Raw genomic sequence first — 72,089 nt, 5'->3', positions numbered from 1 at the left:
GGAGTCTTTTTACTCTTAACACTGACGTAGGCAAAACCTCTATCAGGTACTCAAACTAGTGAAACAATTATGCCAAGGAAACACTCAGGTACTCAAAAGGAAAGAATTATGCCAAGGATTCTATTACACTTTCATAAGGTCAGAATCGTCCTACCTTACAAAATATAAGAGGTGCTAGAAAACACTCACAAAAGCAAGACATGAAAGAAAACAGGTAAAGAAAAACTAAATCACCTTATTTGTTACTAAACAAAAATAGAAAAAAAGAAGGGAAAATCATTGATGTTTGGGGAAATTCCCAAAATACCCCTCTAATTCGAAAATCACAAAAATACCCCTGTACTTTCTTTACCTAAATTGCTTCCATTTTCACGTAATTGATTCTTGGGGAAATTACCAAAATACCCCTCAAATTTATGGAAATTCCCAAAATACCCTTGTAACTTTCAAAATTCCCTAAATACCCCTAAAATTTGGACAAATCATTCCAATATATATGCCCTTGATTTTTATGAAAATTCCCAAAAACCCCTCAAAAGTTTTGAAACACATCTCTCAATACATAACATTTTAGAACTTTCGATAAAAACAATTGTGCTCAAGTGATTTGACATATTAGAATCAGGATTTTGAAAGGTCTTTTGGACACAAGATGAATTAACTCATGACTTTCACATCCAAATGCCATATTTTTTGGTCCAACAATTATGTTTTTTTTTTTTTTTCAACGCACCAGAGGGCACACAGGGGGAGGTGCTCAGCCATGAAAAATTGCCTAATGGGCTACAAACTACCCCTGTGAGAGAGGGCTACATCAACATGTGGGAAGACTCTCCCAATGAAAAGACAAGATATGTACAATAAAAGCTAAATCAAGAAATGGGGGGAGGAAATAACCACATTGGTGGACGGTACTGTCATCTAGGCGCACCATGAACCCTGGTGACGAATGGCCGAGGACCCCAAGTCAAATCAATCACATAAAAATTCATTCTCAATCTCAAACCATGAGTGCCACAACGTATTTAGTAATCGCATCTAGATCCACCCCGGACCTCATTGATGTCGGATTAACTAATCCTTATTGCGATCATGTCTATAGAGATCGTCAAGACCGAAATGCTGCAGTCATTTCGTCTTTCAGTCCTGCACTCAAACACAGTCACATGTTAAGAGTGTTCATTAATCAAAATCAGAATCAGTTCCATGTCGAAGTACTTCTTTCATAAAGTCATCCAGCAGAATACTGTCAGCACATCAGTATCCCTGAAATCCAAAGGACAATCAGTGACTTTATTCTTTCTAGGTAATCTGTGACAAAGGAGCGGAGTAACTCCCCTCTTGTGCAATCCCGCCTGCACCAGAAACCCGCTGATCTTCGAGAACTCTTGGAATAGCCACGCATTCAATGCCGGATGGTTCTTAACTAAGAACCACCATTCACTTTACCTTTCTCTTTTCTTTTCTAGTAAGCCAGTATCTGTTCCAAAACAAGAATCTCCTCGCTGTCTTCCAATTCAGGTTGCACCTCAGGCTCCCTGTTGACTAGCACCTCACCCTTGAAATTTTTCAAGAGACTCACATGAAAAACAATGTGAATGTTCCAAGTCTCTGGCAACTTCAGTCTTAAGGATACATCATTTATCTTCTCTTTAATCTGGAAAGGGCCATAGTAACGCATACTTGGCTTTGGAAAAAAAAGTTGCTCCTTTCCATTTCGTTTCGTTAGGCGTGCCTTCTCAACCGTAGCACCCCATCATTTTCCTTCAGCTGCAAGTCGCATCAATTCTTGTCGACTGCCTTCTTTGCCGTGCTTGAGACCTCTCAAGAGCCTCGTGCATCTTGGCAAGAGCAGTATCCAGATCTAGATCATAGTGATCTCCTTCACAAATCTTATCCTGGGTCTAGGGAAGTCTATGATGTATCAATCGATTCTCTTTTCGTTTCTTTCCTCGTGCCCTGAGACCTATGGGCAGCTTTGCGAGCTTCCCCCGTGCATTGGCACATCAGTCTCAATCATCCGAATTCTGAGACTCACTATCATCTGATCCCGTTGCTTCTCACGAATCCTCTGATGAACTTACATATGGTTCCCTTAGTTCGTCGAAACCCTCGAATATGCCACCATCCGATTCTCCAGAATCATGTGATGAGCTTTCATCTGGTGCCCCTGATTCATTTTGATCACTCTGGCGGACTCTTGCCCTGTTAAGGTGGATACTATCCTGCCCGTAAGATAAGTCAATGAGCCGGCATGCATTCCAAATCGTTCCTTAGCATGTTGCAAGAGTCTCTGAATAGAGTTAAACTTCTGGTTTAGCAAACCACAGCAAAACCTGATGGCTTGACGGCTTGAAAACATCTCAAATCTGACGGCTTAACTATTTTCCTTGAATTCCTTGTTTTTCTTGTTGATCTGGTCACTGTCAAAAGAGGACGCCTTTGAATGGCTAGATGGCCTTCCACGCCTTCTAAACTTTTTTTCAAAAATCCACTTTAGAAAAATCTTGTCTTAGGTGCTTAGAAATTGAGGAGCCTTCTTAGCATCCTCGAATACTTCAAATGGTGCCTTCCCCGTGTGTTGTTGTAGGTAAACTTGTCACCAGGAGGTGTATTTTTCCTGTTGCCTACTGTAAATAAGTACTAGATATTTTTATTTATTTTTATTTTTACTTGTTTTTACCTCGGAACCCTTGAAAAGGTGCAAGTGGACATTGCATGGCCAGTGTGAAACGGTTGCAGCCAAATGGGTTTCTCACATCGGGGATCTAGGTCGGTCAGACAGGGACTGCCCGGGCCAGTTAGCACTGAATTCTGATGAGTATGGAAGCTCATGTGCGCCAAACTGGAATTTGGGCCACTCGTCAAGTCACTGCAACTTTATAAGTTGAAAGGGGCCAGTAAATTAACCCACATTGTAGATGGTGGTCAAATGGTAGTCTTCAATGATGGTCCCGATAGGGACGCCATGGAAGCATCTCCTAAAATTTAGGGAATTGCTATTTTTGACCGGAAAATGTGTTCGCGTCATTAGCTCTGGAATGACAAGGGGAACATTCTATTGCTCTGCTTCCAAGTCAACTGACGCACCAGTTGAGATATTTTTAGCAGGGAAAGCCCAAACTCGGAAACTGGGCGACGTGTCAGCCTGTGAGCGATTCTGCCACTCTGGGAGGCAAAAACGAGCTGCATATCAACAAAGGGGGCGCCATTTTCAGCCTGAGGTGGATTGTAGCAAGTACAGAAGCTATGGAATGCTTACCTTGCCCTCTATGCACAGTATGGTAATGGGAGTGATGCCCCGCACGCTACATACTGCTCTCTTTCTCCCCTACGTACAGCATGTTATGCTCCACTAGTGGGCTTCTCATTTGACCTATGTACAGTTCTGGGGGTTTATGCGCGTTTGCCAAGGCAAGAGCCTTCTGAACAGGAACCGGATTAGCTAATTGCTAATCCCCCACGGGTACGCACAGTTCCATCACGAAAGATTGCGAGTTTGGAGAGTTTTCTCGTGTGAAAACTCGTCCAATTCACAGGGGAACTGTCCCATTGCGTGCGGGAGCCCTTGGGACACGCGTAGGCGTGTTCGCTCTGCTAAAAACGATCCGAAACAGGGAATTACAGCCTGCTGTGTTTTTCTGCAGGTTTAGGGTTTCGCACCTAAACTGCAAGGGAACATCGGGGAAGCCTCGTGAGAGCCTTGGGATGCGTGTACAGGCTTTTGGGCTCCCGGCAGTGAAAAACAGAGAATTACAGCCCGCTGAATTTCTGTGACAGCTCACCAGAAAGCTTCCAGATATCGAGGGAATCCGTCCTAGACAGGTGTTTTTGACCTACAGGGGTTTTTGCGCCGTTATGCTATCGAAATCCGGTCGAAAACCTGCGTTTTCAGCCCTCGCCAGGTTTGGACAGCTTTGTGAAAGCTTGTGCTAAGTGGTCGGATCGTCTACCTTAATTTGAATAAAGAGATACCGAAAGGGGCGCCAGTCTTTGGGGCCTACAGGGTGTCGGTCTCGTGTGCGCAGTGACATTCTAGTCGCTGGACGCAACTGTGTTCTCTTCCCTTCTCAGTGCTCTGTGTAAAGTTAACAGGTAATTGAAATAGTACCGCCCTCTACGTTGTACGGGCCGGTTATATGGTTCCATCGACGGGATAGTCACTTTTTCTTCAAAAAGTGCAGCGTGGATTGTTGTGGGTGAAAGCAACACAGAGCTTGTCGATATGGCAGAGAAGAGAGACCAAGTACCTGAAGAGGGATCTTCCTCACATGGCACAGAGAAAATTCCTTCAACTCTTCAAGAAGAGGACAGGTTGTTTAGAACTCAACTGCGTTGTTGCATGGACATGTTTCAGCAGTTGGCTAACAACCCAAGGATGCAGGAATTCTTACAGGCTCCGACACAGGGTTTTAAGCCTCCTACACAGGGAATGATTGAGCCGTTGCAGGAAAAGGAGATTTCCAATGCACAGAGGACTCATGATGCTCGAGGGAAAGCCCATGTGGTTGAGCAACTAGCGGTGTCCAATGATCCAAAGCAACTTGCTTTAGCTGGACAGGAACCGTTTGTGAATGGTCAAGGGAGCAATGAACAGGCTATGCGTCAGACCCTTCCATTACCTAATACTTATCCTGGTTATGTTGGAGGTGGTTCAGTGTTTCAAGCTATGGCTGGACCTTCCACAGGTTATATGCTAGGGAATGTGTTCGGGACAATGCAAACAGGCATGGGTAACCCTATGTACGCGAACATGGGTGTCCAACCAGGTTTTCAGGGTGCCTATGGCCAGTTTCGAGTGCCTGGAACACAATTTGGTATGGCTGGTTTTTCACAGCCATACGTACAAAATGCAGATATGACAGGGAAAACAGTTGATGCGAGTGCTGGAATGAACACTCATAAAGCACCACTGTTACAGGCACCTGTTTATGATAATGTGGCTCCTTTGAGTCAGCTTAAGGATTACAAGGAAGGTGGGCAGGGAGTGAAGTTTGAAACTTTCAGAGGAACTGAGGACCAATTGAAGGCTTTGACCTTCATACAGCAGTTCAATGCAGCTTATGCTGTTCAATGCAGCTTATGCTGGAGAAAACTTCACGGAATCTTCAAAGATACGCAAGGCTGCCACTTTCTTGAAAGGGAATGCGCTCCAATGGTGGACCGCATTGTTGAACCAGGGTCAAGCCCCAACAACGTGGGTCCAATTCAAACAGCTTTTTGCGCCTACATGGTTGACAAACACTTTTGAAGTGGATGTGATGACAGAATGGCACGAGTTGAATGCTAAACAGTATGCGAATTTGGAAGAGTACAATAAACAGTTTTGGGCCGCACTGTTGCTAGTCACCTCTTACAGGTTTGTGCCTTTGTCAGAACAAATTGAGAAGTACTGTTGCGGATTGCCCAAGAAAATCAACGACTACTGCACAAAGACTACTGTCATGAATATGTTTCAATTGATAGAGAATGTAAGAGTGGCCAACAATCTGTCGAAGGGAGATTCCGATGGATTTAATAGCCACAAGAAAGGGTCCCAGGGCAAACAGTTTTCAGCCAAGGGCAATGTTGCAACAAAGCCTTTTGAGCCTCCCACAAAGAAGCCCTCCACTCAAGAAGCTGATACGTCCAAGAAGCACTCTAAATCTTCTTCGGAACGAGGACAAGGACAAAAAAGGCATTTTTCTGGCAAAACTTTTCAAGAAAGGAAAGCTCTTAGGGAGGCCAAGAAATGCTACATTTGTGAACAGGAAGAACACTTTGCAAATGAGTGCCCACAGAAGAAGTCACAGGATAAGGATGACAAGTAAGACCATAAAGGGAAGAAGCCAAAGCCGAGTGCAGGACTTGTTCCAGATTTGGTTGGAGATCAGCCAAACACAGATGCCACGGAGCTGTGCAGAGCTTGGGGCAAAGTTAGAGACCAAACAGTGCTGGTTTTCTTTGATCCAGGAGCCCGTGCAAATTTCATATCACCAGAATTGGCATCAAAGTTGGGCATTCGTGCAGAGGAGATGGGTATGACAGGCGAAGCAGGTTTGGCATGCCCAGGACATTCAAAGCCTGTTACTCCCATTCTGGGAAAGCTTCGTCTGCACATTCAGAGCTATGTGGATGCGGAAGAATTTCATATTATGCCGCTTGAGGGCTGTGATGTGTTATTGGGTATCCCATGGTGTTACAGGTTGCATGCTATGGTGGATACTTACAACAAAAAGATTACCCTTGTACATAGAGGAAAGACTCATGTCCTTGATGTAAAGCTTAAAGGCGAGTCTGTTCCAGTTGTTTCTGCTTCTGCTATTTCATCTGTAATAAAGAATCATCTTTCTGCGTCCTTGATCTTTGCAAAAGAAGTACCTCAAGTTGTATCTAATTTGTCTACCTTAGATAAAGACAAGTCAACTTTTTTGAGTGGTTTCAGTGATTGTTTTTCGGACTCTTTGCCAGGGGAGTTACCTCCTGAGAGACCTGAGGATCATATCCATCTATTTTGTGACACAGCAACTTCTCAAAAACGTAGCAAGTGCAAAAAACGCAAGCTGTCCTAAAAACGCAGATCTAGTGTAAAAAACACTAGGCAAATCTGATGCGTTTTTGGTGCGATTTGTTGCGACGAGGGGGGGCTATGGTAGGAGATGCAGACCAAGGGGTACAGAGCAAAAATGCTAGCAAGATGCAAAAACGCTAGATCTTCAAAAACGCTAAGCAGTTGCCAACTTTTTCCGCGATGAAAAGTAGCAGAAACGCTAGCGCTAGGCCCCAACAGTGAGATCGATGATGATGCTCCCAAGTAATGGTGACTGATACCATGTGAGAGTGAGCAGCGGAGAGGGTGAGAGACCACGTGTCACGTGACACATCCAACCCTGTGTCCATGGACAAGCTACAGCATGACGAGGGTTCAGTCAGTCCAGTCAGTCTAGATTAGAAGTGATCTGGCACTTTTTGTGAGTCTATTCGTAGACCGTGCATGCCCAGTCACTTAGTGTAGATGCATATCCTCTGGTTGCACACAGCATGATCATAAGCATTCCCATCAGAATCCTTCAGGGGAATTTCATTTAGCCTATTTTAATGTATAAACAATGAATTACTCAGTACGTTTGTAAGTACAAATTTTGATGTGCTCAATGGGCATTTTCACTTATTATTTTTAAGTGACTTTTGTTGGAAAATAGGTAGGGCAAATTGAGTAAGTTTGTATATAAGCAAACCTAGACTAGCACTAAATGGCAGAAGAGGCAATAGGGGCCAAGCTCAGCAGGCAACTTCTCAACAAGACCCCTTGGCGATTTCCCCCTCCAAGCAAGAACTTCATCCCCTAGCGTTTTCTTCAACAGCCTAAGCCTAGAGTTTTTGAAGGAGCATCAGCTTGGCGTTTTGCATCAGCAACATCGCCACAATACCCCCTTGCCCTAGCGTTTTGCATCAGCATCATCGCCACACATACCATCAGCCAGCGTTTTTGAAAAGCTACATCAACCTAGCGTTTTTGACAGTTTTCAGCCACAGCAATGCAGCGTTTTTCAGCCGTGAAGAACTTGCAAAAGTCAGCCCTAAAGAGTAGCAGATTCAACCCGGCAAGACCATCAGTTTTCAGCCTAAAGAAACCTAAGTTTTCAGCCCTAAACCTGCAGAATTTCAGCGACAAAGATCCACAGAAACAACCCCCAAAATCAGCGTTTTTGGACTAGCAGCAGATTTCAGCCCATAGCGTTTTTGGACAGCAGATAAAGGGTTGCAGATTTCAGCCCTAGTGTCGGCCTCGTCATCGCCGACATAGCCTAGACTTGCATCAGTTTCATGTATACAGTTTGTACCATTTTGTGCTATCATAAGTAAACCACTCTCGCCGACAAGAGTGGGGCCTTCGGAGGAGGGTTTTACAACGTCTCTGGTGTCGTATCTCTCTTCTCTCTCTATCTCTCAGTCTCATACACTTGCACGCACAGTGTCCATTCACTTTGTTTGTGATCATAGCATTCTCTCATTAAGAACGGAAGGCTCTCCCTTCCATAAGAACAAAAGGAACCTTGAGACAGTTCGGAGCACTCATCTTCAGCAAAGCGCAAACATTCATTCCGCTGCACCTAACACAACATGTGCCGAAAACGCTGGAGAGCGAGAGAAATGAAATGAAATGAAATGTTATATTAACGTCTTCAAAAGGCCAAAATGACCTATGAGACCAGGAAGTTACAATGCAATGTATCTGATATCAAGTCAGATTAACAAAATAAATTAAAATTAAACTAGACTACGGATAACAAGATATAAATACTGCGGAATCCTAAACCAAGCGGATAGGTGTGAAAGGCGAGAGGCGTGAAACGCTACAAGCAAGCTCTCAATACACGATGAATAAATACAAAACTTCAAGCACTCCTTTTATAGGATGTTGGGTTGAAGTAGGGCAAAAATGTGTAATTGGGTAAAAAAATATAAAAACCCACAAAAATGGCTAAAATATGTGAACACCCAATGGGTGGCCAACCCGGGACAATCACTAGCCGTACAAAATGGCGAAGCAATGGTGGTGTAACTCTAACAGGATCTGCGAGGCTAAAGGCTGAAAACTGAAAACACTAGCGATGTTGAATGAGATTGCGACAAGGCTATGGGCTAATCTACTGTCGTCAATGTTGGGGATAGGCTGAAAACTGAAAACCACATGCTGATCTGAGGGCTGAATCTGAAAGCACTGGCTGATGTCCTGTCTTGGGCTGAAAACTAAAAACACTAGTACTAACGTTGAGGCTGGATCTACGAGGTTATGGCTGAAAACTGACAACGCTGGTGCTCATGGCCTGATTTGGTGTAAAAATGCCAGAGATGCTGAGGTATCGCGGGTACTAAGAATACTAGGAATTAAAGCTGGGTCGGCAAATGCCAATAAAAACCACAATTTCTTAAAATGTCACTTATTAATGACTTAATAAACTAAGTCATAAGAGGTGCTCAACATGCAGATAAATACCTATCAAGAAAGGACAAGAAAAAAAAGTGTGCAAATGCAAGAAAGCTTTAATTCGGTTCGAGTAGTCTCCCAGTGCTTGGTATGAGAAAGATAACACTCATTTGGTTAAAGAAGGCTTTTATAGCAGTCCAACTAAGAGCACTTTGTATGTCGAACGTGAGGGTGATGTATATCTCATCATCGTTTTGTATGTAAATAATTTGTTGATTATTGATCTGAATGAGACACACATTGTTGAATCAAGGCTGAACTGAATGCTACTTTCAAGATGAAAGACTTTGAGCTTTTGCATCATTACTTAAACATACAGGGCTGAATTGAATGCTACTTTCAAGACGAAAGACTTTGAGCTTTTGCATCATTACTTAAACATACAGGGCTGAATTGAATGCTACTTTCAAGACGAAAGACTTTGAGCTTTTGCATCATTACTTAAACATACAGGGCTGAATTGAATGCTACTTTCAAGATGAAAGACTTTGAGCTTTTGCATCATTACTTAGACATGCAATTTTAAGCAGTGTGATGAGGCATTGCTTTGTGTCAAGCAAAATACATAGACATTATTATGGAAGTTTGGACTTGAGGATTGCCAACCTATTGCTAATCCAATGGAAACAAGTTTGAAATTTAGTCTTCATGATGTTGGAGATCTTACAAATGTCACTCTTTATTACATTTTTGTTGCATGCCTTATTCAAGTATGCGATATTAGGCTGGATATACAATTTATAGTCGCACAGGACAGCAGATTTATGCATAGCCCAAGGTCTAAGCATTGGCAGACTGTTAAAAGGATCTTTGCTAATTGAGTGGCACTTCACATTTTGGGTTGTTTTATCCCAAGGGGAATCGTTGCCACCAAACTTACATGCTTTTTTGGACTCAGATCGGGCTGGTTGTTATGACACATAGTGTGGTTTTTGTTTCATGCTCGGCAGTTCATATATATCGTGGTTGAGCAAGAAGCAACTTGCTATGGCCACTTCTGGTTGTGAGACCGAGTATAAGGCAGTCTTCACAATTGATAATGCACCTCAATGTGCTTTATGTGAGCAAGACTGTCAGTGTAGATGATGTTGGCAGTGTCCTATCCAACACCCAAATCATCCATAAGGCATATGAGCCATACACACTCAACGGTGGAGACTCTTAGCAGGAGAGATCAGCTTGACTTACGTGCCAACATGTTATGTCCCGCTCACAAGAGAGGGGATCTAGCCCAGATGCCGTCGGGATGGGCGTCCAGTGTCCGGGCGGACGTAGGGTGAACCCGGCCAGTGTGGCCGGACATTATCATAAAAGGGAGGCCAAAGCCTCATTTACAGTTATCGACCCCACAGGCAGAGTGCCAGTGGTTAGCCCGCGAGGCTAGGAGTGCGCGAGGTCACCTCGAGGAGGTGAGGCCGGGTAGTATGGGACGCCCGGTCTTACAGGTGCACGCCTACGTCCTCGGACGCTGGCCCAGCACGGGGGAGCTGCCGAATGGTGGCTATGGTGGGGTGGTTCGTCCGACGCGTATCTGTAGGCACTCCGTGTGGCCGGGAGATCCTATCTCCTCGTACGTTTCATGGTATCAGAGCCGGCTTGGCTGCACGAGGGACCGTGTGCACACCTACATAACGGTTTGGGTCAGAAAACCTCGTGTTTGCATAATTTTTAGTGATTAAATTGCTGAAATTGCTTACTTTTCTTCTCGGAAGCATGTTTGCAGGTAAATAATACAGTTCGACAGCTGATTTTTGATAAAAATAAGCAAATTGACAGATGGGAGTGCTGGAAATTGAAAGATTTCCAATAAATTTACTGGTTTTTCGATGAAAATCAGCATCTTACTCATCAATTTGCTGTTCTTGATTAAATTTCAGCATATGGTGTATTTTTGCATCTCTCTGCCAATTCCTCTCTCTGTAACTCACTGTGCAAAGCAGAGAGTGAGAGAGAGAGAGAGAGAGAGAGAGAGAGAGAGAGAGAGAGAGAGGTACCTCTCTGTGTTGCTTTTCTTCAGTAGGGAATTTGCGCAAAGAGAGAGTGAGAGCCAGCGTGGCCTCTCTCGCGTAGATTGCAAGGGTGGGCACACTCCGTTCGTGTAGTCACAAGCACCCACAGGCCTTAGCAATTCCTCCTCCCTCCACGCGTCTGCAGCAGCTCTTCCCAGCGTTGATTTTTTTTAACGCTGTCTCTCTCTCCATGCGATGGTTTTTTTTTTTAATGGGCCTTTTATTTTAAAAAGGGCCAGACACTTTGATTTTCTTTTCAAGTTAAGGTCTGAAACCTAAGTTATTAAAAGAACTCACTTACAAAAACTTTAAAGTTTGCAGAGAAATGAGTTTTTAGCCTCTGCTTCTCTCCCAAGCCTGCTCTCTCTCACCCGCTTGCGCTCTCGCGCTCCCACCATCACCTGCTCACCTTCAGGCGCTCACGCCGACGCGTGGAGCTCTTGTAACAGACTTGGACACTCCAAGTCAAGAATCAATCGCGACAGCACCAAATAACCACTTCAAAACAATTCACAGATCACAATAGATTTGCACTGGCCCGACGGAGTTCCGTGCCTAGAGATATTGGCCCCAAAGACTGGCGCCCCTTTCGGTATTTCTTTTTGTATTAATCAATCATCAAAGTACAAGAGAGCGGTTAGGGTTTCACTCTCAGACTCTGCGTCCAGATGCTCTCAGAAGTGAGGCCCTCACCGCTAATTTAAAGGTTACAAGGGATGCCCAAAAGCAGAGCCCCAAAAGCTTCAAATCAAAAGCAATTGCTCTCTCTCTCTCACAGAGAGTCAAAACTTGAAAGCAAAAGCATTCTCTCTCTTTCTCATTAGGTAGAGAAAAAGCTAAATTTGCGTCGCTCATCTTTCTTTTTTTCTTTTTTTCTTTTTTTCTTTTTTTTTTAAAATTTTAATAAGCCTCCGCGATTTTCGGAAATTAGGGTTTCTAGCAGAAATTAGGGTTTGCAGGAATTTTAGGGTTTCTGCTGTCCCCCACGTCATCACTTTGTGACATACCCCCCTCTTGAAAGCATTGTAATCGACCGCGATTACGTCTACAAAACCGACAAAAGCCATAAACCGTCTTAGCAGACACTAACTGTAAGTACCTACGTACTAGGAACACACATCTAGCACATGTACAAAATCGACAGTCACATCACACGACATCACAGGACATCACATGACATTCAACATTCATTCGGATCTTAGACCATGGTTTATCGGCAATGTAGCTAGCAATCACATCTAGGTCCAATCGGGACCTCATCGATGTCCGATTGACTAACCCCTATTGCAACCATGTCTATTCGAGATCAATCAGACCAAAATGCTGCAGTCATTTCGGCTATCAGTTCCTGCACTCAAAAGAAGTCAAGAACAAATCAGTATCATTATCAGGAATTTCATTTCATAAAGTCATCCAGCAGAATACTGTCAGCTCTCAGTATCCCTGAAGCTCAAAGAGACATCAATGACTTTAGTATCAAAATCGAGAGCGAAGTAACTCCCCTCTTGTGCATCCCATTGCACCAGATCTTCGGCCAAGCTGAGTTTCTGGGTTCCGTTTGGAGTAGACTATGCTAAACCAAAACATCGAGGTAAAGTTTCACAATCCGAGGAGTATCTGCTAGGTCCTCCTCCTCCATCCACTTCGCATCAAATGCAGGAAAGTTTTTGAACTAAACCAAGAACCGCCTTCGGACTTTACCTTTCTTCGTATCGTTATGTGCCAAAATCTGTTCAAGAACAAGGATCTCCTTGTTTTCTTCCACTTCGGGTTGCTCATCAGGCTCCCCATCATCAGGCACATCACCCTTAACAGGTTTCAAGAGACTCACATGCAATGCATTGTGAATCCTCCAAGTATCTGGCAGTTTCAATCGGAAGGAGATATCATTTATCTTGTCAGTGATCTGGAAAGGTCCGTAGTATCGCATACTAAGCTTTGGAAAAAGCCTCTCCTTTCCCTTTTTCTTTCGTAGGCGTGCCTTCTCAAAACGTAAGAGCACCCAATCATCCTCCTTCAATTTCATGTCGCGACGATGGCGATCCGCTGCCTTTTTCTGTCGTTCTTGAGACTCCTACAAAGTCTCGCAAACCTTGGCAAAAGCCGTATCCAAATCTCGCGAATATTCATCCGCTTCAAATATCTAATCTTTCGTGCTCAGGAAGGATGGAACCTTCGCAGCACTTTCAACAATCTCTCATGGCGTCTTCCCCGTCGAAGAGTGTATCGTGTTATTGTAGGCAAATTCCACCAAAGGTAAGTTCCTTTTCCATTGAGTCTTCTGATCCAAGATACAAGACTTCAATAAATCTAAAATCACTGAATTGGCAATCTCAAATTGCCCGTCAGTCTGCAAGTGGAACAATGACAAGAACTGCAACTGCGTGCAAATGTTCTCCCAAATTGCCTTCCAAAACAAACTCATAAATCTGGGGTCTCTGTCAGAGACAATCGTCTCAGACGTGCCATGTAATCGGAAAATCATCGTGATCATTCTGTGTTCTTGGGAGATCAAAATGAAATCCATTGCAATACTTTCCCAGGGGTGGGTGGGTAAGGGTAAAGGCTGTAACAATCCCTGTGCCTTATGCCTGTCAAACTTGACCTTCTGGCATACCAAGCAACTGCGCACAAACTCTTCCACATCCTTTTTGAGTCTCGGCCCAAAGAAGTATCTCTCTACCCCCTTCATGGTGGTAGCAATGCCGCGGTGACCCGTAAAAGGTGGACAGTGGCATTCAGTCATAACCTTTTCCCTCAACGGCTGTGTAACGCACAACATAGTCTTTTTCATCAAGTAGCCTTCCCGAAGGGAATATCCCGCTATTGTCTCCCCATCCCGTATCCGTGTGAGAATATCTGCAAAATCTGTATCTGTGGCATACTGATCGACCATATCCTCGAAGCTCCTATGATGTATCGCGGAAACAGCCAGAACCAACGGTTTCCGAGACAAAGCATCTGCCACCACATTCTTCTGTCCCTGCACATGGACAATCTGGAAGTGGAACTGTGACAACATGTTCGTCCACCGCATCTGCTTTTCCGAAAGCTACTTCTGTGACAAGAAGTAGCGCAAACTCTGATGGTCTGTAAAGACAGTAAAATCCGCTCCGAGTAGGTAATGCCGCCACTGAGTAAGAGCATGGATAACCCCAAAAGCTCTTTCTCATAGATCTGTGCTGTCATCTCCGGCCTAGAGAACAAACGGCTCTCGTAAGCTATGACATGGCCTTCTTGCATCAAGACCGCACCCAGACTACGACCACAAGCATCACAATATACTTCAAATGACTTCTGCAAGTCCGGCAAAGTCAAAATAGGTCCCGTAGTCAATTTCTCTTTCAATGTCCAAAAGGCAGTCACCTCTGTGTGTCCCCACGGAAAAGGTACTCCTTTCTGTGTCAAGGTATGCAAAGGGGAAGCAACCTCTGCAAACTTTCGTATGAACCGCCTGTAGTACGAACACAGTCCCAAGAAGCTTCAACTTCATGGACATTCCTCAAATCAGGCCAATCACGGATAGTCTCTATCTTGGCCGGGTCCATTTGCACTCCTACTGCTGCTGACACAATGTGTCCCAAAAAGTGTATCTCTGGTAGGAAAAATTCACTTTTCTTTGCATTAATCACTAACGTGTGATCTCGTAATGCCTGAAAGACTTGAAGCAGATGATCTCTGTGTTCTGCCTCATTCTTGGAGAAAACAATGATGTCGTCAAAGAAAGTGCCAACAAACAGCATGTACTCTCGAAAAATCCTATCCATCATCCGGTTAAATGTCGCAGGAGCATTGGTTAAGCCAAAAGGCATCACCAAAAACTCAAATAACCCAAAAGCAGTCCGAAAAGCTGTCTTGTAGACATCTCCTAGCGCTATCCTGATCTGATGATATCCACTCTTCAAGTCAATCCTGCTAAAGCACGAGGATCCCTGTAACCTGTCGAGTATATCATCGATCCTAGGAATCGGAAATCTATTCTTGATGGTGATTTGTTGAGAGCTCTATAATCAATGCACATTCTCCAAGATCCGTCTTTCTTCAAAACCAACAACAGTGGAGAGCAATACGGTGAAGTACTAGGCTGGACAAGACCCTTTTCCAAGAGGTCTTTCACTTGGTTCATAATCTCTTCATTCTGTACTCGGCTCACACAGTAAGGTGGCTAATTCGGTGGCGTGCTTCCAGGTATCAGATCAATGGTTTGATCTTCAGGCCCTCTGAAAAGCAATCGGCATGAGTGTGGAGAAAAATCTTGGTGTTCTTTTGATCAGGTCAAAACATATTCAACCTTTATCCAGCGTTCAGTTCTCTCCCAAAAGAATGAGTAAGAAACTGAAGTTCATCAAGTACAATCTCTAAGCCCTTCATTTATCAAAGTCGCTTTCTCGGCCCGGTAGTCAACCACGGCGTAGTTCTTGTGGTACCAAGGGATCCTGAGTAGAACATCACTCGCGTGCCCTGAACACCCCTGTCATTGCAAACGAAGTTTGCCAATGCTCAGTGTAATGGCAACATCCCATCCGGGTGCCAGTCGAACTACCTCTGCCTGTGGCGTCAGTCTGTCGAGCGTAATTCCAAATCGAGCCGCCAATTCCAAGTGAAAAGAAGTTGGCCTTGGCTCCTTCAAAAGAGCTTCCTGATCCTTCACTTTGCCCCAAAAGCGGAAAAGTTTGTACTTTCATTCATTAGATTCAGTGCAGGTCCCACGCCATGTGGTACCAGTTCTGCTTTTCTATCTGCCACATTCCTCAGCTGCTCTCAAACTCTCAGACCAGTCGTCGTCTTTATCATTTTGTTCTTTATGTGCCTTATTAGGGCACTTCGCGGAGATATGTCCCTGTTCCCCACATCCAAAGCACTTCCCCTCTCTGATGAAGCGAGCTCTCTCCTCAGGAGTAAGCTTGGGTCGTGCATCATTTTTCTCTGGGTTGCTCTTTTTCTTTCTACTTTCATTCCCAGAAGTCTGTTCGGCTCGTTGTGTCATGGCCTCATCTGTGGGGTAGGTCAGACTGCCAGAGTGAATGGCAAAGCTTCGCTTCGCATGACTCGTCAACTCCTGACTAGAAGCTGACTTCTGTTCCAAGCAGTGACCTCGGATCTCTGTAGGTAGACCCAAGGAAAACCGCTCAATCTGTTCTCTGAACGAGATCTTCTTGAATGAAGAGGCGGGTAGAAAAGAGCTCCAGAATCTTTCACAATAAGCATTTATTGTATCTTTCTTGGTCATCCGTAGATGGTTCCAAGCAGCTCGTATATCTCGTTCATATTCTTGCGTCAACCAAGAAGAAATAAAAAGCTTTTTAAATTTCAGCCATTTAACTGGCGCAATCTTGTTTAAAAGAAGCGTGGACCACCAAGTACGAGCATTCCTCTTAAAGTAAGAGGCAGCTCTCCGAGTCTTGGAGTGCTCTGAATAACGTCCTCCCGCGAAAGCGATGTCAAACTGCTGTATAAAAGACAAAGCCTTCGAAGCATCTAAGTATCCTGAAAAAGTATCAAACTTGATCGAGTGGCCACCTTCCTTAAACTCTCAGACTTTCTTGCTTTTATCTTCGAGAAAGTCATACTGGTTAGCTTTGTAAAAATTCTTCTTGTTCGCATAAAAGTTTCCGTTGTCAGCATTTGAACTGTCCGTAGACGAGTCCTCTGTAGAAGTGTCACTCACTGGGCGAGACTTAGACTTCCTTGCCTTTTTCTTGCCCTTTCCGAAGCGTTGTTTCTTGCTTCGCTTTTTGCTTTTCTTGTCTTCTTCGCTCGAGTCTGAAGAGCTAGAAGAACTGTTAGAAGAAGAAGAAGAAGAACTAGGTAGGTCTTCAAACTTGACGCGCTTCTTCAATTTCTTTGCCTTGTCAAATGTCGATCGATGACCCAAATATCCCAGGAAGTCAGTGCCTTTCTTCTGCTTTTTGCCGTGCTTTTTGTCTTTCTTTTGCACGTCGAAAAGCTGAGCAATCCGTGCATCAACCACGTTCTCCAATTCCTTCTCCGTATATTTCTTAGAGGCAGAAAGTTTCTTGAGAGCAGGTTTCGGGAGTGGTGTTGTGGTTCTTTGCCACTCCATCTGTACCTCTTCCAAAGAGGTCTGGTTCATATATTTTGCCATCTTCGGGTCCTTGGCAAAATTGAGCATCATCTTTGTTGCATCGCCGATCAACTGGCGACACTCCATCTCTCGCCGCTCCGCCTAAGTAGGCCAAGGCGGGCCATACTCTCTGCCAGAATCTTTGTTGTGATCCCTGCCCGCATCTCCAAATGCAGAGGGAGTTGACTGATCATTGCCTAAAGCCATAGGTGCCGCGGAAAAAAAAATCGGGGATCGGATTTCCCGTAGAAGAGAAATCGGCCGTGCTCTGATACCACTGTAACAGACTTGGACACTCCAAGTCAAGAATCAACCGCGACAGCACCAAATAACCACTTCAAAACAATTCACAGTCACAATAGATTTGCACTGGCCCGGCGGAGTTCCATGCCTAGAGATATTGGCCCCAAAGACTGGCGCCCCTTTCGGTATTTCTTTTTGTATTAATCAATCATCAAAGTACAAGAGAGCGGTTAGGGTTTCACTCTCAAACTCTGCGTCCAGATGCTCTGAGAAGTGAGGCCCTCACCACTAATTTAAAGGTTACAAGGGATGCCCAAAAGCAGAGCCCCAAAAGCTTCAAATCAAAAGCAATTGCTCTCTCTCTCTCTCTCTCTCTCTCTCTCACAGAGAGTCAAAACTTGAAAGCAAAAGCATTCTCTCTCTCTTTCTCATTAGGTAGAGAAAAAGCGAAATCTGCGTCGCTCATCTTTCTTTTTTTCTTTTTTTCTTTTTTTTAAAAAATTTTAATAAGCCTCCACGATTTCCGAAAATTAGGGTTTCTAGCAAAATTAGGGTTTGCAAGAATTTTAGGGTTTCTGGCAGAAATTAGGGTTTCTGTTGTCCGCCACGTCATCACTTTGTGACAGCTCTTCGCAACCTCAACTTTTCGCGACCGAAAAGTGCAAAAAAGGCTCAGTTTCACGTGAATTTTCCAATCCTTTCACGCACTTCGTCATGGATTCCTCCGGCTCGGATGCGCAGCGTGACGACGCGCCAGGTAACATTCAAATTCCATTCACACATGCTCTCTACACATGGATTACGAGCACTTTCCAGAGCTTCGACCAGTGTATTACCGCTCTGGAAAACGCGAATGTTCAGACGAACCTTCGCTTGGCCTCTCTCGAAGGGGTCGTACAGAGGCTCAGTTCCCACCTTTCTACTCTCGAAAATATGGCTCAGTCGACGACTGCGTATTTCCGAGGGCGAAACCCATCTCCAGCATTTGCGGACGCAGATTGCTGCTTTTGGGCGTTCGCAGGGTGGTCCGACTGCCACAATTCCGTATAAGACTACAAATTTCTCAGGTGAAGAGAAGGAGTGTACGGAATTGGCTGTAAATAACTGGCTGCACCAGTGGACCACATACTTTGATCTCCATGGGGAGCATGATGAACGGATGATTCAGACGATTCCTCTTTATCTGCACAGTAAGGCGCTTATCTGGTGGCGTGACATGACAGAAAAGCCTACGACGTGGGCTGATTTTTGCGTGAAATTCAAGAAGGATTTCGCAAAAATGGACCCTTTGAAAGCGTATGCCAAACTGCAGAGTCTTTCGATGAAAACTCTGTCTTTTGATAAGTATACGACAGCTTTCAAAGAGGCGCTCACCTTCTGCAAGGTGGATTTCACACACGCCGTGCATATGTACTTGCTGGGGTTACATGACGATTACCGTTGGGCCTTGATTAGGATAAAGCCCCGACTGATGTCGCAGTGGCAAAGGCCAAGACGTTCCATTTGATAAATGGAGCGAATTATGAGAAGAAAAGAACTGCAGACCACCAATCTGGTGAGGGTGCAGGTGCTTCAAGGAAGCGACCCCGATTCCAGCATAAGTCCAAATCACCGCCGAGATCTTCTCAGGAAAAGAAGAAAGCCAGAAATGCTTCAGTTGCTCATGCAATGAAGAAGGGGGCTTGCTTCGGATGTGGCCAGACGGGTCACCAAATCAAGGATTGCCCTAAGAAGAAGAAGACGCAGAAACCACAAGGCCGTCCTTCGGTTCAGATTCACGAAATCTCAAGTAACTCTGATGTTGTCCAAATTGAAATCCATCATTTAGCGCACAGTTCATGCACTATGTACTTTTAGCACCAAAGTGTTTGGTAAGCACGATCTTCTCCGTTTCCCCGGGAAGATCAATGGTCACGACGTGACTGTACTCCTTGATAATGGAAGCTCACACAATTTTGTGGATGCAAAATTGGTGCAGAAACTAAACCTGCGGATGCAGGACAGTGACCATGAGTATCGTGTGAAGATGGCTCGTGGCGTGGATACGGATGTATGGAATCGGATGGTTCCAGACTTGTCGCTCGAGCTGGCTGATTACAAAGAGAACCTAGATTTCCACATCATGCGCCTGGACAGGGCAGATGTTATTTTAGGAATTCCATGGTTTTATGATAAACAAGACTCATTGTATATAGACTATGTACATCACTCTCTTGTTTTTGTTAAGCAGAACATGCCTCATGTATCTGTGTCGCTTTGTAATCAGAAGTCTGTAAATAATGGTTTTGCAATACCAGTTGTTACTGCTTTGGAAATGTATAAAGAAATAAAGTCTCCTGATGTTGACTTTTATCAATGTGTACCATCTGCTTCGTTTGATTCATTAGTGCTTGGTACTTCTGTCACTGAATTTCGTAAAAATGTTTCATGTTCTTCTGTTGAACTTGGGGATTCCGACGAATCCAACCTTATCCGAGAAATCGGGACTGATTTCAAGGATGTTTTTCCTGATGATCTACCTCCTGGCTTGCCGCCTTTGAGAGGAGTAGATCATGGCATTGAGTTGGTGACTGGTAGTCAGCCCTTCTCAAAGCAACCCTATCGGTTTAGTAAAACCGAGGAGGACGAGATTCAGCGACAGCTAAAGGATTATCTTGACAGGGGTTTTGTTCGGCCTAGCAAATCCCCGTGGGGAGCGCCAGTGCTACTTTCTCGAAAGAAGAATCACACTATGCGCTTCTGCGCGGATTACAAGGGGTTGAATAAACTCACTGTCAAGAACAAGTATCCGCTCTCGCACATGGACGATCTGATAGATCGGCTCCATGGAGCATTGTATTTTACGAAGATAGACCTGCGATCAGGCTATCATCAAATACGGATCAAACTGGAAGACGGGCTTCCGTACACGTTATGGTCACTATGAGTTTTTGGTCTTGCCTTTTGGTTTGACCAATGCTCCAGCTACGTTCCAGCACATGATGAATGATCTGCTGAGACCATTTTTGGGCAACTTCGTTGTTGTATTTCTCAATGATATCTTGCGAAGTTTGTCTGAGCACCTAGTGCATATACGCACTGTTCTCAAAGTACTGCGAACTGAGAAGCTTTACGCTAAGGCTTCGAAGTATGAATTCTTTAAGAAAGAGCTTCTGTACTTGGGTCACATCATTACTCGCAATGGAATTCGCGTCGACCCTGAAAAGTTAGATAAAGTGCGAAATTGGCCCATTCTGAAGAATGTACGCCAAGTCCTTTTTAGGCTTTACTGGATTCTTTCGCAAGTTTATCAAGGATTACTCTAAAGTTGCTGCTCCGCTTACGCAACTTTTAAAAGGAGGGGTGAAAGGGCCGAAGACTTCGGGCCCTCGTCGTAAAGGTAATCCCCCGGTTGTCTGGAATGAGCGTCTCGACGAGAGCTTTCGAACACTAAAGCACTTGGTGACTACTGCGCCAATATTACACATTGTGGATCCTAGCAAACCGTTTGTGGTTGAAACGGATGCTAGTGATTATGCTATTGGTGCGGCGTTATACCAGGATGGACGTCCTGTTGCGTTTGAAAGTAAGAAGCTTTCTGACGCTGAGATGCGTTATCCAACGTACAAGAAGGAGCTTTACTCCGTAGTCCACGCCCTGAGGAAATGGCGGCACTACTTGTATGGCTCTACGTTTGTTGCATGGACAGATCATCACTCCTTGCGCTACATCTGTGATCAGGGTGATCTATCATCTCAGAGGCCGGAAGGCCAGATGGGTTGAGCTTATGCAAGAGTTTGACTTTGAGATCAGTTATAGGAAAGGATCCAGCAATCGAGTTGCCGATGCGCTCAGCAGGATTCCTGAGGTCAATGCCTTGTCTATGGCTGAAATCTCGATGGATTTCTATCTCTCTCTCCGAGGGCTATGTCGTTCCGATGGCCATTTTGGCAAGATATGGAACGAGGTCGAAGTGGGGCATGACTCGCATACAGGCTTGGGTGGTCCGGAGACCCAAGTGAGTCGTGCTGGAGAGACGAGACAGCGACAATAGTCCATTAGAGGTGGACTATTGTTTAGAAATGGTAAAGTCTGCGTGCCGGAAATCGATGAGATTCGACAAAGGATTTTGTGCGAACGCCACGATGTTCCTAGCGCTGGGCACCTAGGCATCCAAAGAACTTTGGCTTTGGTAAAGCGATATTTCTATTGGCCAAGAATGCGCTCTTACATAGAGAGCTATGTGAAGAGATGCGCTCAGTGTCAGGTCAATAAGGCAGAGCGCCTTAAGAAAGCTGGCTTGCTACACCCATTGGAAATCCCAGATGCCAAGTGGTAGAGTATTTCCATGGATTTCATCGTTGGTTTGCCAAATACTAGTCGAGGCAATGACGCTATTTGGGTTGTGGTCGATAGACTCACAAAAATGGCGAAGTTTATACCAACGAAGTCGACAGTAAAAAGCCATGAGTTGGCGGTTTTATTTGTCGATCAGCTTTATAAGCTGTATGGTCTCCCAGAAGATATCGTCAGTGATCGAGATACTAAGTTCACTGGCCGATTTTGGCGAGATGTTTTTGCTCACCTTCAGACGAAGTTGAGTATGTCGTCTTCTGACCATCCTGAGTCCGACGGACAAACTGAGAGGATGAATCAGACATTAGAGGACATGTTGAGAGCCTATGTCTCTCATAGGCAATCTGACTGGATTTAGTATTCTGCTACTGGATTTAGCCCATTCATGCTGATGTATGGATTTGAGCCTAAATCCCCGATTGCTATTGGCTTAGAGAAAGTCAAGGACCGCCAAGCTCGTGATTTCCTGTGTATGACATGCACAAGATGCTCGAATTGGCTAAGGATAGTATAAGAACGGCTCGTGATCGAGTCACTACTTATGCTAATCAAAAGAGATCTCCAAGGACTATAGATGTGGGACAATGGGTCTATCTGAAGATACCCAAGGATTCCAAGACTATGCGAACAGGAAAGCATTATAAGCTTTCAGCTAGATATTGTGGTCCGTTCTTGATCACAAAGAAAATTGGCCAAGTTGCCTACAAACTGGCCCTTCCTTCGGATGTTACTGTACATCCAGTGTTTCATGCCAGCCGCCTTAAAGAGAAATTGGGCGAAGCCGACGTTGTGGTGCCTATCGAGGAAAATGTATGGCAAGATATGCAAACTGAGTATATTCCTCGAGAACAAGAAGCAGTTTTAGATCATCGTACCCGTCATTCGCGCCAAAAGGCTTATGACGAGTACTTAATTAAATGGAAGGGCCAATCTGAAAGGTTTGCTACTTGGGAACCTGTTAGAGCTTTGAAGGCTCAGTATCCCCACTTCATTGATGAGGACATCAATGGTTCTTAAGGGGGGAAGTATGTTATGTCCCGGTCACAGGAGAGGGGATCTAGCCCAGATGCCGTCGGGATGGGCGTCCAGTGTCCGGGCGGACGTAGTGTGAACCCGGCCAGTGTGGCCGGCCATTATCATAAAAGGGAGGCCAAGGCCTCATTTACAGTTATCGACCCCACAGGCAGAGTGCCAGTGGTTAGCCCACGAGGCTAGGAGTGCACGAGGTCACCTCGAGGAGGTGAGGCCGGGTGGTATGGGACGCCCGGTCTTACAGGTGCACGCCTACGTCCTCGGACGCTGGCCCGAGCACGGGGGAGTTGCCGGATAGTGGCTATGGTCAGGTGGTTCGTCCGACGCGTATCTGTAGGCGGTACGTGTGGCCGGGAGATCCTATCTCCTCATACGTTTCACAACACAAGACAACCTTGCAGATCCATTCACAAAGGCATTGCCTCATGAGAAATTCGCGGCTTTTCACAAAGCTTTGGGCTTGCTTCCCTTTGTGGATTAATCATGTCCTTAGGGGATGGCACTCCCCTATACAGTATGTGCCAGCTTTCATCACCGCATCACTCTGAGGGAGGATTTGTTACCATGTGTGTGAGAGTGTGAACACACTTAGGTCTTCCAGGGCAATTTTCCCTTACTCGGAGGTTTTTCCACGTGTATTGAATACACACCCATCACTCCAGGACTAACTTATCTTTCATTTTGTGCACTAAGGGATACACTCTATGTTGTGTGCTTTGAGCTTCTTCATCTTCTCCAAGCTATGTGAGCATCCCTGCAATCCTAACTCTTAACAAAATCCATGTTCATGTCCACTATCATTTTTGTATTAACTCTTGGAACCACCTTCCATGTTTTCTCTACTCTTATAGTCAATCTCTATTTGCCTTACCATCCCATATAGGAGCGTAAATATATTGAGACAAAGTAGGCCCATCAAGAGTGGATTGAAGCCATTAAGCAAGTTTCTATGAACTAAAAACCTACAAATGCCTTGGGCCAACTTCGGGAAATGTTTATCATAGAACTAATCAAGTATAATGCCTGACTAAGTGGCCTCCTACATCATAGAGGACTAAGTGAAGCCGTTAGGTCCTTCAAATTGAACACTAGAAGTGCTTACCATCCCTTTGGGCCACCTTCAGGCAACAATTGCCAGGGCATTCATTCGGTAACACCCGTAAGTAAATTATTACATGCTGTCACAAAGAGCACTTGAAGGGCTAAGCATAATGCTACTCGTACATAAGCTTCAATTTCAATGACAACTCAAATTGAGGATATAGGATAATTAGAAGGTTGGATATTCTCTATACAGTCACCAAAAACAATGGTTTGCAAACTAGGAAAGCGGCAAGCGATACTAGAACAATTCAATCAGCCTGAATATGCATTCAACTGATGCAAAAACCAAAACTGACCGTTTTCCATTACACAACCTAGTGTACACTTGACACTATGAGTCTTGTCTCAAATAATCAACCCACATTACAATAGATAATGCAAAATAGCAATCCAGTGAAAAGGGCCTGAAATGGCCAACACCCAAAAATGAGGGAAACAAAGAACATAGCAATGAAAATTCTATATGCAAACAATTGAAACATTGAGAAAGAAACCATGCTTATATGTTGCAAGTACTTGAAAATTCAAAAGTGCAGTCCTTTTCCAAATTCACCTTAAAAGCATCCACTTTGCCTTTTGTAGCTTGATTTCGTTGTATGCAGTTATTGAGAAGCTCTTTTGTGAACTCATCAGGATTCTTTCCTTCATCAACAAGACTGCATTTCAAACAGTGCATTCACATTTCAAACTGACTTGGTGTGCCCACTTTGTACTCATAACTAAAATTTAGTAAACAATGTATGACCTTATGCAAACCTAGTCCTCAAAGTGACCGCTTTCTGGCCTAAAGTAATTCATTAACAATGCTTACACCTCTCCCTTGAGATCGATGAGATACTAGATTCGAGCATTCACAAACAGATAATTATGCACTTAGTTATACATGCTGGAAGAATCAGAGAAGAATCTGATTCACTATCAGGAGTCGAGGCGTTTACCGAATGACATCAATAGGTATTTGAAAATGGCAGTCTTCTGCAGCCGAGTGCACGATGGAAAGCTCCTTCATGACGCCATTTCTGCAGAGCGGCCAGTGATCCACAAATAGATGAGACCTTACACTAATTGAAGCATCGCATGCATGGGATGCAGAAAATGTTAAAACTACACATGTGCGCGTGCTTGTACATGTGTGTGTGGTGTGTGTGTATGGGGTGTGTGTGTGTGTGTGTGTGTGTGTGTGTGTGTGTGTGTGAGAGAGAGAGAGAGAGAGAGAGAGAAAGAGTAGTAGTAGTTTGTGGCGGATTGCGGTGGTCGTGTCAATGTTTTGCTAGTAACACGTGGGCATGTTAGGAAGAAATCTTAATTCGTCAGGGCAGAGAGCATACAAGCGATCTAGGAGGGTGAGCTGCGAAGGGAGGGTAAAAGAGGAGATGGAACAGTGAAGCTGGTGAAGGAGGGCAAGGGAACTCTGGATGGACGCAGAGATATCATCCAGAGCCTGGTGTTGCTGCGAGGCCGCTGTGTCATGGGCGGCGGGGGGAGAAGGAGGAGCGGCAGGAGGACCAGTAGTAGATGCAGGCGGAAGAGGAGGAGCGCCTGCCAACGAGGATGCGTTCGCTGGCGTCCGCGGTCTACCCTCCATTTGGAGGCGCGTTTGGGAGGAAGGCGAGAGAGAGGGAGGGGGTGGGGAGTAACGCTGGTGAATTCAGAATCCAGGAACGAGTTTTGAACTCGTAAACCCGTGTCCCAGACGATATGGAAGAAGAAGTATGCAATGTTTGTTGGCACTGTTGGAGGCAATTTGCTATTGCAACGTTTCGATTATACTACAAAAAGTGTGGCCTCCATTTTCACTTGCTTGCACGGTACTACTTTTTTGAGAAAGAGGGAAAATGATAGGGGGGACGGTGAGAGAGAGAGAGAGAGAGAGAGAGAGAGATTCTTCTCATGCGTGCGCACAGTAGCAACCAAATTGCCAGGTTTCATCAACTGAGCAAGTAGTAGGGGGTACCCAATGATGAAAAATCGAAAAAAGGGATCATTAAGTTTATAAGAGGGAAAGGCCACATGCAGGCCACGTCTCTCTCTCTCTCTCTCTCTCTCTCTCTCTCTCTCTCTCTCTCTCTCTCTCTCTCTGAGGTCGGCGTCTGCAAGGGTTCTTCTCTCTCTCTTCCCCCTCTACAAGTCTGTCTCCGATGACACCTCTTGGGAGCAATCCGCAAGAGCGAGGGCAGGCCTTCTTCCCGGGACATCTCACAACTCTCTCTCCCTCTCCCTCTCCCTTTGTCGCGCAGTGCACCTAGTATGTCTAGTATGTCTAGCCGTTTTTGTTGCACAGCCATAAGCTAGCTCAGGCAGAGGCGAGAAGGGGTATGTCTGCAGAGCCATAAGTTAGCTCGAGCAGAGACGAGAAGGCTTCTCTTGTGGCGCAGGCGCAGAGGCCACGAGGCAACGCGAGGAGAGGGCGGCAAGGGGCAGTCTCGCAGAGAATAGAGGGGGAAATCTTAAAAGAAATAGAATTTCTTTTAAGTCCTCCAAGTAGTATACGTTGGTCACTTTCTAACTTTAATATGTGCGGTCTTTTTGAGATTACTTCTTGATTATATTACTGTATAAATGTCCAAACTATGTAGCGAAAGCCTGTTCTATAAACGAGTTGTCTATGTTATGATTGGAGTGCAAATGACTTGAATACCATACTACCCCACCCTTGTCTAGAGAGTACTTCCTGTGTAGTAGGCACTCCATTGCTTGCTCAAGACCACACAACTGACTTGTTGTTGTATGTTGGGCCACGTCAAATCCATTGGCTCGACATCCAACATCACATTTTTGAGACTGTTATTCTGATTTTTTGACTGGCAATATGGTTGCTTATAGTGGACACCCTTTTCAATGCACGCTCTCTCATAATTAGCGAGGCAGAAAACATTTGGCATAACTGCTTTGAGGAAGGGGCACAATTGGTCATAGGAGTTTCTATTTAGCCCTTCCAAGAACAGTGTTAGCATCTTCTGCAATAGAATGCTAGGCAAAGTGGGAGGAGTACTATAATATGAGAGAGCACGAGCTACGACTATGAGAGGAACCATCTTATCTTCGAGTCTAAAATTGCGGCGGCGCAGTAGGGCAACAAATAAGAATAGATCGCAACAAAACAAAAATGGGTCATCCTAAGCTTGTGACCTTTGTCGTTGCCTTGATCATGAGCAAGGCTCTTCTATCATCAAATAGGACCAAACCCCGCTGGCATTACCATGATGAGGTAGGACCTAGGCAGGAACCTTCATTTTACACGTAGAGGAGGACAAGCTTTGTCATTTAACGAGTTAATAGGGCAGCAGGCCCTGGTCTGTGTAAGGGTTAGGCTCCTTGGGCCACACACTATAAGAGGAGTTGTCTATAACCGCTACAAAGGAAAAAGGAGAGAGAAAATTTTGTGGGGGCGGCTATGAACGTGGTAGTGGTTTCTCAGCCATAAGCACGGTAATACCCGCTGCTATTATCGCAACCTTTGCCGCTGTTATTACCGTGCTTATTACCGCTACACGCCAATTCAAAAATAAAGGTGCTCATTTGGGCCACCCAAATTTGGGTGGCCCAAATGAGCACCTTTATCTTTTACCGGCATAAAACAATAAAACATCAATTGTTTTTTGGAAGAGTATAAAAAATACCAAAGAACTGAAATTGTATTTACTTTACCTTGACAATTAAAAATGTAGAAGATCAAAAGTAAATAGTTGTATATACATTGTGCCACATTGGGACTTTACGAAAGTTTTGACAAAACATTTTTTTATCTAATCCTCGTTGTCGTCCAGAGGCACGTATGTTGGATCACTTTGACTCTACATAAACCCAAACCAAATTAAACAATTTCCACATCTCAAAACAATTGATACAAAATTACTTGTTTAAACTTACCACTTGTAGTGGTCTAACCGCCGCGTCGAATTGCTCGCAAGAGATGTGGTTTTTTTCGAACAACCATCGCCAAGTATCAAATTATGTATGTTGCTCTTGATACTTGACCATCTCTCTGGTTGGTCAAGAGAGAGTGACATTTTCCTAAGTCAACAATAACAATACCAAATCATCAACTACAATCTTTATAATCACCGATAGACGTTATAATTCAAATAATCTTACATATTTATCCTTCCAAGCTCCCTTGCCTCCCGAGCGTGGGAGTTTGTCTTGCGCGGGCCTCGCGTTGTTGTCTACATGATGAGCCCATTGTCGCAGCTTGATCGCTCTTCTCTTGAATTTCCCCCTCCCACTCCGCGTTTGCCATGTTGCCACCGCGGTAACTCCTGTCTGGATCTCTGACCTGGTTGGCTGATGCGTGCCGCACACTGAAATGTCTTTATGTAGCCCTCCAACCATTGTTGTGAAAAACGTTGATCGGGGCGTTTGGAAATTTAGCTAGCAGAGCGTCCTCAATGTACCGTGCATGATCGAGCAATTGGTCTCTAAACTTTATAAAACAATTCTTATACGTTGAATATATAAGAATTTGTAGATGGCGTCGAAATTCCCTGCCCTGTGCTGTGCCGAAATCCACCTCCCCGTCATATTTAACCCTATAATAGCGCCCATGTGTGTCTAGCACGGGTGCGTCAATATCCTCGTCCTATGCGTCAAGGGCGGCACGCTCTGAAAGTGGGGACTCCATTCCCCCGCCACTACCAAAACATGCCAAACCACAAGATCCGTCGCCGCTTCGTCTCTCACGGCGTTCGCTGCCCTGAGACGAGCGTCAACGCGCATTGCCAGAGGAAGTCCATTGATGATGTTCTGGCGAAGCCGAAGTGGAATGGATGGCGTAGGACCCTGTGATGCCATGGGAGTAGGACCCTGCGATGCAAGGGGAGAAGGACCGTGCGATAGAATAGGAGTAGGACGATAGAAAGGGAGAGTAGAGGGAGGTGCCGTCAGTGCGAGGCTCTGTAGATAGGAGTCCCTCCCTGACTCCCCCATGGTGTAGTCTGCGGAGAAATGCCGTAGGTCACAAGTTGTTTTTGTGGAGTGTAGCGGCCAAACAAATCCTTCGTCGAACGAAGGTATTGCTCTCGTAAAGAGATAGCCCGCTGTAAGTCATGATCTACGACCGGTGGAGGAATCTGAGAAGGGTAGGTGTAGGATGGCCATGCCTGCAAATAACAAAAAAAAAACTATGACACTCATGGTTTATGGTTAACTACGTAGAAACATTATTTATTTCTTTGCTTGTTCTCACCGACTCAAGACTCAGGTCCACTGGAGGCGATGTCCACCCCGGGTGGAAGCCCACCTGAGATGTGAACCAACCAAAAGAAGAGCCAGCTCACTACTCCTCACCAGTTGGTATGTCGTCTGACATCTACATTACAAAGAGCAATATAAGATTAAGCTTTCTACCCTACTCACTCGTCTATAAATACATACACAAGTATATTAGCACATAAACACGTAGATACATATACATACTAGTAGACCTAAGTAGAGGCTAGTAGTGCCAAAGGTCAATTGCACCTCTTTAGATATCATCGCAGTCTCAACCGTGGTAAAATCAAAGGTACGTTGCGGTAATCCATGTATGAGTGGATCAATGACTGCAACGCCATGATTAAAAAAGGACTATACCCAAGAGGAAGCGTCTAACCTTCGGATGTTGCGCTCCCGTACTTAGTGCCTACATACATGCATAAACAGATATATATGTACACACATATATATGTTAAGGTTGTAAATGTAGCCATCGTTTTGTGTTGACTGCACCTAAATTCAACATCTAAGTGATCAATTCATCGTAACATTACAATTCTAATGTAATGCAATAAGTAATTCTATTTCTCTCATTGAGTCTCTCTCTCTCTCTCTCTCTCTCTCTCTCTCTCTCTCTCTCTCTCTCTATCTATCTATCTATCTATCCCTCTCGATCTCCCCTTCTTGGTCGTGCAGTTGAACTACGAAGCGGAAGCTCCATCCCAAAGTCATGTCTGTGCCTCCATGTAAAGCAAGCACTCTCAGAGATGAGAAGCCAAACATGGACGACATCTTCTGCAGAGGCATGGAGGCCTCGGCTAAGGTCATGGTGGCTTTGGACTTGGGCACCACTTTTTTGGGCTTCGCGTATGTCCACAAGAGAGACCCCAGGGACATCCACCATGTCCTAGATTGGCCTCACAAACTGAGGCAGCCACTTCATCCCGTTATTGCAAAACATAGATCAACATGTTTTACAAGTGGAACCCCTTGTCTTCTACCTACACCCTACAAGCTTGGGGATGGGCTTCCCTTCGCTCAACAAAGCGTTCTCGCCTTGAAGGTAATCTTGGTGTTGGTTGCTCAGGTATCCCTTTGGAGCCCAATTTTCATCTCCTTAACTTCTTTCTCTCTCTATCTATCTCTTTCCTTATCTCTCTCTTTCTCTCCCTCCCTCTCTATCTACTCTATCTCTTTTCCTATCTTTCTCTCACTCTATCTCTTTCTATCTATTTCTCTCTCTCTATCTCTATCTCTCCCTCTCTCTCTCTCTCTCTCTCTCTCTCTCTCTCTCCCTTTCCCTTTCTCTCCCTCTTTCCCTCTTTCTTTCTCCCTCTCTCTATTCCTCTCTTTCTCTCCCTCTCTATCTACTCTCTCTCTTTCTATCTATTTTCTCTCTCTATCTATCTCTTTCTCTCCCTCTATCTCTCTCTCTATCTCTCTCTCTTTCTATCTATTTCTCTCCCTCTATCCCTATCCCTATCTCTCTCCCTCTTTCCCTATTTCTATTTCCCTCTATCTCTCTCTTTCTCTCCCTCTTTCCTTCTCTCTCTCCCTGTTTCCCTTCTCTCTCTCCCTCTCTCTCTCTCTCTCACACACACACACACATTAATTCTCTCTCTCTATTTATCTACCTCTATCCCTCTTTCTCTCACACTCTCTTTATCTATTTCTCTCCCTCTCTCACTCTCTTTATCTATTTCTCTTTCTCTATCTAACAATTCTCTCCCTCTCTTTAAATCTCTCTCTCTCTCTCTCTCTCTCTCTCTCTCTCTCTCTCTCTCTCTCTATTTCTATCTAACACTATCCAAACAATCATTTCCAAAACGTGCGTAACAAATCAATCATTTCCAAACGTGCGTAGCAAAGCAACCATTTTCAAACGTGCTTAGCAAAGCAACCATTTCAAACAAGCCATGCGAAACAACCATTTCCTAATGAACGAAGTATGTTATGGAGTCTCTATTTTTTATTATTTATGTGTGTGTGTGTGTGTAGTAGTAGTAGTAGTAGAAAACAAAAGGGGAAGAGGGAGGATGTGCTTTTGTGTTTACCTCTTCTTTGTAGCGCGGTTGAGCTTCCAAAGAAGATGGTGGAATACCCCCTTGCCGAAACTTGGACGAAACCCTTTTCGAGCTTGGAGAAGGAGAGGGGGGGGAGGCTTGTTGAAGGAGAGAGAGGGTAGGGAGATGGGGGGTGGGAGCTTGGGAGCAATGGTGACGGAGAGTAAGAACGTAGGGTATGCTGCAAAAACGCGGCATACTCTGCCTTCTTTCCTTTTTAGGCGCCAGTTATTATCGTGCCTATTACCGCCTATATTGCCGCGACCAGTCATTTCATACGGATACATGCGAATCCGAGGTTGCGGGGGAGGGGGGGGGGGGTACAAACCACCCACTCTACCCTTAGCTATACATTATTTCATTTTTTAGCCTTTTGAGTTTTTTTATGAAGATTTTTAATTTTTTATGGATGCTTTATTTTGTAGTACTTTTAAATGTTTATTAATTGAATTTTTAAAAATATCTTTTAGTCAAAAAGTAATTTTAACACTCATTGTCATTTATTCCCTTTGACTTTAACTATACATAATTTTTCTAATGGAATTAAGTGTTTTTCTAATTATTTATTTTTTAGGACACATGACTAAATAAACAACCTTTCGCGTGTGCAGGACATCAACTGGGATGATCGTGGTCCTCCTGGAGGTCCAGAGCAAGATCGTTGGCTCAAGGAAAAATTACCTTGTCCTTGCATCAAGTGCAAAAGGGCAATTCCTCGCTTGAGGTGCATTGCTTTGGAACACGTGAAGAACGAAGGGCTTTGGCATCCTCGGAAAAGCGCTTGGAGAGATGATAGCGCGACTCACCCGTCGCTTGAGGAAGTGTCCCATTGGACTGTGTTCGGTGGTGGTGCACCGGCGCGCAAAGCCGAACAATAGAGGCAAGAGCGACTGGGCGATTTGGGTGCACCACATGGTGATCCTCCCGTTGGCTCTACGTCGACAGCTCTTATGGCATCTTCTTCGCACTTTAAGGTAGAGGATGAATACATGTTCGACATGTATGATGAGTTACTAGCTCATGAGCGCGACGTGTGTGAAGAGGATTGTGAACCCTGCACTAAACGGGCTACCGAAATGGAGGATAGATTGATGACGAGTGTCCGAACACCTCTTTACGATGGTGCACGATACTCGGTGCTCTGAGCATCATTGGAAGTACTCAACTTGCAAGCAAAATTCGGTTGGAGTAATGCAAGTGTCAATGCACTACTTCTGTAAGTATGGAATGTGGCTTTTATATACTCTCTCCCTCTCTCTTTATGGTGCCGTCTTCTAGGAATTATACTAATACGCATGTTTGTTGTAGTTTGATGGGCAAAATGTTGCCAGAAGATCACCACATGCTTCCAAATTGTCGACGAGCTAGATCGTATGTCACATGCACTTAGAATGGAGTATGAGCGCATCAATGATTGCACCAATCTGGATGTCCATGCGTGCATCAATGATTGCATGTCCATACCGCAATGAGCATGCACATGCTACCTCATGTCTCGTGTGCGGGGAGGCATGATACAAAACAGGTGTGAGCGGGACACACCTACCCCGCAAGATATTAAGACATTTTTCATTAATTACTCGCATCCAACACATGTTTAAAAGCAGGTCTATCGTGGAGCTTCTCGCGTGGCACGCAAACCATTGCTCAAATGATGGAATGATGCATGTCCCTGCCGATTCACCTGCATGGAGGCACATCAAAACTCAATGGCCAGAGTTTGGGTTGGAACCTCGACACTTGAGGCTTGGGTTAGCAAGTGGTGGTGTCAACCCCTTTGGCACTAAGTCTACTTCATGGAGCACTTGGCTTGTGGTGATCGTCAACTACAATATTCCACCATGGGAGACAACCAAGAAGGGCAATATACTTCTTTCCTTGCTTGTGCCAGGGAAGTACAAAGTGTCAAATATTGACATTTACCTCGAGCCCCTCATCGAGGAGTTGGAGGAGTTATGGAGAGGCATTCCTATTGTCGATGTCTCACTTGCAAAGGGGGGGAGAGAGGCTCAAGTGAGGGGAATCCTTATGTGGAATATGCACGACTATCCTGGGCTTGGAGAGATTCTAGTAACCCCCTGTCCCCTATCTCTCTTTCCCTCATTCCCTCTCTCCCTTTCGCTCACTTTAGTTCACTCATCTCTCTAACCATATGATATATATGTAGGGTTGTCCACATTGGGGCACAATGCATGTCCTACTTGCGGGCCATCGTTGGTGACGGAGAGGCCATATTCCTTGCGCAAGGTAATCTATCCAAACAACCATCGTTTCTTACCCCAAGGGTATAACAAGCACAAGGCTCCAACAAATGGGAAGGCTCCTCTAAAGCTCACCATGGCAGATTGGGCAACCATTTGGGAGGAACACCACAACAACAATCCGGCTCTGTGTCCTCCACCAAAAGGTATGTCAAGGTATTCCATATTTTTAAGGCTTCCATATTGGAAGGACTTAAAAATAGAACACCTCTTGGATCCCATGCACATATTCAAGAACGTAGCCCAAACACTATGGGACCACATTATTGGCAAGAAGGACTCTTTGGGTGCGAGGGAGGATTTGAGGCTTTTAAAACATCTCCCCGCCTTTGCCACTCCACGACGTGCCCCAAATGGAAAGATTGTGCTTCCTAAAGCACCATGGATGCTAGCAAAAGAAGAATTAGACAAGGTGAAGGGTACCATCGCCTCTATTTGCACACCAACAGGATACATGAGGTCGCTAAAGGGAGCTTTCACAAAAGAGAAGAAGGGTGGAAGCGTTCAATTGTATGGGTTGAAGTCCCACGATTGGCACAAGATGCTTCAGGTAATCTTCATACTCCCTATTCTATCTATAGTTTGTGTGTATGACTATCACTCACTTTCCCTTTCCCTGATTTACATTGTAGTTCATTCTGCCGGTGAGTATGTGTATATGTCGGGACAAGAAAGTCAGGGACGCTATTTTCAAATTAGGAGAGCTAGTAAGGTCACCACAAGACTCCACTCAACTACACCTTTTTTATGTACACAATAATTTCAACTAGCACTTAGTGTATCCTTGTGTGTTTTCTTGCAAATTTGTGAGCTCTAAGGAAATCGAAATAGATGCTATCCCTACTGCTCAAACACTTGCAACAGAAACTGTGTGTGCCATTGAAGATGCATTTCCTCAATCGGTCCTTCTTAGTCAAATTCACCTCTTGGTTCACGTGGTGGAGGAGTTAGCTATATGTGGAGTAGTGCATGCACGATGGATGTTCTTCTTAGAGAGGTTTTTAAAGACTCAAAGATTTTGTGCGGCTACGGTCTCAACCAGAGGTATGTATGGCCGAAGGGTGGATTGTTCAAGAGGCATATGTTTACATATCATAGTATTTGGCACAAGTTGATCCTTCAATGCCTCGCATGTGGTCAGACGAGGTGTAAGACAGGGGTGACTAGATCCTGAGAGTCCACCACCCAACCACCCTTTATATAGGCAAGCCCTTGGCCCTTTGCCCTAGGACTCCCCGTTCCACACCGCTTAGCCCGGCCCTACTTTGTTTAGTCCGGCCTTGCCGGTGTCCTGACATTACTCCCCCCTTAAGAAGAGTTTTTGTCCTCGAAAACAAAAGTGTAAAACTTCTTCTTAAGAACACTAATGTTTTCCCAAGTGGCACCTTCTTCAGGTCGGTCTTTCCACTTGATTAAGGCTTGTTGACGTACATGATGACGTGTACACAACTCATGATAATCAAGAACATGTTCAGGTTCATGCGATAAGGTAGGAGGTTCAATGTAATCAACCAAAACTTGTTGGTCAATGACATTGTCGTCCCCATGTAACCGCTTATGTAGACGGCTTACATGAAACACCGGATGAATGCAAGAATGTGAAGGTAGTAATAGTTTGTAGGTACGATCACCTACTCGCTTGAGTATTTTGAAAGGCCCACAATATCGAGGAGATAATTTAGGCGTCGGTCCAGTTTTCAGACTTTCTGAATGTTCTGGCACAAGTAAAAATACTTCCTCCCCTTCTTAGAATGTAACTTGCTGACGTTTCTCATTAGCGTATTTCTTATACCGATCCTGTGCTTGCAGGACATTCTGACGAGAAAGTTTCAACATATCCATGTGGTCTTGGAGAAAATCCTTAACCTGTTGGAGTTTTTCGGTTGCCAACCCCACCGTAACTGGTGACCTAGGTTAAAACCGGTACATGAGCATGAAAGGACTAAAACCTGTTGTGACATGCTTAGCACTGTTGTAGGCAAACTCGAGAATAGGTAAGTATTCTTCCCAGTCTGAGTGTTTTTTGCTAACGTATGCTCTTAGCATATTCTCTAGCACCTGGTTAACCCGTTCCGTTTGACCATCCGTTTCTGGATGATCAGTTGTATTGAGGTTGAGTTGTGTACCCAATCGTTTAAATACAACTCTCCAAAAGTGGCTGTTAAACTTGGGATCACGGTCACTAACAATGTTACTTGGCAACCCATACAATTTGTATAGATTGTCCACAAATAACTTGGCTAGTTCTGGCGTCTTAACCATTGATTTGGTCGGAATAAACTTACATAGTTTAGTCAACTTGTCTACGACCACCCATATTAAGTCATGACCTCGTATAGTGGTTGGTAAACCTACAATAAAATCCATAGAGATACTTTCCCATTTTCCATTGGGAATCTCCAAAGGATGTAAGAGTCCTCCTACTTTCAAGCGCTCTGCCTTGTGGCCTTGCAGATATCCATGCATACGTACTAACTTATGTGGTCCAAAGGTTGGTTGCCACATGGAAGCTTTGAGATAGCATTCATGCACCACCTCAGTGTGTGTTACTTCCACTGTAGAGAATCTTGAGGAAGACTCAAGAGGCAGTAGTTGCACAGTGTGTAGTGCTTTCTCCTTCCCCTGAGCAACAGATTTCCCCTTGGGACAATCCTTTTTGCCATGACCTCTTCCTAAACATTGAAAACATAACTTTTCTTTCTTGGCTTTATCAAAATCCTCAGGAGAGAGAGGACCCCTGGACCCCTTGGGTTTTTTAGATGCATCTGAATTAGCAATTAGAAACTTTATTTTATTGTATCCATACTGAGTGCGTGTATTACCATGTATGCTAGCAGGCACGTGACTATTATGTGTTTTCTTCTCATCAGGATCATCATGAATATATGCTTTCGCTATGGCCTCCTCAAGTGTCTTAGGGTCTTGAGTCTTGACATACTTCTTAAGCTCGGGTGTCAGACCTCGTATGAACCCTCGTACTTGTTGAAAGGTATCCAAGCCTTCCAGCTTGAGGATAACATCCCGATAGTGAGAGATATATTCCAGGAGTGATGGGTATTGGCGCATGGAACATGTGTCCCAAGCCGTCCAATTCCGATAGGCCTCGTTTGTAGGCAAAAATTCCTTTCTAAACATGGCTTCAAAAGCTGCCCAACTCTGTGGTATGATGTTCTTCTTCTTGAGAGACATCCACCATTTGTAGGCCTTGCCTTCTAGAGTTAAGCTCGTTTGTAGAGCTGTGACTGCATCCGAAGTACGCCGTAAGGCATGAATTCCATCCCACTTGCTGAGAAAGATATTCACTGCATCCTTATTGCGGTCTCGGTCTTCTCCCTTAAAGACTGGTGGTTTAAAGTTCTTTAACAAGTCATCCACCTCTTTGGCAGTGAGAGTATGCAATGTATCAGTAGTTGGGCCTTGCCCTTGTGTGTCAATGTGCTCATGCATGTGGGTGTCAGCAGGACTCTTACATGCATTAATTGAATTACTAATGTGGATAGTTTGGTAAAATTTTCATTTAAAGCTTTAAAATTTTTATCCATGACTATCATGCGTGTCTGAAGTGCACAAAATTCTTGAATATCGAGCAATTCATAAGTATCTTCTCCTGCCATAGCGTCGCGGGTACTCTCCTTGAGAGGATCCGACCGTGGGCCTTCATTGGTAGGATCAGGAGTACTTTGCTCAAAATCGAATGTATCCATGGCTACACAGTGCGGTGAAAGAAGTACTCAGAAAAAATACCTGATATTGAGAGCACTCTCAACGTCTAGTAGCCATGCTAACTCCGTCAAAATCGAGAGTAGTCCGCCGTATATGGAACTCCACAAGCTCTTGATAGTTGAATCAATTAGGCTTGAAGATGCCGACAAAAGCTTGTACTGCTTGAGACGTCATTGTTCGCTTTGAAACATCGTAGACGACTTAATCTTCCCGAAGGAAGAAGGTGCAATAGATACTTGTTCGAAAATTTCAACTCCGTCGAAATTTAACCGCGACCAATTTCTACAATTTTTGAACTTCTGACAATGCCAAAGAAGTGACGGCTTACCGAAGAACTTCGTGGCCCCTTGCCGACAATCGGTCTCAAATCCCGTGTATGGGGTGTGTGCCCGGGTGGGCATGCACCCTTGCTTGATTTTTTTTGAGGAAATTGCCCAAGGCCAAAGGCCTTAGGGCGCTTTAAGTGTGAAAATAAATCTCTGCCATCGACTATGGCGACCACACAGTGTCGTGAGAGCGAGGGAGAGAGAGAGATGGTCGTGCGTTGCTTGTCGGGTGTCACTTACAGTGACAAAATCTCCTCCCCGTCGCAGTGCGAGTCTGCCAAGCTAGGCCACACACCATATGGTGGAGGTCGAGAGTCTCTCCCTCCCCGGCCAAGCGGCTCTGCACACGTTGTGGGGTTTTGGCTTCCCCCTTAGCAGGCGGCTCTTCACGCCCTCAAGGAGATGAACATGCAAAAAGCCCCTCAGTGGCTCCATGCCCTCTTGCCCAAAATAGACCATGCTCTGATACCAATGTAAGACGGGGGTGACTAGAGCCTGAGAGTCCACCACCCAACCACCCTTTATATAGGCAATCCTCTGGCCCTTTGCCCTAGTTGGACTCCCGTTCCACACCGCCTAGCCCGGCCCTGCCTTGTCTAGTCCGGCCTTGCCGGTGTCCTGACACAAGGAAGATGCAAGGATGCCTTCACACTTGACAAGTGGAAAGGGGAAACTACTTAACATGGATATGAATCTATCCCGAGTGGTCGATAACTTTTGCATTCTCAATGCAAAGATTATGACCAAGTGGGTGGACTTATGGAGAGTTGCAAAGGCCAAGGCATTTGCAAAAGAGGGAAGCATGGAAACAAGCACATGGAGGAAGGAGGGCACCCCCAGTGCCTAGACACCTTGCATGTTTCCTAGATCTCATTAGTGCAGAGTGGATTCATGAGAGAATGACCGAGGCAAAAGCGCGTGGAGAAGACATCACTAACAAAGAATGGGAGTATGCACGAGGCTGCGTACCAAAGGTAGAGTACTCATATACCTAAACCATATCGTCTTGCTATTTCTTGAAATTATCTTTAATATGTATTTGATAAATTAATATATTTTTCTATTTTGTAGTGCCTTTACTTTAACTCTATGTGGTCAAGTCATCACTTTCGTACGCGCCACATTGACGAGCGTAGAACCACCATGGATTGTGCCATCATAGGCAACTTTGACACTGATGGTGATGAAGCCAAGTACTGTGGAACTATTGAAATGATACTAAAAGTTAATTTTAGAACCTTTCATAGCTTCATCTTTGAGTGCAAGTGGTTTGCAAATGTGTCTAGATGACATGAGAATGGCCTCTACATGGTGGACTCTAGTGTGCATCACACAGGGAGGTATGCCAATCTAGTTTTACCGTGCAATTGTGAGCAGGTGAGTGACATGTACCTTTTTTGTTCTTATTTACTTGTAGCGTTAATTATACCAATGTTAGTCACTTTGAGCTTCTATTTTATAGGTCATCTATATCCCAGCAGTCCACCAACCAAAACTTTGGTTCGTAATCCCCGTAACACCTCGTGGGAGAACCATTTTTTCCACTAATGAAGTGGAGACTATCTTGACCCTCTTCCACCTCAGACTTTGGATGAGGTGGAAACAGAGGAGAGGGAGGTCGATGAATCGAGTCCAGCTGGCAGCAAGTCTTAGTGAGGATGATTGTCATGATGATGAAGATGATGAGATGGAGGATGACAAACGCGAAGATGATGAAGCTGGCAATGCATCCACAAACGACAATTCCGTTTCTCTCTATATTGATTTAGGAGCCATGGGCTTAGAATTGGATGATGCTTCATATAGAGATCTTTTGTAAGATGATTCATAAACATTTGAAGTTATGAAGTTTTTTGGTCGTGTAATCCATTCACCTCTCTCCCCCCCTCTTCCTCTCTTTAGATTTGAGAATATGCTCAATTATGTTAATCAATTGACAATGATTATTTTAGTTGTAACCAAGTGTAATCTTATATCCCCCGCCTCCTTCTCCCCCCCTCTTTCTCTTTCTCTCTCTCTCTCTCTCTTTCTTTCTCTTCTTTTTTATATTTGAAAATTATATACAATATTCTTTAATTTTTATTGAGAGGAGGGAAACACCAAAATTTGGAGGGGGGGGGGGGAGGTTAAGCCAGAATTTGAAAGTTTAGGCGCTAAATTTGGGCAGCGAATATAACGACGGGAATGAGCATGGTAATAACAATGGTATATAACAGCGGATAAAGTCGCGGTAATACTTTAAACACAAAAAAAAACCCCGCCCTCCTCTCTCTTGTTTCTCTCATTGAATTTACACCCTCTCTCTACAAAACGCGAGAAAACAGCGCGGTAAACACTTGGAGATTTTCATAGTGACACTGCATGGCTTTGAGCTGCTGAGAGTGCTTCTTGGACTTCACTAGAGAGAGGAGGTGCTCAACTTGTGGCAAGCAGACATGGTACGAGGTGGAGCTCTTGCAATCAACTGTGGGCAGCGGTGGAGGAGTGAGCAGGCATTAACGATGTTGGGTGGGTAGCTGCACTGCAGAGCTGCTTGGAGACGAAGGTGGTGACTTTCCAAGAGATTGCCTCGATGCTGCAGTTTGGAACTTTATTCATCCGTAGAAAGCTGCGTTCGGTGGACTGAGTATCTACCCATCATAACCTTTTTTATTGCATTTTGACGAAGAGAAGATGTCTTCTCTATTAAGGCTTCCAAGGGAGGGATTCTCTGCATGAGTTTTTGAGGAGAAGTCTCCCTCTCTTTCTTCTGAAGTTCATCAAAGAGCATGAGTCATCGTCTTTCTCGTGGTTGCTACTGCTCCTCAAGATTCTACAAGGTTGGTGTTGTAAGCAGGCTTGCATTGTTTTTCATTTGCAAGGGTTGCATGAGGAAGTTGTCGGTTGTCTCATCAATGCAAAGTGAAGCATTCTCTCATGTTGCAATCATGTACAATTGCAACCGGGATTCGCATCTGAGCTTTGTAATGCATTTGTCACCTCTTTACATGTCCACCAAGCGAAGGACATGCCGGAGAATCCCTCTCTTTAGATGCATTGTTTTTTAATTACAAGATTTTTTGAATGAGAAGAGTGAGAAAGCTCTGGGCTGTTTTGGTCTCACGCAAAGGTTATTTTCTTGGGCTAGTGTCGTTGAATGCAAGGAGAGCTTTTTCTCCATATGCAATCACTTATGCCTGCATCTGGTGTTGCGGTTGTAGAATATGTAAGGGAAGGGTGATGATGTTGTGGGTTGTTTCCATCAAATGTAGAGTAATGGATTCTCTCAAATTTCAATCATGTGTGGTTGCATCTAGGCAACACAGGCAAGAAGCTGCAGGCTACTTGCGGTTTTGCATTTGTAGAAACAACATAAGGCTTCTCAAGACGGGCTTCTAAAGAGTATTTCTCAAATTCATTCTAGATCCTAATGACCAATGTCAACAAGACTTTTGAACTCTGTCTCTAACTGCACATACTGGTTTGTAGCCACGATTGATGTGCACATAGAAAACAAAACTCTGTCTCTAATTGCAAAGTACTGGCTTGTGACCACGATCGATGTGCACATAGAAAACAAAGGCTTCAGGCACTGCCCTCCGCAATGCCATGCCACTCCGGATATAGTTGTGCAAGACCTCTTAACAATGGTCTCAAACACCTTCGAACCTTAAATGCATCTCTAAAGGATGTAGCCGTCATTACGGTTTCTCTTGCTACCCTTGAGGCTCTTGTACCCATCGAGGTCGGACAAGCCGATAAATCTCAAGTAGAAAGTGTTTCATTCTTGTTGGGGGGGCAATAAAGAAAGCTGCCTATGTCTCCCAGTCTCCCAAGTATGTTTCTTGTGCCATCTCTTCAAGCTTGAAAGTTGAGCATTCTAGTCGCAAGAATCGAATATGGCTTTGCATATATAAGGACCTTCTATTCCGTTTTTTGTATGACGGTAAACTTTGAGAATACTTGTGTAGAGGACTTGCACTGTTCGAGAACATTGACCATTTTAGCCAAAACTGGCCACAATTTTATCGGGTTGTTTTGTGTGCCCGTGCCAATGCACTAGCCAATCCATCGTCCTCTTTGCAAAGCTTGATGACTGGTTTGAGCCTGCCTTTTTGTAGAGGATTAGCATACGATTGTCATTCTTGTGACCCAACTGGATGCTCTCTTCTGTTGTCAGGCAAGGTTCCCAACAAGACAAAGCTTCGTCACCCTTAGATATAGCTCTCCTGATTCCTTTTACTTCAATTCTGGCTCTGTTTCCTTGCTTGATGACCAGGTTGAGACAATGGTACATCATGAGCTTGATAAATATTTTTTGAAGGATGGGAAGAGCACCATGAGAACAAAATTACTCCAAAGCACATAAAGCTAAAACGCCAATAATTATTTAAGAAATAATAGGTATTTGGATACTCACTTTTGTATATAGAACGTCCATATAGCAGGTACGAGAATCATCAAGGTGGCATGTCACTTTATAGTCGTTGATTTTGCAAAATGAGAGTGTGCTACTTGCTCCTTGATAAGTGCACTCTGAGATTCGATATTTAGCTAGAGAACTGCAATTTTAATTGGTCATCCAATATCGAAGTGGTTGTGTTGAAAGCCCAATTCTATTCATCTTTGAGTTTTCTAAAGGTGTAGCAAGCTAGGGTTTTACAAATTCCTCTAGGCTTTCGAGTGTCCGTCTCAGTTTCATTGGTAGGCTTTGTAAGTACATGAGCATCACTAAGTATTTGTTTCTTTGCAGGAATTTTGGTTAGCTAAGGAATCATATAGAAAGTAGTACAACATCATGATTTGACCAATAGATTGGAATATTGTTTACAACAATGTTGACTATGGATTCATTGGTCCAAATGTGATCAAGTAAAGTTTTATTTGTTGTTGTGAAAGGTGTGTTTGCGATGTGTAGACTATGCTTTTCCATCATTTGTTTGTAAGTATAGTTGCGGTCGAGATCGTGTGAGCATGTCGATGTTAAAGTCACGAATAATAACAAGCATGTTTTGAATATTTTGCATCTCTATAACTTTTTTTGGGCCATCTAAGAATGGTTGAATATTGTCACTTGTTGGAAATTGAAAAATGCAATCAACTGTAGAGGCTTAGAGTTGTCGATGTACCATATAAATTCAATCATATTATAGTATATTATGCATGATTTTTTGATGAGGTAACATTCAGTAAAGAGTCATATAGAATGGTTGTGTTATGCTTGCTCTATGTTGAGATTGCTTTAAATCGTTTTCCATAAGCCAGCTTCAAGACCTTTGGTTTTGTGGATCACACAATTTATCAGAGTTGTAGTATCTAGCAAGTTATTCTGCAATAGCTTTTGAGAGAACTGTTTTACCTATTCCAGCTCCTCCAGTTATGAAAGTAAGAGCTGCATCGGTGGCTCATACTGTATTTTGCACATCCACACATGGCATTCCAAAAAATGGCAACATTTGGTTCAACCGTCTCGACTATCACCCAGATCAGCCCAAGCATTGTGGCAATCATCATCGTCCTCACAATTATTTTCTTCTTGCCAACTTTCCTCAATTTTCTCTTTCGGTGGCTCCCACATAACCCCTCCCTCATTTGATGCACTCTACTGGCATGCCCTATTGGTGGTGTTGGGGCTAACAACAGGATAATTGCTTCTCAGTTGAGCACTACGGGTGAGGTGGAACATCAACAATTAGTGGTAGGCACAATGGTGCCCACACAATCAACCCGCTCTACGGGACTCAGGTCTTCTAGTAGGCACAACCCACTAGGTCCTCTCACCATCATTGCCGGTAGCACCAGCTGTCCCCAAATAGATCAAGTCCAATGTCCTGAGCCATTTTCAAACCCCTGTGAGAACAACAATCCCATGTTGAATCCTGCAGAATCAAGTGTTTCTTGTGACTCTACCTCTAAAGCAAGGTAAATGAGTCGCTTTGCTAGATTGGCAAGCTTTGAGCATGTTGAAAAAACACGAAATTTTGTTGAATCAAGTAAACTTGATGTATGCCCAGAAGCAGAGAATCGCACGTCCCATGCAACCAAGATGCCCTCCAATGAGACAACAACCCCTATGCTACTTAACGTTGTTGGGAAACAAGCAAACGGAAACACCTCTATAGCGATGTCACCCAAGAGCGTTGAAAGAGAACTACAAGAAACCAAAAGCTTTGAAAAATCCCTTTGAAACATCGCAAGTCCAACAAGAGTAGTCGCCTTGGGAATTTACTGGTCGTCGCCCACCCAAGAGACTATGTCACATAGGAGCAAAACCCTGTCAAAGCATGGATTTACATCACACGCCGACCAATGCATATGAAGACAAGAGCCTCTCCTTTCACAATTGAACACCACAAAACCCACAGCTTCAACATCAATTCCACAATTTCTAGATACATGCCCTCCCAATCTGCCTGCACACAATTTGCCACTAGGCTGCCATAGCCATAACCCTGCAGAGAACTAGTCGTAACTTGAAGAGCACAACTCCAATTGGGGCACTTTAAATCTTGAGAAAAATCTTGAAAAATGACTGCCGAGAAAGATGAAGATGACCAAATTTGAATCTACACGCTGCTACATGCAAAATTGATGCGAACAGGGAGCTGTCCCAACACGACTACACGTAGAGTAGGCAAGGCGGGGGCAAAAACTGCAACAGAAACCATCAAGGAGGCACAACGAGCTCAAACCATCAATTTTCTAGAGTTTGGTTGAAATTTTTTAAGTTTTTACATGAGTTTAATTTATATACAAGTCTCACTTCAAAAAACTCACTCACGGGCGCTTACAGTAGCCCAACAGTTGTCACTAGACTAGCGACTTGTAGTGCATGTACATGTGCTTGCTAAAGCAAGCTAAAAACCCCACAAAAAGAAAGTCCACACACACTTTTGACATCGGGCGTCATGTCCGTATGTACAAATATTTACCAAAAAAATGGGGTGTCAGAAATGCGTCCAACATAGTTTGCCAACCCCCTAGTCTGCTAGAGCATTAATGCTCAGTAGTAGCATAAGCATTTTGTCCACCAGGATCAAAGGGCCATACAACATAAGAACAAAATGCATGAAGAAACACCAGCCATATCAATTCTATCACTCCCAATATCAAAGCATAAACCATATGTAGAATCCAAATCCTCGTTAAGCATAAAGTACTCTCAAAAGATACCACATAGTGACACCCTTTCATTACTATAGGTGCAAGGAATCCTTTAACATTTCATCCAAAATGTGTTCAACCTTTAACTCAACCATTTTCATATCCTCTTGCATATTCATCTCATTATCCCTACATTTAACTAAGCATCCATCCACCAATTCAACCACACCATCCTTGATAGGTAAGCCACCCTTCATACATAACTTAGGCTTCTTAATAAGAGGATTAAGAAAGGTAGCATCAACCGTATTCACATGAGGTATAAAAAGAGCATCTCCATAATTTTTCACATCCTCTAATCTCTCAATATTCTCTTCATCATCAGTTAAGGCACGGCTATCCACATCATCATACAAATCATCAAGTTTCTCATTGATAGGCTCTTCATCAACAACACAAGTAGTATACCTAATTTCTTCATCACCCTTTTGCATACAATCACCAAAATCATATACTCGAGAGCCCTCATCATACACATCACCCTCTTTGTCATTTTTATCTTCCTTGACCTTCATCATGTGATCCTCGACTACCTCATCTACAAGAGAAGAACTCACAACAATAGCATTCGTATCAGAAGCATACTCATCCTCATTGTAACATATATGAGAAGCATTAGCCATGTGACTTGGATATTCAAAATGATTATCTCCTTGCATTTGAGACTCGTTCATGAACATGGTAGCCTTCTTGCCTACATCCACCTACTAGCATCATCATCTTTGACATGAAGGTTTACATCAAATCACTTAAACAACAAAGATGGCATACATTGAGCATTCTTCTTGATCTCATTATGCATATGATATTCTTCTTTCACATGCTCAAGAGAATGAGAAACATGGAAGTCTTCATTGCATACATTGTCCATATTTATGTCTAAAACATAAGATACATTTGGCTTCACATCTTCTTGCAATCCAAGCTGCCTCACTCTCTCTAGCTTCCATTCCTTATGCTTTGCAACCTTTACTGCATCATCAAATGTAAGTGGCCTTTTAAGCTCAACCTTTAACTTCAAATCAACCCTCAAACTTTGCATAAACATACACTTTTTAAGCATAAGAGGAGGAGCATCACTTCCCAAAGAAACACACCATCTTCTCCACAAACCATTAAACTCCTTGACAAAGGCATCTACACTTTGACCATCACATTGCACAAGTCCTTCAATGGAGTGCCATACATCCATTGGGTCCTCTACCTTCTTGAACTTCTCAAGAAAAGACTTCTTTAATGCATAATAAGTCATCATCAATGGAGGTTGAGATGATTTCAACCAAAACACATACATATCCTTGCATCCTCTTTCAAGAAAAAGAACAAAATCTTGAGCATAATCATTGGATCTTCCTTATTTGCCATCAAACAAGAAAACTCCATCTTTTCAATGAATGCATCAGCACGTAGAGAAGGCAAGGCGATGGCAAAAAACTGCAACAGAAACCATCAAAGAGGCACAACGAGCTCAAACCAGCAATTTTTTGGAGTTTGGTTGAACTTTTTTAAGTTTTTACATGAGTTTAAGTTGTATACAAGTCTCACTTCAAAAAACTCACTCACGGGCACTTACAGTAGCCCAACAGCTGTCACTAGACTAGCGACTTGTAGTGCATGTACATGTGCTTGCTCTAAAAACCCCACAAAAAGAAATCCCACACACACTTTTGACATTGAGCGTCATGTCTGTATGTACAAATTTACAAAAAAAACGAGGTGTCAGAAATGCGTCCAACAACGTGATATTTGGCAGCAGTTTCATTGTTGCAATTTCAGACTCGGGGCACCTTAGCTACACCTCATTCAAGAACAACACATATGCACAATCAGGGAGGTAAAACAACTAATTAGACAGAGCTTCCGCTTATGGGAGTGGGCACCACATCACAATTTGTTTGGGAAAATGCCGGCTTGTCAATGAGCAAGGCAACCGCACTTGGAAATTATCAAGAGCAAAAGGGGGTGCATCAAGAAGATCCTACTCCAAGGGATCTTATGAGTATGTTATTGACAATTGCTTAAATTTGGAGGTTCTAACACCACCAAAATAACATCCATTGATCTCAAGATCCAGGCTCTACAACCCACTAAGTTTGAGCCATTGAGTCTCTAGCTCTTTGACATCGATGAGTGAGTTGAATAGATTATCGCAAGACTATGCATACTATTGTATGGAGTGGTACACGCTCTCCATCACCATCTCCATAAGAGATTCTCTCTTGTTCATAGGAAGAAGAAGAAGAACACACACTCTCTCTACTTGCTTACTATACTCTCTTCTCTTTTTACGATGTACGCGCTCTCCATTAATTTTGTGGCAAAAACCTCTCTGTGAATCTTATCACTGCTCTCTTGTGGCAAACATTGGTAATCGTTTTGCAAATGGTAAGAAGCTCTAAAATCCATAGCCATTTTTCTTTCTCTCTCTCTACTTTATTTTTGAGAAACTACGCTCTCGATGCATTAATAAAAGAATGGGCTCTACGAGGGCCTCTCTATTTGGCAGTTTAAGGGAGTCAAGCCTCTAGTTGGTTGTGCATCCTAATGAACTGTTCAAAGTTCCTCCACATATATTTTTGCAAGGTTCAGAATCGATGTGGCAACTTGACGAGCTACCCTATTTTTTGAGCCAACTCAATTTGAGGTAGATTAAGTTTTGTGATTTCTTTGGTCTTTTATGTCAAACATGTAGGTTTATTCTATCAAACGAGATCTCTGACTTGAGTTCTTGTCAATTGACCTCTACAAGATGTTTCAAATTATTCTTATAAGAATGGCAATATTCTTCCTTGGGTTTACTTTTTTAAATAATGAAAAGGAAAAGTTTTCTTACCTTCCTTATCTGATACTCTTGTAGAAAACTTCCACACCACCATTATATTGCACGACTCTTCTTAATTTTACCGTGATTTTCTTATTGTGGCTTATTGATGGTGGGAGAAATAAGTACGCACCTATCCAACCGTCAAAAATAGTGATTGAAACCGTCAAAAATAGTGATTGAAATCATCCTTCTTAAACAAACATCAAGTTCTTTCAAGAGCTTCATTCTCCGTTCTAGTTTTGAAGATGATTGCTATCGCGGACAGGAGTGACACAAGAAAAGCACTATGATGTCATTGATCAAGATGGTCTATGATTCCTGTCCATGAGCTCACAACCCTTTCTCTTTTTAAATGCAGCTCATAGACAAGCCTTTTGAAATATTTCCTTCACGATCAATAAAGCACATTATGTACATCATACATGCAAAGCCAACAAGCGTTTTGTTGGAAGGTGTAGAAACATAGCATCAACTTGCTCTTGGAATGCCACACAAGGGCATTTTCACTTTCAATGTAATTATTTTACCTCTGCATGCTAATAAAAAGCAACTTGTTTTATTGCTACTTTGTGGAGCTTTCCATGACAATACTCCTCTTAACTTTTATCGAACTTTGCTTTTTGGTTTCTCATTGATGTAGATGGCCAACTAGCTATCCGATTCAATCTAAGTGGCAAAGAAAAGTTGTTGGCAAGCAAAATTATTAAATTGCTACAAAAGTGTGTGACGCCTATTTGGGAGGCGAAACTCGAGTCAAAATCCTAGAGACGGCCTAAGCACAAACAATTTTGTAACCTGCAAACCAAGAGTGCTTGCCGCACTTTAATATCCCAAGCTGATTGGTTTTTTCCCCAAATAGACAATGGGGCTTGCAATCGCCAAAAGCAAGATAAGCGACAACAACAAAAAATATCTAAAATCCACAGTGGCCATTATCGATGAAAGTGTTCTTATGGAAAGTGTTGTGGAGGACTCTATCAACACGCATGAATGTTTTGGCCAGAGATATTGGCTCAAATAGGTACTCATGATGCAAACAAGCAAGTGAGGGTATCTCTCACTTGTCCAAAGAATGCCCAACAATTGGTGGCCCTGCACAAAAGCGATGCAAATGGGTTCAAAGAACATGGGGAATAGGGTTCCACAACAAAGATTTGTTTTTTCAATAGATGGTGATGAAAAACACAAACGTTGTTAATTTGTATGCAAATTACCACGTTTTGTTAATGTCAGTATTATGTGCAAGAAGCTAGGAACTATTGGGTGTTAAAAATGACCTATCAGCAGCTAGCTTTACAGAGATTACTCAAGAAATTAGGGAAAAGATTCTTGCCCTTGCAAGAAGAAGGGTCTTGGAAGACAATTGGAATCTTGCCACTTCCTCCACCACAAGGAGTAAGTAATTACGGATGTTGGCTAGTTTGGGACTGGCCCATTATAATATTTAAAGTAATTAAGATCACCTCAAGCCTTGCTATGAGCTTGAGACTTCTTTGTATAGCTCTTAATAAAGAGACACCTCAAGCCTCGATATGAGCACAAGGCTACTTTGTATAGCTCTTGAGGCTACTTTGTATAGATGTTGGCTAGTTTTAAACTGGCCCTTTATAATATTTGGAGTGATCCCGCAAAAAGACACCTCAAGTGTCGGTATCTCTATCTCTCTCTCTCTCTCTCTCTCTCTCTCTCTCTCTCTCTCTCTCTCTCTCTCTCTCTCTCTCTCTCTCTCTCTCTCTCTCTCTCTCTCAAAATACATCCTAATTAGTTACTCAAGTTTTTTATATATCTTAGTTTCCAAGCCAGTTTTCTTAGCGAACACATGCTCTCTCTCTCTCTCTCTCTCTCTCTCTCTCTCTCTCTCTCTCTCTCTCTCTCTCTCTCTCCCAAAATGTTAAGTTCCAAGCGTTCAATTTTCATTTTTATAAATAACTATATTTTAAGTGGTGTCTAGAGTGTAAGTTTCAATTATGGTCAATAAGGACTATGTCATCACCATTTCTTTAGTTTCTTTGCTCGTGGACTTTGAAATTCTTCTTAGAAGACCATTACTTCCAGTTTTAAGCTGATAGTTTGAGTAAATAGACCATGTTTGTATGAGTGTATGCTTGGCCCAGTAAGTTTGATTATCCCTTCCCCTCTCCACATATAAAAAATGACATGATACTATGTGTGCATATATGCACAATTAATTTGCGCATCTGAAATTTGTCTTATAGAGCCATTGCCATGTGCCAAGGAGGGCCAAATTTCAAGAGATTTTTAGGCTCTTTATACATTGATCTTGAATATTCTTCTAGAACATCTAGACAAAGGAAAAAGAGCATCAAGAAGGGCTATCAAAACAAGGTAGAATCAAAGGGGACACAACTCCTAGACAAGGTTGGCTAGGCATGTTGTTCAGTGACTCCGAAAGATGGGATAAGAGGCCTACAAGAGGAGGTAGTTTGGTGGAGAAAAGTCCCTTGCCTTCTCAATGGTATTAGAGCAAGCATGATCCTTGGACACAAACAATCATTGCTTTTGTTTCCCATGGAAAGCGTGAAGGGACACTCACACACAAGCAAGGTAGGAAGGTCGGGCACACAAAAATGAGTGTGCAGATTTTTGGAGGTCAATAAAGGAATATACCAATCTTGAGAGTCATTATAGCAAATAAACCTAGTACTCCTTGGAGAACATTTCTCACTTGAGGATTCTTTAGTTTACAGTGCATGGATGCATTACCGTAGACATATAGTTTTTGGTACTACCAGAGACATTGCTATTGTAACAATTCAACTTTTTCTTACAAAAAAAGTGGTTGTATGTATGTATGACTGCCTGCAACACTTGTTCAAAGAAAGACCAGACAACTCTAAGCCTTTGCCAACATTGATGCATATATTCAGCTAGCAGTGCCAGTCGTCCTATAGATGCCTTGTTAGATAAATAGTTATGTTGTGCTTTCGAAAGTAGCAAAATTCTACATACATAGAGCACTACAAAACAAAATAAATTTTGAATATCTTTCAAGTAGGTGCTACAATAATTTTTAATGTTATATTAGTGAGAATCAATGAAGATCCGCTCTGGAAAAGCGAAGGGGTGCGGAGCGAAAGGGTGCCACGGATCGTTGATCACTCGTAGAGGCACGTGGCGACCCACAATGGGAGAGGCAATGTGTGGCAGCCAGGTGAAGGCCATGTGAGGGTAGGGGCGGTAGCGGTTGACCAACACCAGCAAGGCATGGGTGGTTGGACGATTTTTTTGTAATAAAATAAAATGAACCAATGGCAGCAACATCGTGTGTCGACGCAACGAGTTATGGGATTAATCTCGGAGTCTTGACCCGGTGGAGTTGAGATCGATACCTGTCTCCTATTTTTGAGAGCTATTAGATGATGTCTTCCCATGTTTGAAAGGTAGGAGATGATGCCTTCGATCATTGGGAGGAATCTTGGACAATATTGGAATATAATGGAAGTAGAGCGAGTAGTAGCTTGAGTATCAAGATGAATTGCTCATTTATATTCAAGTTCTATATAATGCCATGCCTTATACTTGCAAGTATAGGTGAATGTTCTTGAGGCAAACGATTGCTTTATGCTTTCCATCTCAATTGAGAATGCCTTGAAATCTGAGCTTGACAATATTTGTAGCTCATCTCCAATGAACATTGATTGAAATCAACAAGAAATTTATGAGCTTTCTTTAATGCTATTAGGTCTCCCCACTGTCAAAAAATTAAAAATTCTTTCAAAACATATTAAGTGCATAAGCGAAGGGTGAGTTTAGAAAATGAAAAGACACATGAAGGTGGAAAGTCAAGGCACGAATGAAGGTGGAAAGTCAAAAGACAAATGAAGATGGAAAGTCAAAAGACCTTTTGTGTCCATATAAATAGGTGTTTCTTTGCTCTTTCATTTTTCCTTTAGCGTTTTCTTCTAAGTTCTCTTTAGCGTTTTCCTCTCTCTCTCTCTCTCTCTCTCTCTCTCTCTCTCTCTCGCAATGTTGAATTCGTCTTTCTTAGGTAATATTGTTGCAAATCTTTGTGCTTCATCATTGCCTATTGTTAGGTGCTATAGAATAGCGCACCATTTTTCTTGCTTTTGAGTGGAATCTTTGAATTAGGAGCACCTTTTAATTTTTTTGAAGCCATTAGGAATACAAATTAATATTCTATGTTTATTTTTCTATTTTATTGTAATATATTTAATATTATTATTTGAAATTTTAACCATTTAATATTCTATGTTTATTTTTCTATTTTATTGTTTAATGTGTTTAATATTATTTAAAATTTTAATGGACATCAAAATAAATTTTCATACCTTTTTTAGTTTCTTTATTTGTTAATTCCAATATTTCTTCATAGACAACATTGGTTGTGTGTTTTTTTGTCCTAAGAAAATTTTCCATGAGCAAGTACGTTAGGACTTAAATATTTGTAGGAAACTTTTATCTAGGTTTTTTTAGACAGATTTTTTTGCGCTTTTGGTCATAAGTAATAAAGAGATGTTGCAGATAAATTTTGAAGCTTCCAATTTTTTTTAGTAGTTTATCCTAGGCATTAGGCATGACCCATTTCTCAGAGAATAGGGTTTTTGAGGCCAAACAAAGACATGATGAGGCATTGCATAAAGAATACATTGCAACCACTAATTCCACCATTGTTATAAGCTGGTTGGAGTTTGAAGTAGTAATGACTAACTACATTCCAATTTAGCGTCATAGGAACAATTCCAAGTGACCTCGCTCTACTACTTCGACTCCCTTGTATATGGTCATAGATTATTCATACAACACAGATTATTAGCACTCTTTTTCAAGGAAGTGGGAGTGTAGCGATTTGATTATGGGATGTTGGACACACATCTCCGATCGCAAGGATTTCGTAGCACTATGCTCCCTCCAATGGTTCATCCTCGACTCTTTTGACATGCCACCTTCGTCAACTGCACCCACGCCCGACCACCGCAAGCAGCACCTGGATCAGGGGTCTTCCCTTTGCAGGGAACTCAAGCAAGAAGTGGTGAGGTAAGTTTAGAATCCCTTTTGCTAGCAATTCCAAGCTGTAAGACTGGCTATATTGGGCTTGAGATGAAAGAGAGATAGAGCACATGGGCATGAAGCATGCACAACATCTTGCACCAGCTTGTGACATGGATGCAGTAGGTAGCTTCCACAACAGCAAGCCTTGACAATAGTGTTTGTACGTCAAGGGCTCTTCTACCTACATGTCGAGAAGGCAGCTCACCAACCCATCAATGTGTAGAGAGAGAGATATTCACCGCCCCGAGATGAACCAGAGTTGGTGTCTGCATGAACTCGAGAGGAGGACCACCCTATCTTCCTCTATATTTCCTTAACAGTTGGAAGCAAGGCAACACACATAGACGTCGTGAGAGAGAGAGAGAGAGAGAGAGAGAGAGAGAGAGAGAGAGAGAGAGAGAGAGAGAGAGAGAGAGAGAGAGAGAGAGAGAGAGAGAGAGAGAGAGAGAGAAGCTTCATCAAATGGTGTTATGTACAATCATTGCGTACAATATATTTCACAAAGATAGGAAATATAGAATCAATCAATGATTCTGTATAGTCATTGTGGGACATTATATTTCATAAAGATGGGAAATACATAATCAATCAATGATTTGGTAATGCATGCAAAAATTTCCTTGTTGTTTTCCACCCAAAAAAGTAGCAAAAGCGCCAGATAAATTCCCTTGGGTTCTCATAATCCTTTTCAGCATCAAGGGGTAGGTGGTTGTTAGAAAATTAAGATGAGATATCTCCATTAAAGCCCACAGTGGCCCAAAGTCTGTTTGGCTAAACAAGACAAAGATGAAGATGAAGAAGAAGGCGGCTCATCTAGACGACATTCTCTAGCTTTTGTTTTGGCATCTCCCCTTTAGTTGTATTTTTTTTGGAGATAGCTTGGACTAGCTTGGTCTCAATTTTATACATCTATTTGAGGGGAGGTGTTAAGTGTCTCTTGGATTAGAGATACTTTGTCCCCTGGGTTGGGGATGGTCTCCAGGATTGGAGATGTTCTTTTGGTCTTGGATTGGAGTGTGCCAAAGATGTCAGTTTCTTCAATTTCTTCCTAGTCCAAACTTCAAGGGGAGGATTGTAAAGTGTGAGCTTTGTCTTAGTGTCCTAGAGTAGTAGTCAAGGAGAGGAAAGATGGAATCATCCCACATGTAGTGATGAAAGGCTGTAGAGATACTTAGAGCTCATTTCATGAACGAATAAACCAAGTCTATTTTCCTTTACATCTCCCTTGTTTATGGTGAGCTTGTGATGGCTTAGCAAATACTCAAGATCGCGTTTATGAGTCCAAGTTAATTGATCTTGGAACCTAATTTTCTTGAGTGATAATCTAGCCAACACACACTTGTGTGCACGATGACATTCTCTTTCATCCACCATAGCTAGCACAATCCCATTCCCATCAACTGGTTCATCTCTCAGAGAATAGACTTTAGTGCTTCTAGAAAGAAAATTAGCCTTGCAATGTGACTTGCCTAGTGTGTGGAAGATCTTAAATTCAAACTCCATTAGGAACATCATCCACCTCATTAACCTTCCTTGTATGATCACTTAATCAATCAAAAACAATAAAGCCTGATGATCAACATAAAAACAGAATAAATTTCCTAGTAGATAATGTTTGAATTTGGTTGCACTAAACACCATTCCCAATGCCTCCCTCTCTGTTGTTGAATATCCTTGTTCTGATGAACTGAATCTACTACTGGCAAAGTAGAATGGGTAGTCTATCTTCCCATCAGGATGAGCCAGTATAGTCCCCATCGCCATCCCTGAAGCATCAACATGTACATAAAAGGTAATATCCTATTTGGGTTGGAGAAGGACTGGCTTGCTGCTGATCGCATCTTTCAAGCACTGGAAACTTCTTTCATATTCTTCAATGTAGATTTATTTATTCCCTTTCTTTGTGAGTTCATATAGGGGTAAACCTTTGGCTGCAAACATATGAACAAATATTCAATAAAAATTAATGTACCCAAAAAATGAACTCAATTCTGAAACTGTGGTCGGTGCTCTGGCTCGCTAAATACTTTTTAATTTGTTCTCAACCATCTCAATACCATTTCTTGAGACGATATGTACAAGTAATTGTCCCTTCCAAACCAAAATTAACTTGAATGGATTTAAATAGATTCTCTTCTCTTTGTGCCTTTTGAAAACCATTTCCAAAAACACTATATGCATTTCTTCAATAGAAAAGACCGTACAATCATCCACAAAAATGGCTAGAAATTTGTGGAAAAATTCACTAAAGATTTCCATCATACACTGCTAGAAGGTTGGTGGAGCATTACAAAGTCCGAATGGCATTACCAAATACATGAATGCTTCCCATTCAATGATGAATGTCATTTTAGCTCTGTCTTCTAGTGCATCTTCATTTAATTGTATCCACTATTGCCATCCATAACGCTATACATCTCATGGCCTGCAATCTTGTCTAACATCATACCTGTGAATAGCAATGGGAAGGGATCTTTAATGGTATGGGCATGAAATTTTCTATAATCCACACACACTCTGAGCTTGCCATTCTTTTTTGGAACAACCACTATAGGAAATAGCCAGTCGTTGCTTGCCACTTCTATGATGAATCCAGATTTAAGCAGATTATCGATTTCCTCCTTGACCTTCTTTGTGTAATTAGGTTTCATTCTATACCTCTACAACCGTATTGGCCTGGCATCAAGCTTGAGTGGTATTCGATGCTAACAGAATTTTGGATCTACCCTTCTTAGATTTGTTTGTTCCCAAATAAATACGTCTTTGTATTTCTAGAACAATGCCTTAGCTTTATCCTTGATCTCTGGCTTCAGATGTTTACTTAGTTTAATAATTCTAGGATTCTTTTCTGAGCCAAGATTCCATTCTTCTAATTCCTGATCATCTAGAAGCAACCAGTTTGGTCCACCTCCCTTTCTCTTGGCCAATGACTCTGCTTCCTTATTTGTTGAATAGCAGCAGCATAGTCACGAAATGGATTACTGACTTCCAATGGATCATTTTGAACATCTGGTTGCTGTACTACTAGAATTTCTTCATCAATAGAGCTCAATCATTTATTGAACTGGGTTTTGATCTGAACTTAAGATTTTTCTAGTATAGACTAATGTGGTACTCGACCATGTATCTGGACTAATCTCTCCTTAGTGTTCAATTAACTAAACTATTATGTGTATTACTGTTTTTGTCACTCAGCTTGTTCTTTGTCCATCAGTATTGCACGAAGGTCGATCTCCATTAAGGAAAAAAATGTTCATGGAGGCTAGCATCCTTTCAATCTTCTTTGTTCGATACTTCTTACACAAATCTTATGGTCTCAATGCTTTCCTCCATGGCCCGGTGTTGTCCATATTTATATGAATTCTTCTACTAGAGCCTTGAATCATTAATGTTTGGTTTGCATAGTCATGTATAGCTCTCTTTTCCCACCCTTATCTACATGTTTTTGATGAAACCAGTGGCTTGGACCACTCTATGATCTGCCATTCTTATTCTGAATGGAGCTAGCTTTATCTCAGTTATCCCCAATTTTTGTCTAAGATGCTCGCCAAGAATATTCACTCAGGCTTCTCCATCCAGAACAACACCAGATAATAGTTCCCATTGTTTTTTGAGCTTGTAGTCGATCTAAATCACTGGTACTTCATCATCTTGCCAAGTCCAATGTTCTAGCCTCTGTCTCCGCTTTTCTCTTTTGTTTGATAAAGTTGGCCACCTCAAGCAATGTGCGTCAGATGTCATCTAATTCCAAATTCCACTGTTAATTTCTGAATTCATTCACAAACCTTAATAAACATTTCATCTTGTTCATTGCTCGAGCTACTAGTGTCTGAACCAGAAGACTTCTCCTCCTGAGAATCTTCACAGTTCCACTTCATTGGATTTCCTTTTGTTGCTCGCTGGCTTTGCGATGAATGCTCTTGATTCTTTTCGAGACCAGTGTTTCTAGCTTCGGCCAAGTCTTCTCTGACTCGCCGTGTTTCCTCAACTAGGCTTTGAACTACAACGATCATAGACTCCTCTAGTCTATCTGTTGCTTTCTCCTTTCTTGGTTCTGAAGACTGGGGTGGTATCTTCTGAATGGTACGAGCTTCTGAACTCTTTGGTTGTTCTGGAAGCTTCCTTGACAAGTTCTTAGCGATTTATTCTACAAGATTCATTTGTTCATGCCATTCATCTGCAATCTTCTCCTTACCCTTAGCCTTCCAAACCTTCCTTTGCTCTTTCCACTTTTGGGCTTCAACATTCCGATTCTCTTCTTCAGTGGGAGTCTCTTCAATTACGACTCCCTTGCTTCTAGTAACCACTCTTATTGATACTAGCTCTGGCTACCTCTGGCTTTGGCAAGTCTGGGCACTGAGCTACAAAGTGGCTATACTTGCCACAGCCATAGCAGTATATGCCACACCCAAAGCCCTTGCCACATCCATTCTGGTAGTGTCTCCCACCCACTCCAGTTCTTGTGCTGGCTTCATTCTCTCTAGACCCTCCAATTTCATCAAGATTGGGAGCTTCTGGATTGATAAGTGCTATCATTGACAGTATTTTCCCCTTCTTAAAAGGATGGATCCTGATCCCACAATTGTTCCAGACATAATCAAATGCCTTGCAATATGTGCACCGGGAACAATCGTTTGAGATATGGTTCTTTGATATGCATTTAGAGCACCATATTTCTGCTTTTCGTACTGAGGGTCTTGTTTTGGCTATTTCAATGATTTGTCCGAAAATTATAGAAAAACACACTGATACTGGTGAAGATGAAAATCGATGTACTATCTACATGCTGTCCTACCTATACACATGTGGGCCCCATGTAACCACCTGGCTCTGGACAATGGGCAATTCTTTATTTGATGCACCATGCATGTGTATGTACATATGCGCAATCACTTCTTCCAAAAAACTCCTCACATAATTTGCCCATCCCCTAGCCTGCTAGATCATTCATGATCAGGAGTTGCAAAAAGAGAAATGAGACTCGCCGCGTCATAGGTCTCCTCATCCTTCACAGACATTACTTGTTCTGCAGATAGCTCATCTTGCTCCACCATCATTAATCTAGCATAATGTAATTTAAGATGCAATCCAATTACCCTTGACTTATGTAGAATCCCATCCAGGTTAGCCAGCTGCTGCTGATATGTACCATTCGAAAAACACTCCACTACCTTGAAAGGGCCTTCCCACTTAATTTGAAACTTCTTTTGGAATGTCTTGTCCAGCTTATTGTTGTAGCGCAAAACCAAATCATGTTTCTTGATACCCTTACGTTATACCTTTTCATTTATCTTTGCTAAAGCTTTATCTTGCATCTGTCCGCTCATTATATGCAGCTGAACCTCTTGTAATTGTAAGAGCCTCTCTTTGAATGCTAGGTACACAATAAACTTCCTCTCATTTGTTTTTTGTGTACTGTCATTGTATCCCTCTCATAAGATTCATGATTTTGCACATTGTCATGTGGGTACATGCAACATGAAATTTCCCACATGTAGGGCAAGAATGGTGCTATTGAGGCATACCCTGGCCATCTCAAGTACAAGTTTTTAGGCTCATCAAAGAGATTATTGGCACGCAGAGTTTATTGGCTTCTACACAAGCTAGCTACATCGTGCCTATCCTTTTATTGGTTCATGCAACAAGTGAAAGAAAATGGCTTCAAGCGCAACAATGCAATAGAGAATGTCATTGAGAAGGCATAAAGGAGGCATGTGAAGGACTAAAGAGGACCTTAGGTCATGTGCACTTGGTGAAGGCACACAAAAATATGGACGATGAAGCAAATGTGGGCTTCATCACTATGGAGGACAGTTTTTGAAACACACTCAAGCGTGCACAACCATTTTTTGAGAGGAAGTATCGAAAGAAGCACCAAGAACCCTCTGTCCAACTCTTCATGAAGCCAAAAAGGCAACACAAAGTCTCTATGCAATCAAAGTTGGATGCAAAAACCAAGAAGGTCACCACAAATGTAGAGTCATCTTGAGGTCTTGGCTTGTGGCAATCTCCTAACTTTTGTTTATCAAAACTGGCCTCGTATCTTTTGTTTAAGTTTTGCAATTAATTCATTGTGCCCTTTCTCTCCAACATTTTGTGTATGTAAACTCACCTTTGTAACCATCCCCCCCCCCTTTCAAAACACACACACACACACACACACACACACACACACACACACACAGAGAGAGAGAGAGAGAGAGAGAGAGAGAGAGAGAGAGAGAGAGAGAGCATTTTGCAAGGGGTTGTGATCTCCACTACTTGCAAGATTTATATGTCTATCGAATTCAAAACAAAATAAAATTGGATGTAAGCAGCACTTAAAGAAAGGTAGGCAATGGCACTATAGCCACTCATTCCATTTATATTTCATGCCAATATCTTTTGTACCAAGCTTAACTCCATTTATAAATTCCATGTGAGAGGAATGTGTTACTCAAGTCATTAAATTTACTTTGGGCACATACCTAATCTCTCCCCCCCCCCCCCCCCCCCCCCAACACACATGCACGCATGCATGCACGCATGTACACATGCATGTGCACATGCATGTGCACGCACACGTGCACGTATGCACGTGCACACACACACACACACATGGCTAGTTCTGGCAAGTTGATATTTTCTTCGTATATTTTGCTGGGATTGTTGGCCGGAGGTGCCCTTGGTGTATAACCGGCTTGGATTGACTAGATAAAAAATTTCTTTTAAAATAAGTGTTACCTAATGGTATCTACACCTTGGTGTTGATTGTGGTGGACATTTTGCCTTGCTAGATTCTTGGTTTGATTGGCTAAATTTGGAACCTTGGGTGTATGATGGCTTGAATTTACTAGAGGGTGGTACCTTAATGGTACCTAACCCTTGTAGTTAATAGGAGTTATGAGCTTGTGGTAGGTTTCATGGCTCTGTATACCCTACCACGTTCCACTTAAACTCATGGTGGCTCCCTCCTAGCATGTCTGTGCTACTGTACCATTAACTTCTATCTCATTCTCTCTCTCTCTCTCTCTCTCTCTCTCTCTCTCTGTTTGCATCTTCAAGTTATAACTTTCTTTTTAGGCTAGGGATGTCTGGAAATACATTTCTACGGTTTGTCATAAGCATATAAATTATCATTGATAGATAGTATCTTCTTTGAAACACTGGATAATGGTGACCTTGGATGTCAGCTTCAAAAATTGACCCAAAAACCCAGAGAATTTCAAGTTTTCCTTTATTTCACAAGTGGGGAAAAATGTGTTTTTCTAGCGCTGTTAGTAGTAATTTATATCATATTTTGAGAATCCAAAATCCCCTTAAACCAGTCCGCGGCAACGCGGATTGATTTGGGGGGTAGCAAATAGGTTGTGCAAATGATTCAGCAAGAATCTGTGAAGAAAAAAGCTCGTGCTGCATGGAGGAACAAATCTGTGAGCGCCAAAGAAGGGGTGGTTGTGAGAGATTTGTGGTGGCGGTTTTATGCTCCAGATAAGAAGCGAGGATAGTTGGCATGCGCAAGATTTCAGTTGCATCGTGCCAACTGAGGCAACGGAAGATGTGAGCCCTCCGTGCCTGTTGCTAAAATCGATAGTGCATTGTAAGAGGAAGAATCTCCCTACGCTGCTGCAAGTCAAAAAGTTCCTAGATTTTTGTTGCGGGGGATAGCAAGCTGCTGGAGGACAGTTTCTAGACACTTTCTTGCACTCGTACCTGCAGCATGGAATGTGGAGTATTGAGTGACGCGACTAGGCGCGACTGGGCAAGACAACACGACTAGGCGGGACTGGGCAAGACAGATGGAATTTCTTGAGATCACTATGTACAACTTATATCATTTTTTGAAACGCTAGAACCCCTTCAAATCAGTCCGCGGCGACGCGGCTTGATTTGGGGGCTTTTAGGTACCACACTTGCAGGTGGCGAGGCAAGGCATGGCAAAAATTAGAGACGACCGATGTTGATGACTAGTGGACAATAGCCAAGGATCTTGATACTGTTAGCTTCGGTATGGACTCATGCTGAGTCTGATGAGTAATACTGTTGAGCTCAATTCTGACTGGGCCATCTGGCTTCTGATGATTTGTTCGTAGCCCAATAACTATTGATCTTGGGAGGCTTCTTGAATCCGCCTGCGCTTGGCTTGCTATTGAGAGCCAGTATCACCGTCATTGTGCAACATCATAATCTCTCTGCAAAGCTGCCTTCACATACATCAACAACGTGAGAGGTCCAACCTTAATTCTGCATCCGCATAGAGAGATTCGGCGTGGTGTTTAGTAGGGTGATCCGCCTTGCAATCTCTTTACATCCCCCTGTGGGGCAGCAGATGGTGCAGGTGGCGAAGTATCAACAGTCTCTGAGATAGTGATGGGGCAACAAGTACACATTTGGAGTAACGAGCTTGCAGGATGCAACAAGGGGCTATCGAGCACACTGATGATAGTGGGCCAACACTTGCAAACGATGACACAACTTGATGATGGTTTTTGAGGACACAAATTGATGCATCTTGCAGCAATTGGATAGGGTTAGAAGTGATTCACAAGCAGAAGACACTCAAAAGCAGTGAAACGACAATCAGTGCAAATGATGTTGCAGAGACCATAGAGGATATTGCTAAGGGTGTGGTTGATAAATCTACTGGTACACAGAAGCAAGTTGTCCGTTATGCTATGGCAGACGGCGAGAGCTTAGTTGGGAGTATTACTGATGCTGTTAATGAGTAGTCAAGTAGCTCCTCTTGACTCTGAGAAAGAGGAAATTTAGACCACTTCACATATCAGTACTAGAATAAAGGGAAAATTACCAAAATACCCTTCTAATTTGTGGAAATTCCCAAGATATCCCTCAAATTTCAAAAATTTCCAAAACACCCCAAAATGCCCTTCAGTTTTCCAAAATTCCCAAAATACCCTTGGTCTTGAGATTAAATTTCTCTAAAGATAAAAATAATTGTAGCTTTTCATAAGAAGACTTATTGTCAATTAATACAAGATGCTAAAACTATAATTTTAGTCGTTTAGGTAGGCTTTGGAGATGAATTGCTTCATTATTTTTAGAAACATTTTCCCTTTTTTTGGCCTCGAATGTAGAAGACATGTTGAAGTCTCACAGTTCTTGGGAAAGAGAAAAATACAAGAGTAGGGCAGAGGAATATGATTTTTTTATAGGCACGTCGTGCTGTCTAATTTTTGTGGTGCAAACCATGTAGCCTCTCTCTCTGCGCTTGTGTACATGACCTAATAGTACCAACAGATGGAAGCGGAGTCTCTCTCTCTCTCTCTCTCTCTCTCTCTCTCTCTCTCTCTCTCTCTCTCTCTCTCTCTCTCTCGTTCTCTCGTTTGTCTATAGTGGTAGATGCAAAGCCTGTGAAGATGACGACGACAAGGTGTAGCCTCTCTCTCTCTCTCTCTCTCTCTCTCTCTCTGTCTCTTTCCCTCCTTCCTTCTCCTTTGTCTTTAGCGATAGATGCAACAACCGTGGAGATGATGATGACAAGGCTTTGTGCTAGAGTAGATTGTCTTGCAAGTGATGGTGAATGGGGACAAGCTGGATGAAAGACGATTCATTCTGCTGGTGATGGTGAGGAGTGCCATCACTCGATAAAGCAGGTGGGACAAGGCAAGAGGGTACAAACATTTTTGAGGTACTTCTCTTAGTAAGAATTTTTAAAGATGCTTGCAGGTTTGCCAAGGGAAAAAGCTAGAGGATGGCACATGGAGGGGGGGAAGAGAGACAGAGAGAGGGAGGGGCGGCGGGGGGGGGAGGGAGATGTCATCTATGACAGTGAGATGAGGGATAGAGAGATGGATTTTTTAACCATGGTCTACATTGGCTTTCTCTTTTCATTTTATTGATGCTTTATGGCTTATGGGTCGCGTCTATGCTTGTTCCATGGAATATGGCAGCCACTGCTTAGTATGTCGCAATGCTATCGTGAGATGGTCGTTGCCCAGTATTATTTGTGTTATGCCATCCCATGCAAGAGCAGTAACTCATGACGCATATAGGATCACAGGTAGCGATGCACAACAAGGGAATGGAAAGGGAAGAGATCTGCGATGCATCCTTGTTTTAGGGATTTTCTTATCCTTTACAAAACAAAGGTATTCTCAAAATAGCTCCAAATGTCTAATACATGTTCTTGTAACACACATACACACACATATACATATCCTCACGTTGGTGTGCATGGTTTTAGGCTTTGAGGGGGGGGGGGGGGGGGGGGTGGCTGTGGTGGTGTTCCCTATGCATAAATTTCTAAAAATTCTTATCTGTAAAATTTTGACCAAATCATAAATTACACCTTTTTTCTATTCAATCTATAAAAAATTTTTCCAATTCCATTTTACGATACATAATTAGTAAGTGCCTCCCTTATTACAAGTTTTGGTGGATTTGTATTAGAGAGTTTGTGACCTCATATATAGACACAATCATGTTCTGATGATCATTCTTGCATTTCATGACCCTCGATATTGCCAACATCATTTTTCCTACGTTATTTATATCACTAGCTCTCTTTGTGGGCTCATTTTTCATTTTTGAGTTATGTCATGATAGATCTTAGTACACTATGTTAATTATTTGTTCACTTGCAATGCCTAGGTAAGAAAGATTCCACAATATTGTGTTGCTTCCACTTGCCTCTTTTCCTCATCACTGGTAAAAAGATATCACCGACAAAACCTGGCTTTTTTGTTGGTTGTTTTAGTGCAAGACAATGTGCATAAATACCTCTAGACTCTCTGAGCTACGATGATTTTTTTGTTATATTGAGTTTTGTGTGTGTGTGTGTGTGTTTTAAGTGAAGGTCTTGCTCGGTTTTTTGACTTGCTCAGAAAAGCTCGCTCGGTGAATGGTAACACTCTGTGGTTGTATCTGGTGTATTTCTTGAAAACTGTGTAAACTATTTGCCCCATTGGTGTTGGCCCAAGCTCAATATATCTAAACATCAGAAATTTGCCTCTTTTGAGCTGAGTTTTTTGGGTGTGTGTGTGTGTGTCTGTGTGGAGTGGGCAAACGGGTAGTCTCTCTCCTCTCACTCCATAGGTGATTTCCCTGTCTCGGCCAGGTGTGTTGTGTAAGCCGAGTGGTGCCCCATAGTGTGTGTTTATATCCTTCCAAGAGTGTGTGTCGGGTCATTATAGAGGCGTTCTATGTGTTTCCATCCCGCTCACATTCTTTTGGCGCCCCCACGGAGGATCTTCTTCGAGTACCTACGGCTTCAAGCTTCAAGCTTCGAGATTCGGGGCTACAGGTTACAGGTTACAGGTTATAGGGACAGGTACAGGTACAGGTACATGTGATTCACACAGGTACAGGTAGCTGGAGTACAGTGATATACTAGCAGTGATGTCACTTGCAGTTGTTGTGGGTATGCATAACTTGGCGCCTATTTGAGCGCATTGTCTGCTGGATTGTACGTTACTTGTGGAAACTGCCATTGTACGCATTTGTGGAGCCATACTTGGTTGTATTTGGCAGTCCCAGCCATTTCTGAGACTTGGTCTGGAAGATAGTCATTTCTGAGACTTGACTATACGCGATTTGCATTAGCCTTCGTGTGAGGGTTGATAGCGTGAGGTTTTTATTGAGCTGGGGGATTCTCAAATGTGGAGATCCTTTCGGTGATACAGGTAGCTGGAGCACCCTTTTCGTGACCTCGCCATAGGCTATGTACTAGTGAGTCCTATTTGATGCTCGGGTTCTATTGTTGATAGTTTATGCATATATATACAGTCTATATTTTGGGTTCCTACTAATCTACTTCTGGGGAAACTCTGTCAAAAATTTTCCAAGTTATGATGGCTGGTTTTTTGGTCTTTTGAGCCATTTATGTTGTTATGCTACTGAAATTTTGGCAAAATCAGAGGTTAAGTCAGGTGTGCCTTCTTGGGAGCTTCATGGTTGGATTTAATGGATGATCAAAATGGCCCTCAATTCACTCCTTTTCATTTAACTCAGAGAATCCAGATAAATGTTCATGTGTCCAGGAAGATTTTTTTTTAGCAGCGCATAGTCTTTATGTTCGGGCCGAGAAGATTAAGAGAGATCCTGGAATGTCCTTTGCCTGTTGTAATTCCGATGATTAACTATGAAAACTCATTTGGTGTGCATGTGTTTGTCCTTATCTAAAGTTGAGCTCCATTGAAGTTTGTGGGAATTGAGTCAGTCAGAAGTATTGGGTTCTTGCACGTGTGTTCAAAGGGGTTCTCAAAGCATCATAATTTGGGTAGCGATGGCTTTCTCTTATCCGGAGTTTCATGGAAGAAGTGATGAAGATGTGGAAGACTTTTTGGAAAAGATGGAGGTTGCCTGCATTAGCAACCAGATTCATCACCTTGCGCAGATGTTACGTCTTCTCCAAATCTGTTTGAAGAGTGATGCATGAGTTTGGTCCAAGGAATTTGAAGAGGAGTTGCGTATGGCTGATCCACCCGTAAGGTTGACTTGGGACAATCTACGGCATGGGTTGGAAGTGGAGTTTGTGAAGATAGAAGATCCTGACAAAGTGTGGCAAGAAGTACAGGCTTTGGTGCAAAAGGAAGGTGAGCTAGTAGATGCGTACATACGTAAGTTCTCATTGGCATGGGAGAGGATGTGCAAGGCCTTAGCACCACAGGTACCCCCACCTGACATGATGAAGAAGGATAGGTTCTTGGCTGGTCTTTGGGACAATATACGTTGGAGAGTGGAGTTAAAGAAGCCTAGGACATATGAAGATGCATTGGAGGTGGCAAGGAACAAAGAGTGGAAGTTGAGAAAAATGAGCCAGCTAGGGGTGGAGTTTTCACCCAAGAGGCCTGAGTTTCAGCCTATGGATTCTTTACAAGGTCGCATGCCAGGGGTTCATCATGAACCAATGGTTTCTGTTACTCCTCAAGTTATGCCAGTAGTGGTCACTACAGCAGTGCAAGATGATGGGCTAAGGCAAGACATGAGGCAAGTGGTAGATTTAATGAAGAATCTCAGCCTAAACATGCTAGGTCAAGTGGGAAATAATCGAGGTCGAGGGAGGTATGCAAATCAGCCAGGAGGTGAAGAAAAACCTAGGAATGGTGTTGGACAAAGCAATGGTAGGTTTTGGAGGTAGACGCCCACATGTTACAATTGTGGAGAGTTGGGTCACATCAGCCCGCAATGTGATAAGCCACAAGGGATGGGGGGAGACATGTATCCATTGCCAAGACAGGTGTTAACTAGGTCAAATGATTATGGCATCGAAATTAAGGGAGATGAAGGAACCGATGGATTAACCCAAGAGGAAAAGGGAAAGACAAAAGTGCTAAGTGTAGTCACCTTGGAGAAGGCATCAAAGCTAGAGGATACATTAGTGATGCCTATTGGGAAGAGGACCACAGAGGATAAGGAAGGAAGAAGTGCCCCAGGTCCTAGTAAGAAGAAAGGAAAGAGGCATGAAGGCGAGGATGTCAAGGCCAAGAGGAAAAGGAGAGCTCGTCGAAAGTTTCATGTTTCAGATTTTCCACTAGGGGATGGGCAATTAAACTATGACTTGAAGGAGGATCTGATGAGCAGGAAGGCAGATGTTACTTTTGGGCAGCTTATAGAGATGGTGCCTAAGCTAAAGCGACAGTGGAAGAGGATGGTTAACCCAATGGAGAAAGAGCCAGAGAGAGGTTCAGTAAAGGTGTTGGCAATGGATGAGCTACCAGACATTTGTCCAATAGTAGATGTGTGGCATAAAAGGAAAAATTTGGGACAAGGTTATGTGGATGGCGGAGCCCAAATATGCGTCATAACACACTCATGCGTTGAGAAGATGGGTCTCACAGTGACTGGGGTGTCAGGTTTTCGGATTAGATTGGCAAACCATCAAAAAGTAAAATGCTTGGGTGTTGTAAAGAGCTTAGAAGTGGAGGCATATGATGCAAAGGCAGTGGTTGATTTTCATGTGATGCCAGCAGGGTTGGGAGCATATCCTATTATACTGGGCAGACCATGGTTACGTGCAGTGGGAGCTGTTCAAGATTGGCGACATGGTACGATTAGCCTCTATGGAAAGACAGGTACCAAGAAGCTTTATAATATGGACACAAGGAAACGATTAGAGGATCTTTATGAAGATGAGGATGAGTCTAGTGATGAAGACTCTTCCACGGTGACAGATGAGGACAGTGATAGCACTACCAGTAGTGATGAGGATGATGATGTTGCATTTCTTTTGATGGACAAAGAAATCCAGGAGTTTGGTTTAGTTGCATTTGCGAATGAGGTTGAAGATGAAAGTGAAGGGCCTTATGAAGTGATTGAAGGGCTGATGCAAACCAAGGTTGAGTTGTCAAAGAAGCAGGAATTGATGACACAAATGATCAGTGGAGACCTTTCAACTATGGAGAAGGATATATATTTGCACATGCTGGCTAGTTTTTCTGATTTGTTCATTACTTCATATGAAGAGATCAGAGGGTTCAAGGGTGAAGAGATGCATATAGAGCTGAAATAAGGTGCTAAGCCAGTGCAGAAAAGGCTAAGAAGGATGGGTCAAGAGCAAATGGAAGCCTTGTGAGAAGAGGTGGACAAGTTATTGAAGGCAGGGTTCATAGTCCCTGTGGAGACCACAGAATGGGTGAGTCCAGTTGTAGTCAGTCCAAAGAAGGATGGGAAGTGGAGAATTTGTGTAGATTTTAAACCCTTAGACGCAGCCACTAAGAAGAACCCATATCCTCTTCCATTCATTGATCAGATCTTGGATTCAGTGGCAGTTTATGAGAGGTACAGTGTGTGTGATGGTTTTTTAGGCTATTTTCAATTGAAGATTGCTCTTAAAGACCGCACAAAGACCACTTTTATTACGCCATGGGGCTGCTATTGCTACACAGTATTGCCATTTGGGTTGTAAAATGGACCTTCCTTCTATCAAGAGAGAACAAATTGGGTGTTGGAACCATTCATTGGTAGTTGTGTTAAAGCTTTTATGGATGACATCTGTGTTTATAGCAGTAGGGTTGAACACCATGAGAAGCTGCAGATGGTATTGGCTCGATATGATGAATGTGGAGGACAACTAAATCCAAAGAAATGTCATCTAGCACAGCCAAGGGTGAAGTTATTGGGCCACATGGTGTCAGAAAATGGCATTGAGGCTGATCTAGACAAGGTTAAGTCTATTATTCTTCTTCCATCACCTACGAGTACGAAGCAATTGGCAACCTTTATACACAAAGTGAAGTACATGGCAAGGTTTATTCCATTGTCTTCTCAGATTCTTTATCCATCACAACAAGTGGCAAAGCATGATCCATTGCAATGGGATGACAAGTGTGAAGAAGTATTTCAAGAGGTGTTAGGGGGGTTGTCAGCCATGCAGGCTCCTGATTGGGAGAAAGTTTTTTTATGTAAATCCCTCAGTAGGGGATGATGCCATTGGAGCCATGCTATTGCAAAAGGGGAAGGGTAGCCATTATATGAGGCCGGTGTATTGTGCAAGCCGAGTGAAGTTGGTAGCGGAGAGAAAGTTCTCGGAAGTAGAGCTAGTGATGGCTAGTGTAATATTTGCTTGTCGACGATTTCGTCATTACTTGATACCATGACCTTTTGTTTTCTTGACGAGTTATGCCTTTTTGCCACAGTTAATTAATGGCACTAACATGTCAAATGTGGTGAAGAAATGGGTAATTGAGCTGCAAGAGTTTGAGTTCTCTTTTGGAGTGGAAGATAGTACAAGGGCTACCCTAGCTGATTTGTTGACCTACAAGGAGAATCCCCTTATTGTTAAGGAAGAGGTGGTGAGAAAGGTAGTTGAAGAAGTGCCACAGATCAGCAATGCACATGTGTTGTTCTTTGATGGTTCATACAGAAAGAGCCATGATGCAGCTTCAGGGGGTATAGCACTTTATGATCCAGAGGGGAAGCTAGTATGCAAGAGAGGGTTCAAATTGGATGCTCATAGTAACAATGAGGCTGAATATGCTACTCTGGAAGCCGGATTACACATTTGTTTGAAGCATGGGGTTCGAAGGTTGAGCATAAAAGGTGATGCCTTGTTAGTGGTGAAGCAAGTGCTGGGTGTGTGGAAGAGCAAGAGCACCTCATTGAAGGAAATGTGCTTCAGAATTAAAGGCCTGTTAAAAAAGTTTGAAGCATGGAGCATCAGACACATTGAACATGCTCTAAATGGAGAGGCACATGAAGCAGCTCAAGGCATGATTGGGGAGCTATTTGTGTTGAGGACCACTTTACCTCTTTATCATGGCAGGGAAAGTTTGGCTCAAGAAGAGGAGTTTTTGCTAACAGGAATTATTCCAAAGGAGATTCAGAAGTCTAAGAAGTATGGTTTTGTGCATAGAGCATACAGGTACAAATTGATTGGTGATGTCTTATACATGAAAGGGGCTGATCTCGTGTTGAGACGTGTACCTTGGCGAGAGGAGCTTTATAGAGTGTTGGAAGAGAATCATGAAGGCGCATGTGGTGGCCATTTTGCTCTAAAGATCACCTTGCATAAGATTTTTCAAGAGGGGTATGTATGGCCTAGTTTGCACAAGGATGTGCACCATTGGTGTAGGTCTTGAAATAGGTGTCAAGCATTTGGGAAGAGAGTGTTGAAGCCAGAGCTACGAAAAACCATTATGGCGTTTGATGTGTTTGAAAAGTGGGGGATTGATGCAATAGGCTCGTTACCTATCACAAGTAGGGGCAAAAGCTATATTTTGACGGCAGTGGACTATCTCTCCAGATGGGCAGAGGCTATAGCAGTAAAACAGATCACTGCAAAGGATGTGGCAAAATTTGTGTATGATGAAATATGTTGCAAGTTTGGGGTGCCATTAGAGCTACTTTTAGATAAGGGGCCACGATTTAGAGCTAAACTGCTAGACTTCTTATGCGCAAAGATGAAGATTAGGCACCAGCATACCACTCCTTATTACCCACAGTGTAATGGCTTAAATGAAAGATTCAATGGTGAGTTGGTACAGATTCTTTCGAAAGTGATAGAGCACCAAGGAAAGAATTGGGATTTGGAATTGCCTAGTGCATTATGGGCTTACCGTACTTCGGTGAAGACAGGTACATGGTTTACTCCATTTCATTTGGTATATGGAAAGGAAGCACTATTGCCTGTGGAAGTAGAGTTGCCTGCAGTAAAGATGCTAGAGAAGCTACTTGGGCCATCTAGTAATGCATTCAAAGAGAGGCTCTTACAGTTACAGGAGGTTCAGTTGGATAGGATGAGCGCATTGGAGCATTATGGGCAGATGCAGGATAAGGCTTTGGCAAAGATAAATGAAAAGGTCAAAAGTAAGGGTATCAAGAAGCATGACTTAGTTTTGCGTTACAACAGTAAGCTGGACAACACCTTCCAAAAGAAGTTTCAGATTAAGTGGGAAGGCCCTTTCAAGGTAGTGGAGTGTTTTCCAAATGGTACATATCAGTTGGCTAACCTGGATGGGATTCTACATATGTCAAGGGTAAATGGATTGCGTCTTAAATTATATCATGCTAGGTTAATGATGGTGGAGCAAGATGAGCTGTCTGTGGAGCAAGCAATGTTGGTGAAGGATGAGGAGACCTGTGATGCGGCGAGTCTCATATCTCTCTTTGCTGCTGCTGATCATGAATGATCTAGCAGGCTAGGGGATGGGCAAATTATGTCAGGAGTTTTTTTGAGCAAGGGATTGCGCATATGTACATACACATGCATGGTGCATCGAATAAAGGATTACCCAATTTCCATAGCCAGGTGGTTACGTGGGGCCCACGTGTGTACAAGTAGGACAGGGTGTACATAGTGCAGCGATTTTCACTATTATCAGTACCAGTGTGTTTTTTCTACAATAAGGAGGAGTTGGTAGCGCGTAAAACTTCTCGAGGAAGCTATCCGCGGGCCGACGACATGAGGTAAGCAGGTGCGTCAAATGGCATCGAGTGGCGTCAGGAGGTCGAACGGAGTCAATACTTGCACGAGGAGAAGTATGGACACGACGTGGGTGTTTTCTTGTGATACTTATGCAGAAAGGTCATCATGAGGACCACTTTTTGGGGCCACTTCACGTGGTTGCGAGATGCATTATTTGGAAAAACTGAGTGCCATGTGTGCGGATGATGCAAAAAGGTGACAACTATGCACTGCGAGGTCAGTTTTTGGCCTGTTCGGGGTCCGTTTGAGGTCATCTAAAAGGCCACAGGTGCCCAAATAATAAAGCTAAGTGTGGGAAATGAAAAAAGAGAGAGAAGACCAGAAAAAACGTGGAGAAGAGAGGAGGAACAGCCGCATGTGTTTTTTTGGGGTTTTTGGAGCCTGTTTTGGCCGTAAACTGCTCATCCGAGGTCGGATTTGAGCACTTTGACATTGTAGACTGAGGTTTTGGTACGTTCCGGACGCGATGGCACTGTCCATTTTGCCAAATTCCTCACTCTTTTTCTGCTGTTTTTGCTGTGTAAGTTTCTCCGGTGAGTGAAGCCTCTGCTTAACTTTGTGGTTGTATCTGGTGTATTTCTTGAAAACTGTGTAAACTATTTGCCCCATTGGTGTTGGCCCAAGCTCAATTGTATTTAAACATCAGAAATTTGCTTCTTTTGAGCTGAGTTTTTTGGGTGTGTGTGTGTGTGTGTGTGTGTGTGTGTGTGTGGAGTGGGCAAACGGGTAGTCTCTCTCCTCTCACTCCATAGGTGTGTTCCCTGTCTCGGCTAGGTGTGTTGTGTAAGCCGAGTGGTGCCCCATAGTGTGTGTTTATATCCTTCCAAGAGTGTGTGTCGGGTCATTATAGAGGCGTTCTATGTGTTTCCATCCCGCTCACACCGTGTGTTAACTATGGATTGGGGACAATTGTCTCAAAACTGTTTTTGGTTATTTTTTGGTGAAAATTATAAGCAAATGTGTTAACACTAGGTTGGTAATGGGACACTTTTATGTCCTGTTAAGTGACCATTTTCCTTGAATTATGTCAAGAGTTTCAAAATGGATTTTGAGGTGCTATCTGTCTAGAAATTTGTCTCACGAGCTGAAAAAAACTTGACATTTTTTTGGAATATCAATTCCTTCTTTAACCTTGTTCTTGCACAACATTTCACAACCTAAATTGTGTGAAAAAACGAGTCCTGTTTTTGGCTTTTTTCAACTTTTTGCAACTATACCACTCTAGAATTCATGTTTGTGAGGTCTATAATGCTAGAGAACTATTTTTAGTAGTCGTCAATATGTCCTGATGCTTCTAGGGAGAAATAAATGTTAAAGTTGTAAGTTATGACCAAATCAAAAATTGTCAAATCCTGTTTTTTAGCCAATTTTAGCTCTTCTATGATTTTTTTGGTGGCTTTCATGATATCCAAATGCAGTTTTGATTTTCTATGTCGCATATTGTAACATAAAGCTAATATTCCTTGAGTTTTGGGGCACCTAATACCCTATTTTGCATAGTAGACAACGATGGTTGATTTTTTAAATTATAGAAGAAAACGAAACATTCTAGTATATCAAGTATAGCTTTTTCAATATTGTTAGTTTCTTGTGACAACTACATGCATTTTGTAGGTAGTAACCATATCTAGTCATAAGGATCAAATTTGGCTAGATATTGAATAGTTTCTATGGGATTCTACAACTCATAACGTTGAACCTAGTTTTTTCATGTTTGTTGTATTTAGCACTTCATCTTTGTTCCCAAGATTCCACTTGGTAAAAGATGTATTATTCTTTTGACATGCTCCATGGCTCCTTATGAACCTAAAGGACAATAGGGAACTAAGAAAACATGCATATATTATTTGCATTGAGCGTGGCTATAGAAACTTTGATGATAG

At 42.9% G+C, this 72,089-nt stretch overlaps 1 protein-coding gene and 1 pseudogene across 1 annotated transcript in view; one reads left to right on the top strand and one right to left on the bottom strand.

The window, feature by feature from the left end:
- LOC147421955 (mediator of RNA polymerase II transcription subunit 10a-like) overlaps positions 1-25,456 on the bottom strand; it is a 26,328-nt gene extending 872 nt beyond the window's left edge. Inside the window, exons 1-3 of the mRNA XM_086502660.1 lie at positions 25,108-25,456; positions 24,718-24,798; positions 24,333-24,435 (exon numbers count right to left, since the gene is read on the bottom strand). Coding sequence (XP_086358786.1) covers positions 24,333-24,435; positions 24,718-24,798; positions 25,108-25,364 — 441 coding nt within the window. The 5' untranslated portion in view covers positions 25,365-25,456. The remainder of the gene's footprint in view (positions 1-24,332; positions 24,436-24,717; positions 24,799-25,107) is intronic.
- A 14,324-nt stretch (positions 25,457-39,780) lies between these two features.
- On the top strand, positions 39,781-61,051 carry LOC147421954 (uncharacterized; annotated as a pseudogene).
- Positions 61,052-72,089: the final 11,038 nt, after the last annotated feature.

This window comes from Adiantum capillus-veneris, chromosome 27, assembly GCF_014529385.1.
Source record: "Adiantum capillus-veneris isolate H3 chromosome 27, ASM1452938v2, whole genome shotgun sequence".
In the NCBI taxonomy this organism is placed as follows: domain Eukaryota; kingdom Viridiplantae; phylum Streptophyta; class Polypodiopsida; order Polypodiales; family Pteridaceae; genus Adiantum; species Adiantum capillus-veneris.
Note: the sequence above shows the minus strand (reverse complement) of the source record. Positions and strands in the feature narration are given on the sequence as shown.